At 43.1% G+C, this 72,089-nt stretch overlaps 1 protein-coding gene across 2 annotated transcripts; it reads right to left on the bottom strand.

Moving 5' to 3' along the window:
- Window positions 1-30,409: 30,409 nt before the first annotated feature.
- SGK1 (serum/glucocorticoid regulated kinase 1) lies at window positions 30,410-41,849 on the bottom strand. 2 transcript variants are annotated; one of them, XM_082249710.1, is made up of 11 exons: window positions 41,695-41,849; window positions 36,598-36,673; window positions 36,044-36,119; window positions 34,245-34,433; window positions 33,535-33,666; window positions 33,152-33,264; window positions 32,919-33,042; window positions 32,706-32,801; window positions 32,265-32,420; window positions 32,067-32,156; window positions 30,410-31,408 (listed from the first exon to the last, which is right to left on the bottom strand). In XM_082249710.1, exons 1-11 carry the CDS (start codon window positions 41,726-41,728, stop codon window positions 31,241-31,243), a joined length of 1,254 nt encoding a protein of 417 aa, XP_082105836.1. In that variant the 5' UTR covers window positions 41,729-41,849; the 3' UTR covers window positions 30,410-31,240. The 2 variants fall into 2 exon arrangements, with proteins under 2 accessions (XP_082105836.1, XP_082105835.1); XM_082249709.1 differs by lacking the exon at window positions 41,695-41,849 and adding an exon at window positions 36,788-36,943.
- Window positions 41,850-72,089: the final 30,240 nt, after the last annotated feature.

The raw sequence follows: 72,089 nt of genomic DNA on the forward strand, positions 1-72,089 counted from the left end.
CTCACTCACCTTGGACATGTGGAGGGCAGGCAGGCAGCAGCTGCGTGGCAGCTTCCCCCTTGGTCTCCTGCATTTCCTCCCTCCTCCTTGGCTAATGGCATGGTTTCTCCTTTCAGCCAATCGGGAAACAGGTCTCAGGACCCGCTTCCTGATTGGCCAGGAGGAGGATCCGTGTGACAATAGCAAATTTTCATTCGCTATTGTCACACAACTGTGTGGGCTCAGGGCGCAGTGCTCTGCGCCCGAGCCCACCCTTTTTTGTAGCCTATTACAGCCTCTGGCTCTAATCATGTGCTTCAAAAAAAAAACCCCATTGGAATCCATGCATCCGGCCCCCAATGGACGGGCCGCCACTGCAGGAAAGAAATTTTCACCATGTATGGCCAGCCTAAGGAGGTACAGTGGGTACGGAAAGTATTCAGACCCCCTTAAATTTTTCACTCTTTGTTATATTGCAGCCATTTGCTAAAATCATTTAAGTTCATTCTTCTTCCTCATTAATGTACACATAGCACCCCATACTGACAGAAAAACACAGAATTGTTGACATTGTTGCAGATTTATTAAAAAAGAAAAACTGAAATATCACATGGTCCTAAGCATTCAGACCCGTTGCTCAGTTTTTAGTAGAAGCCCCCTTTTGATCTAATACAGTCAGGAGTCTTTTTGGGAAAGATGCAACAAGTCTTTCACACCTGGATTTGGGGATCCTCTGCCATTCCTCCTTGCAGATCCTCTCCAGTTCTGTCAGGTTGGATGGTAAACGTTGGTGGACAGCCATTTTTAGGTCTCTCCAGAGATGCTCAATTGGGTTTAAGTCAGGGCTCTGGCTGGGCCATTCAAGAACAGTCACGGAGTTGTTGTGAAGCCACTCCTTCGTTATTTTAGCTGTGTGCTTAGGGTCATTGTCTTGTTGGAAGGTAAACCTTCGGCCCAGTCTGAGGTCCAGAGCACTCTGGAGAAGGTTTTTGTCCAGGATATCCCTGTACTTGGCCGCATTCATCTTTCCCTCGATTGCAAACAGTCGTCCTGTCCCTGCAGCTGAAAAACACCCCCACAGCATGATGCTGCCACCACCATGCTTCACTGTTGGGACTGTATTGGACAGGTGATGAGCAGTGCCTGGTTTTCTCCACACATACCGCTTAGAATTAAGGCCAAAAAGTTCTATTTTGGTCTCATCAGACCAGAGAATCTTATTTCTCACCATCTTGGAGTCCTTCAGGTGTTTTTTAGCAAACTCCATGCGGGCTTTCATGTGTCTTACACTGAGGAGAGGCTTCCGTCGGGCCACTCTGCCATAAAGCCCCGACTGGTGGAGGGCTGCAGTGATGGTTGACTTTCTACAACTTTCTCCCATCTCCTGACTGCATCTCTGGAGCTCAGCCACAGTGATCTTTGGGTTCTTCTTTACCTCTCTCACCAAGGCTCTTCTCCCCCGATAGCTCAGTTTGGCCGGACGGCCAGCTCTAGGAAGGGTTCTGGTCGTCCCAAACGTCTTCCATTTGAGGATTATGGAGGCCACTGTGCTCTTAGGAACCTTAAGTGCAACAGAAATCTTTTTGTAACCTTGGCCAGATCTGTGCCTTGCCACAATTCTGTCTCTGAGCTCTTCAGGCAGTTCCTTTGACCTCATGATTCTCATTTGCTCTGACATGCATTGTGATCTGGAAGGTCTTATATAGACAGGTGTGTGGCTTTCCTAATCAAGTCCAATCAGTATAATCAAACACAGCTGGACTCAAATGAAGGTGTAGAACCATCTCAAGGATGATCAGAAGAAATGGAAAGCAGTTAAATATATGAGCGTCACAGCAAAGGGTCTGAATACTTAGGACCATGTGATATTTCAGTTTTTCTTTTTTAATAAATCTGCAACAATGTCAACAATTCTGTGTTTTTCTGTTAGTATGGGGTGCTATGTGTACATTCATGAGGAAGAAGAATGAACTTAAATGATTTTAGCAAATGGCTGCAATATAACAAAGAGTGAAAAATTTAAGGGGGTCTGAATACTTTCCGTACCCACTGTATAGCAATGCATAAAGCAGCATTTGAAACAGAACAGGGTCCTTGTGATTTGCATCCTAGGTTGATGGAGGTAAGGTTTATTTTTAATTTATGCAAAAAAAAAAAATACGCACTTTTTTTATTCATAGAAAAAATGCAACTTGGTAATGCTGACACCTGCCCAAGGTGTAAAATGTAAAATTTAAGCATAGCCTCACCAATGATAGAAATAGTTTCTGTATCCAGGGATGATCATCTGTACCTAACCGCAGGTACTCGCTCCATGTGTAATTACATATGAAAACCCATGGGCAGATATGGACAATGTCAGCTTGTTATTAATTTGTACAGTCTGATTGGCCTCTGCTTTTCATATACACCTGTAACTCCTGATAGAGGAATGCTCCACCTCTAATTGCACATGTGAATGAGGCTGTCACTAATCCTGTTATATCAATCTACCCCCTTGTTCACAGGCTCCACTCTACTGCACCAGGATCCTCTGCACTGAAGACCAAATCTCACTGTGCCAAAAGTTGCCATTGCCAGAGTCCTGATTTGTAATGTAAATGGTTGCACAGACTTTGTCTGACCACCTTCGGAGTACCTTGAGACCACAATAGGTATACACTTTTTCATCCGAGCATTTGGCTTATCTCACATTATTGTGCACAACCTCAGGTAATACTGGACACCAGTGTCCTCTGGACTGATTACAGAAGAATGGATGTATTCTTTGCAGAAGTAAGCTCCCAACGGTCCCTGATTTCAAGGGACTGTCCCCGATTTGGAACGAAGTCCCTCTGTCCCTCTTTCCTCCTCATTTGTTCCTCATTTTGGTCTGATCTATATAGTTGTATATAAAATGCACTATTTATCTTTCACAAAGTGTTTCCCAGAGTGAAACTTTTCATCCATGTTTTTAATTGCTGCATTTGTAAATTTCAAAAGTCAATATAAAAGAATAGTAGTGGTGAAAAAAAAAAAAAAAGTACTTGTTTTTTTGTACAAATCTCCATTAAGGGGAAATGGCAAGGTGTGTGTCCTATGCCTACATACTTTTGCTAATAGGTGTCCCCTGTTCCCATCTCAAAAAGTTGGGAGGTGTGAGTCTGTAAATCTGAGCTGAGATGTATTCATTTGTTTAAATGAAATGTATGATCCATTTCCATTTACTAACACTAGATGTCACTGTAAGCCTATTTTTTCAGTCTTCATATCATACTAAAAGCCAAGGCAGGACTGTAGCCTTAATGCCCCGGCCGATGCACAGTTTGCTTTTAAAATTTTTCATATTCTTTAATTTTTAAATTTTTTTTTTATGTTCTATATGAACATAAATCCATAATTGCCTTGTTTCCTACCTAGCAGTTACTAAACCCCACTAAGCTGGTGTTGGAAGATACAGTGTCTATTAGGGATGCATTGATACCAGTTTCTTAAGACAGAGTATGAGTACTCACCGATACCAATGGACAATACCTATTTTGCCCTTGGATGCATTTATTTTTTATGGGTCACACCAGAGTGACCCATACAAGTTACACCCCTTTTGCGATTTCATTGCGACTTGCATTAACTTCTATTAATGCAAGCCGCAATGAAATTGTAGGTCCAAATCGCACTGATCTGCAACTTTGAAATCTCTCCGAAGCAACGTGATTTTAAACTCTTAGCCGGATTTCCAAGCCACTGTGCGGCTTTGAAATGGTGCTACCTGATTGCGATTTCAAAGCCACAGATTGGTGCGATTTAAACTGACAATTTAATTGCGCAATGATCAAAAATCGCACCGATCTGTGGCTTTAACATTTTTACATTTTTTTTTTGGGGGGGGGGGGGGGGTATTATATAGCAGGACGTGAAAAATATTGTGTTTTTTTTTTCATAATTGTTGCTTTTTTTTGTTTTTAACGCAAAAAAAAAATCGCACAGATGATCAAAGACCACCAAAAGAAAGCTCTGTTTGTGGGGAAAAAAAAGACATACATTTCATTTGGGTACAGTGTTGCATGACCGTGCAATTGTCCATTAAAATAACGCAGTGCTGAATCGCAAAAGAGGGCCTGGTCATTAAGGGGGCAAATCCTTCCGGTCTTAAAGTGGTTAAGTTGTACTAAAGTGACTTCTTAATATCTTATCTGATAATTTCTTGTAAGAGACCGCTTAATCCTTGTGTATTTTTACAGCTTCATAAATCATGGCTACTCGTATCAACAGCTAAATAAAAGCTTCTCTACATCTCCTATAAACCTGACATGGGTTCTAACCTAAAAACCCGCCATACATGGGTCGAATGCTAAACACATTTTTCTTTGAAAATCAGAAATTTTATTGCGTTTTGTGATTTGATGATGCCATCATTGATTTTCAACATTCGATTAACCAAGCCTTCAATTTCATCTCATGTTGCTACAGAAAAGAATTTTCACTGCCGGGAATCTTCTTTACGTTCCAGGTCACAGCTCACGCACATTCTTTGTTTCAATCATATTTCTCTCACGATTCTCCCATCATTGATTAGAAACAACAGGGCTGGCCCAAGACATTGTACTGCCTGGGTCCAAGAATAAAATGCTGCCCCCCCCCCCCCCCAAAAAAAAATCACGCCCACCAAAAGGCCCCCACATCCATTATTTTATATAAATATAAAATTTAGGAAATATTATATATACTGTTATCTTCTTCCATAACTCACCACCGAACCTGTCCATCAAACACCCACTGTTTGTCCTCAGTCCTCCTGTCACTCCTGTGTCTGCCGCGGCCACTGCCCTAGAAGATCCAGAAGATCCAGGCTGTCCTGCGTGAGATTGAGTGCATTGATGCAGTGCCATCTTAAGAGCATTATAGGCCCCCGGGCAATGCAGTGCACTGGGGCCCTGCCTACACAATCCCCCACGAGAATAAAAATGCAAATTATCGATAAGGCGATATTTATTGGTACAGCAGTGCCAGGCTAACGGCAGCTTCCAAGTTGGGTGGCTGGATCCGGTAAACACACACACGGATGGGAGTCAGACTCGACTGTCCTCTGTGTGCCTGTTTCCGTGGAGGCGGACAGACATTCGTGCAGTTGTGGGCTCCCCCTCCACGGCCCAAGTGGCCTGACAACAGTACAAGGCCAACATGTGCTTGCCACCTGCTAAGTTCGGCGGCGGGATGCACACGGGAATCAGGAGTAATGCTTGGCTGGGGCTGCGGCGCTGGGAAGGTGGGGCCCCCCAGGCAATAAGGGCCCCCGGGCAACTGCCCGGCGTGCCCATTGGGTAAGATGGCTCTGCATTGATGTCTGACGTCATTGCGCACGTGAGGGACGTTCCCCGGAGGAGACGCTCCATCTCCTCATACTCATCAGTTTGCAATACGGGCGGCAGTATGAGCTGAAGAAATGCCTCCCGTAACACGCCGCAAACTGATGACACACAAAACTGCTGGAAAAGCAATCTTGGGAGTCAATTTGCCGTCCCTCTCCAAGTGCCGCCTGGATCCAATGGACCCAGCGGGACCCATGGTAGGGCCGGCCTTGATTAGAAATTCATTGGTTTTTCCAAACATTTCCAACATGCCTGATCAGTCAAATGCAATGGCCGCACAAAAATCGGCCGTTGCTGCAGCCCACTAATGGTGCGAAATTCAAAACAAAATTTTTAGTTACGGTTTTCGGAATAAAATTCTTTCGGAATTTGACCCATGTATGGCCTGCTTCTTCACAGTTTTGGGTTAAATATACAGTAAATTAGACAATTTATACTATAAAATGACAAACAACATAATGGAACTAAATGATTAAGTCATGGCTTCACACAATAAAATTGACCATAAGCTTGGTACTTCATCCAATGACCCTTTTGTTAAAACAAAGATAAGAAAAAAAACTGCATTGGTGTTTTATACCAGTTGATGAGTGGCAGATCTTATCACAGGAGCGGATTTGACAACCTGTCAAGGGAACTATTTGCTCAACTCTACAGTATGCATTGTTAACAAAGACAAAGGCAAACAGTGCATTGTCCTTGCTTGGCTCCTGCTTTTAAGTTATTGTCATTAGCACTTCTAAAAAAGATATTCCTGAGAAAAGAATTCCTCTGACTTCCTCAGCAGGAAAAAAAAATTAGCTGAAAATAAAGGACAGTTCTTGATGGTTACGTGCCATAGGAAGCACGGCAATTACCTGCAGTATTAGTAACCTATACCTATTACAAATCAATGGAATCAAATAATTGCAGTGCAGGGACAATATCATCCAGTGCCCAGGGCAAAGATGCCAAATGGCGCCCCCTTCCCCTATCCATGATTTGCAAGCTTAGAAGGTCCTATACCATTGGGTCCAGGGCCACCGTCCCTCCCACCCACCCCTTGTCCCGGCCCTGAACAATTGGGACTATGGAAAGTACCCCCAGCACATAAATCATGGATCAATGGACATGTTCATTGCAAACCCTAATGCTGTCTGCAAGAGGGGATGCAAAAAGATAGTGAACAAACAAATTATCAGAACATAAGCAAAATAAACCACACTAAGCAAAAATCGTCTGATTTCATTGCCAAATATCATTTATAACAATCTGCTTACAGGAAACCTGTTGGGGGAACCTGGAGAAGGCCACTGTGAAACGCTCTTTATTAGAATGCTACTTGCCAGGCTGCCATGTTGATACTTTGAATCAATGACTTGGAATTCTTTATTTCCAGGCCAGCATACTTGCTTCAGTAACTGAAGAAGTATTGAAGTCTGAAGCAGCAAGCATTTTTTATAAAGAAGTCAGCACTGGCAGTTTCCATGGTCTTCTCATGAGGACCATGGGAGACCAAGACCTCTTGTTCTTTAGGTTCTTTCCTCCTCCCATGCTTGCATCCAGGACCTCTCCAGAGACTTCTCCCTGCTTTGGAACTTCTTACTCCAGTCAGTCTGACAATCTCCTGCTCTGTCTGCCCTTAGGTGATCCCTAAAAATGAAAACTAAAAGTTTAACGCCTTGGCACCAGCGTATTCTGGCCCTTTAAGGGGTTTCAGATGTCGGGAGGGGTTGCTGATCATCTGATCGCCGTGATTGGCTGTCATAGTGGTCACATGATCGATAAAAGCTCCTTATCGCTATTATGCATTGGGAGCTTTCCTGTTCCTGCCGGCTACCATGCTGGGAGCATCCAGGGAGTGCTCTCACCACAATAAGTTGTTTTAATAGGGCCGCATATATGCAGCCGCTTTGTGTGTGCCCAATTGCCAAGTGCCTGCATATATGCGTGCAGCCGACATCAAGGGGTTAATAGTCAAACAACTCATCACCCCCACACAGTTAATTTCTTTAATATCACTCGTCCCTCCCTTTTAGATTGTAAGCTCTTTTAACCGCTTGCCGACCGCCGCACGACTATTTACTGTGGCGGTCAGCCCCTCACAGGCAAGGCTCTAGGCTTGTGAGGCTCTAGGGAGCGAGCGTGCGCCGCCGGAGGCGCGCTCCCTTGCGGTCATGGACCCCCCCGTGCGTGTGCCCGGTGGACCCAATGTCCGCCGGGCACTCGCGATCGTCCGTTACACCGGAAGAAAGGCAGGCGGCTAATGTAAACAAAGCCGCCTGTCATTCTTCCCTGTGTAAGAATGGAGATCATACGGTTCTACTATGTAGGACCGTTGATCTCTGTTCTTACACTAGTAGCCACAGCCAATCACAGTTAGAAACACGCCCCTAGGGACACACTTAACCCCTCCCTCTCCAATAGAGTTAACTCCTTCCCTACCAGTGTCATTTTTACAGTAACAGTGCATATGTATAGCACTGATTACTGCAGTAATGTCACTGGTAACCCCAAAAGTGTCAAAAATGTCAGTCAAGGGTCCGATCTGTCCGCCGCAATTTCACAGTCTACAAAAAAAAAAATCGCAGATCGTCACCATAACTCGTTAAAAAAAAAAACAACAAAAATGAGAAATATCTTTCCCTTAGTTAGTAAACGCAACAACTTTTGCGCAAACCAATCAAAATACGCTTTTTGCGCTTTTTTTTTTTTTTTTTTACCAAATATATGTAGCATAAAACAAATTGCCTAAAATGTTAAAAAATTTTGATTTTTACTTTTTTTTTTTTTTTGGGGAATTTCATATAAAAAAATTTGAAAAATATTGTTGTTTTTGCAAAATTGACGCTATTTTTTTGTTTATAGCGCATGATCAAAAAATCGCACAGGTGATCAAATACCACCAAAAGAAAGCTCTGTTTGTGGGGAAAAAAGGACGTCAAATTCGTTTAGGTACAGCGTTGCACGACCGCGCAATTGTCCATTGAAGTGATGCAGTGCCGAATCGCAAAATAGGCCCTGGTCAGGAAGGGGGTAAAATCTTCCGGGGCTTAAGTGGTTAAACAATCCAGTCAGATGCTGCCACTGTGTGGTTGTTCTGACAGTCACAGGTGCTGGCTGTCAGAATACAATGGCCGCCATCTAGCCACACTCTTGGACATGGATGGGGGAACTGAGTGACTTATGTCGTTCCGTCCACAGGTCTGGCAAGAGAAATCTTACTGTGTATGGCCAGCTTTAGGGTCTCAGAAACGAGAGTCAGCCAGGTAACCAGTGGAAGGTCAGCAATGGCAGGCAAGATATTCATCTCAGTTCAGATTTCCTTTAAGGTGGAACCAAACCCCCAAAAAACACATTTATTTATTGCTGCTTCCCAGTCCTTATATGTGATGACTGCATTTGTGGTTTTTTTTTTTTATTATTTTTACCTGGTGATCCTGCCAGTAACACACCTGCCTTAAGGTGGCTACAACCTATTCCTCCGCTCTATGTATGAAGGAGTGTAGACATCCTTGGACAGCAGTATTGTCTGTAAAGGATAGTGTTAGATGGACTAAGATTTAGATGGACTTAAAATAAATGGATCACAAACTCTAGTTAAGGAAGCAATTACAGAGACAGTTTTGTTCCTTTTAGGATAAAGGTTTTACATAACTGAGTAGAGGATGATCATTGTAAGCACTGCTGTTAGTGATAAATGGTTTGTCCCAGCCTTCCAACTGCCACTTTTTCTGCACAGCTTGGTCTGTTAAAGGAAGCTGAAAAAAAAACCAGACTTACTGGCTGGATCAACAGGTGAAAAGAAAAAAGTAAAAAAAAAAAAAAAAAAAACCTAAAAAAATTAAAAAATTAGTAAACTGCAACAAAATGAAGGTTTGTTTTGAGGTTGAGATATGCTTTAATGATTCTTGGTTCCAAGTGATGAATTTCTATTTCGCCTGAAGGTGTCGCTCTAAATCAAGAAACTACAAGGCATGATAGCATATACGTTTATTCATGTGCCAAAAGATACACAGTACTCTTGAGCATACAGATAAATGGGAATGCAGGAAAGAATATTACAGTCATCAGATAAAATTCTGAAGTGTAACTATTAAACAATCCGGTAAACATCACTCCCTGCTTTCAAAGCTTACAATCTCATTTCAAAGCAGTATAAATATATCTAAAAATGAGATAACCTTTGGAAAATAGATCTACTGACAGGAGACAGCACTGAAATGATTTATGGTCATAGTTCTTTCACAAATTTGAATATCTAGCCTGTCAGAGAGAAAAAAATGTGTGAGTTCACGGTAAATTAAAGGCTCAGTCCCCCAAAATGATTCCATTTATAGTGTCTACTGCAACCCTGTTGCTTGGTTAAATTAATTAAGCAGAGCCCCTTGTAAATGAAGATGCTGAAACTTACCTGTTTAGCGGACGGTGAGTCCAAACATCACTCTCTTACAGAGATACAGGCGCTTCTGCTGCTCTCTGACACTTCTGGGTGTGTCACTTAGCGTGTGGTGTCAGCAGGAGGAACCACAATACATTGATTTATTATTAGTACTTATATAATGCTATCAATTTAGGCAGCACTTTACATATGTTCATATAAAACCAGCGCTCAGAGTAACAGTACTCCACAAGTGAGACAAAATAGACTCTGTGGGAAAGCTCCAGTAGATCCACCACCAAGAGAAACCACATAGACAGCCTCTTACCAGATGTAAATGGGTAACAGCGCCTTCAACATAGCATAAGCCAGATTGTTCAGTCGGTGGATCTCACAGATATCAGCCACATCAGCCCAAACCTCATTAAGTGCTCCAAGAAGAAGTAAAAATGCTATCATTGCGCAGACATCCTTAAAATTGTTTATTAAAACACCAGTAAAGCTGCACACAAGATATTTACATTTCCTTAGAACAAACAGAGCATGAAAACATGGCAAAGATGTGATGTGGAATTGTTTCCAACCAGAAAGATGGCTGACCTCCTATGGTACACAGCACCAGCGTCGTGTGGCTCAGCTCCTCCCGACGCGTTTAATCATATCTGACGTCAAGTGGGAGACTAAATGGTGTGGTTCCTCCTGTGGGCCGCTACATCAATACAGGACATAGTCGTGACATAGCAGCCAGGGAGAACAAAACCAGAATGGGGCTCAATATCCAACACACCTGAAAGTGTACAATAGCTCTCAAGAACATCTGAATCAGACAGGTGAGTTTTCAGCATGTTTTTTTTTCCTGGGGGCTTTGTTTATACAGTTTCATCCTAGCAACAGGGTCGTTCAACATTTGAGGTCTTCAAGAATCCTCAATTTTTTGGCCTCTCTGTACTTTAGTTCCTAGATCTTTTGGTAATTTAAAGTATTTTTTAAGAAAGTATACCCGAACAGGTTGTATTAATATTCTACAGTAAGAGTAGCAACAACCCACATGGGTGAGAATTTCCAAAATGTCAAGGAGGGTAGTTGCAGAGCTAGGAAGGAGAGCAGGAGGGTCTAATCATTGGGGTCCAGTAGGTGACTCAGTCCACCAAAACTTTACCTAGAGCTATAATACCACTATTATTCGAACTAACCATTTACAAATAACAATCGTATTTCCAAGTTTTGCAAGCAGAAGTTGTTTAACATGAAATACATTGTAACAAACTCAATTCAGAGAGTGCTTCATGGTTAGTTACATTCATATAACAAAGAAGGTGGATCAGAAGAAAGGTTCCTACAGACCTTTGGACAACGGTTGTCTTATACAAGCAATTTCAACATTAGATAATATAATATTTGGACAGTGTTTTCAGTCAAGGAGAAGTTATTCTACACTAAATTGCAGAAACAACTCTGGAAATGTTCAGTTCAGTCCCACATTGTTTCATAATTGTGAGTACGGAAATAAGCTGCATTGTCTCTTGCACCCCATCTGATATATTTCTTAAATCTGCACATTTAAACATCTAATGTAAAAGCAATTCTTCATTAAGATGATTTTAAAGGATGTCCATTGTGCAGAATGCTGGACACAAGAACTTCCTACCATACATCACTTAATATACAGTGGGTACGGAAAGTATTCAGACCCCCTTAAATTTTTCACTCTTTGTTATATTGCAGCCTTTTGCTAAAATCATTTAGGTTCATTCTTCTTCCTCATGAATGTACACATAGCACCCCATACTGACAGAAAAACACAGAATTGTTGACATTGTTGCAGATTTATTAAAAAAGAAAAACTGAAATATCACATGGTCCTAAGTATTCAGACCCTTTGCTCAGTATTTAGTAGAAGCCCCCTTTTGATCTAATACAGCCAGGAGTCTTTTTGGGAAAGATGCAACAAGTCTTTCACACCTGGATTTGGGGATCCTCTGCCATTCCTCCTTGCAGATCCTCTCCAGTTCTGTTAGGTTGGATGGTAAACGTTGGTGGACAGCCATTTTTAGGTCTCTCCAGAGATGCTCAATTGGGTTTAAGTCAGGGCTCTGGCTGGGCCATTCAAGAACAGTAAAGGAGTTGTTGTGAAGCCACTCCTTCGTTATTTTAGCTGTGTGCTTAGGGCATTGTCTTGTTGGAAGGTAAACCTTCGGCCCAGTCTGAGGTCCAGAGCACTCTGGAGAAGGTTTTTGTCCAGGATATCCCTGTACTTGGCCGCATTCATCTTTCCCTCGATTGCAACCAGTCGTCCTGTCCCTGCAGCTGAAAAACACCCCCACAGCATAATGCTGCCACCACCATGCTTCACTGTTGGGACTGTATTGGACAGGTGATGAGCAGTGCCTGGTTTTCTCCACACATACCGCTTAGAATTAAGGCCAAAAAGTTCTATTTTGGTCTCATCAGACCAGAGAATCTTATTTCTCACCATCTTGGAGTCCGTCAGGTGTTTTTTTAGCAAACTCCATGCAGGCTTTCATGTGTCTTACACTGAGGAGAGGCTTCCGTCGGGCCACTCTGCCATAAAGCCCCGACTGGTGGAGGGCTGCAGTGATGGTTGACTTTCTACAACTTTCTCCCATCTCCTGACTGCATCTCTGGAGCTCAGCCACAGTGATCTTTGGGTTCTTCTTTACCTCTCTCACCAAGGCTCTTCTCCCCCGATAGCTCAGTTTGGCCAGACGGCCAGCTCTAGGAAGGGTTCTGGTCGCCCCAAACATCTTCCATTTGAGGATTATGGAGGCCACTGTGCTCTTAGGAACCTTAAGTGCAGCAGAAATCTTTTTGTAACCTTGGCCAGATTTGTGCCTTGCCACAATTCTGTCTCTGAGCTCTTCAGGCACTTCCTTTGACCTCATGATTCTCATTTGCTCTGACATGCATTGTGATCTGGAAGGTCTTATATAGACAGGTGTGTGGCTTTCCTAATCAAGTCCAATCAGTATAATCAAACACAGCTGGACTCAAATGAAGGTGTAGAACCATCTCAAGGATGATCAGAAGAAATGGAAAGCACCCGAGTTAAATATATGAGTGTCACAGCAAAGGGTCTGAATACTTAGGACCATGTGATATTTCAGTTTTTCTTTTTTAATAAATCTGCAACAATGTCAACAATTCTGTGTTTTTCCGTCAATATGGGGAGCTGTGTGTACATTCATGAGGAAGAAGAATGAACTTAAATGATTTTAGCAAATGGCTGCAATATAACAAAGAGTGAAAAATTTAAGGGGGTCTGAATACTTTCCGTACCCACTGTATGTTAGCACCTTTCAGATAATGTCAGATGAGAGTCTTTGAGTGCTGCATGTTATTCTGTATTTTATTTGAGATCACTACATCAATTTACAATGGACACCTATAAAGGAATAATGGGGTTGATTTACTAAAACTGAAGAATGCAAAATCTGGTGCAGCTGTGCATAGAAACCAATCAGCTTCCAGTTTTTTGTGTCAAAGCTTAGATCACATTCACACTAGTCCGACTTGGACCGCGACTTGTCAGCCTGACAAGTCGCGGTCCGTCACGCTCCCATTGTGCGGTACTGGAGTCGTTCTAATAGGAGCGACACTCCGACTTAGAAAAAGGGTCCTGTCAACTTCGGGGTGACCTGGAGGCGACTTGCATAGACATTCATTTTATGAAGTCCGTGCAAGTCGCGCTGAAGTCATGCTGCACGCGACTTCACAGGTCGCCCCCTAAGTCGGAGCGACGTAGTGTGAACCAAGGCTTAAAGCCCGTACACACGAGTGGAAATTCGGCCGGGAATTTTCGTCCGACGACCGATCTGCCGATTTTCGGCTTGTTAGTATTGTGCTTCCGACAACCGACTCCGACTTTTCGGCCGAAAAAATCCTGGTGTGCAGGCTATAAAATTTTTGTCGACCATCAAAACACGTCCGATTTTCGTCTCATTAGTACAGATTTCGATGGGGAAAAATCTTATGAGCAAGACTAGGCATGCTCAAAGAAGAAAGAACACATACAAAGCAATCCAACACATGACATCACTTCTGAAGTAGAATTCTGTCGTGCGGGAAAATTTGTGTGCAGTATAGAGCACATTCCAACCAACAGACACCACTCTGGACAAAAGACGGAAGACCGGTCAGCGGAAATTCGTTGCGTGTGTACGAGGCTTTAATTGAACAAGCTGAAGTTAGAAGCTGATTGGCTACCATGCACAGCTGCACCCGATTTTGGACTCTCCAGTTTTAGTTCCCTGTGCCACATAATTGCAAATTTCAAAAATTTGCATGGCAAAATGAATACCAAACAGAAAACCAAACCAAAGACCAAAACAGCAAAGAGACAAGGAAACAGGGAAGGTGAATAAAAATAAAAACCACACCACATTTTCCCTCAGAAATGAGTTTCTGCATTGTTGGGATATCTCCAATATTATATAATTTTATCCTGATATAGCTCTGAATAAAGTTTCCTATATGGAGATCTGGGAAAGGGAACTATGCTTTAGGAATATAACAATATTTGTTATAATGTAATTCAGTGAGTAATGTAGATTAAGTTTGAATTTAAGGTAACCACAAACACTACAGAGGTGGCAACTGAACTTTGTATAGACAAGCAAGTTCACATTAGGTGAATATGAATGTTGATGGACAAAGCAGATGGAGCACTGCAGGTGGCCCATGGGGGTAAATACTGACACCCATGGAGGTAAAAACTGGCACCTATGGGGGTAAAAACTGCCTATTGAACAGAAAAATCTCCCAATAACAATTAGGTGGAAAATGCATCTCAGCCAGTTGATTCTGCTTTTGTGCAGACCAAGCCATCAGGAATCAAGAGAAACCTACAGACTAGCCTAAGCTCTCCCCAAACAGGCTGTCAACAGCTAGATCAAGTGACTGACTATTATGCAATGTCTGTAGTCTCCCGAAAACTCTGAATTCTGTGTACACTAATTGCTTTGTCTGATTAAAAACATTTAGTTATGTATAGTTATCTTCAAATAGCTAAAGGCCAGCCATAGATAGCGCAATTTTCTTTCCTGCAACCATACAGACATAGTCAGTGTTGATGGAGGAATCCCTCCTGCAGGATTCCTTCCCTGATGGGAAAACACAGTGATTATTGCTAGCAGGTATAACAGCCGCTAATAGTAATCATATATAAAATCCAGCAGGATGATTGTACCCAAGTTAATCGATTGATCAACTTGGGTACATTCCGCCTGCCCATGCATGGTTATAATCTCAGCTGGTTCAGCAGGAACCGTCTAAGGCCAGCTTAACTCTCAACGTCTGATGTACAGAAAACCTGTAATAAAATTCCTTATCTTTGATGCAAAGGCAGGTATGGTAATTTGGCAAACACGTGACGGGTCAGACAAAAGCTAAAGTCAAGCCAAGCAAAAATTGAAGATGGCCTATATAAATTAGACACCCATGACCATATTTTTTAAGACTAATGTCACTAAGTACTATTGAGTCTCTTAACTGCCATATATTTAATAAGTACTCTAAGCTTGGAGTAAACTACGAGTGCACATCAATCCATGCAAAACATTAAGGAGGGGCTAGTCTTTGGGAGATGTGTCCAATAAAGGCAAGCAGAGGGCAAATGACTAGTTACCAGTATTGTCTGTGGTCTCCCTGAAGCTAATATTTTGTGTGCCGTGTTCTATACTGTGCCTCTGTATGGAGGGGGTCACTTTAGTAGAGGCAAAACTTTACTTAAATGTCAGAGCCTCCAGCAAGGAGAACAGTGAACCACACAGTAGTGACATCACCAAATTTGACTCCACGTCAAACTGCAGCTAGAGGCAGCAGTGCCTTAGATCGCACATTGCTGATACACAGCTATGGGGCAGTAGATACATGGGTGCCTAGGCACACTCACATACAAGGAAGACCACTGTTATTTTTCAAGAGGAATTCCAGACAAAAATTTTACAGGGTACAGCTTAGGAGCAAAAACATTTCTAAATATTCCCTATACCAGTAGATGCCAACTTATGAGCTAAAGGGGGCCTCAAACGCGGCCCCTGATATCACTAAAGGACCGCATACAATGCTCAATATATGTAATCTTTGAGAGGACTGTCAGAAACTGACATTATTAGAGAAACTAAGCCTGAGAGTTTGGGGTCATTTTTGGTTGGGGATAAGAAGACAATAGGAAACTGGGAATATGTTAAATGAGGCTAGTAGAAATCAATGCTATTACCCTAATCGATGTTCCTACTACAGACTGCTTAGGTCAGAGGGTGCGCACATCATTTACCATAGGGCCGTATGTTGGGCACCAGTGTCCTATACCACGGGAAATCTTCATCTAGAGTTCAGGTCCACCTAAATGGGTGGACCTGAAAAGTGCTCTAGTCCAGTTACTATTTCCCATTGAAAAGCTTTGGCCAGTAGTGTCTGTGGGCACCCACAACTGCTTGGATAACTTGGGCAACTGACCTGCTTTGTGTTATCAAATTGGAATTTATTTTCCAAGCATTTCCTTTTTTACAATTACTGTTTTCTTAACAATTCTTTTATATTAAGAAAACACATTTCCTTGATTTTTCAGGCCTCACATACAGTATGCAGATTTTATTTAAAGCGTAACTTCACTTTTGTTAAGAAAAAAAAATTCCCCTCTGGATGATCTCTGTAAATTACAAGAATTTTAACAAACTTTGTAGCAGATTCCTACCTTTTGTTATTCTGAAGAAATCCTCTGTGCTGAGTTTGTCTAATGGGAGTGGTTTCATAATTATCTGTCAGCTGTGGCAGCTGCAGGGCTCTAATGAGGTAATCTGCTGGGCCTGCCTCCCTTTAGACATGTTCCTATTGGGATTATCTCACCAAAAATGACATTTTATTTGCAGGGGATGCCAGAAATCTGAGTTGTATCTTAGGCAGACTTCTGGGGAAATTGGTGAGCCAATCACACAAGCAGGAAATTGTGTTTCTGGGGTGTGGTCAGTACACATTCTGTGTACAAAACACCTCCAGGTAGCCATATTGCATTGCATTTTCAGAAAATTACAACAGCTGCAGATTGAAAAGGAAAGGTCATTTTTAGTAACATTCCATTACAATATGATTTGTGTCACAATTGTATATGCTATATTGCTTTTTTCTTTATTTGCTATTTTTTCTCCATGAAAGTGGAGTTACCCTTTAAGAAAAAAGTCTGTTTTTGCAAAATCAATAAAAATGGGTTTAACAATGACGTACGTACTTTTCCATTGTCAGATATCATGTACTATATTTGCACATTGATAACAAAAACAATAAATAACAAAGTTATTAAATTCAAAGGCAAAGTGCAGCAATCCATAACAACCGATCAACAGTGTGACTGGATGCTACAAAGCATTGCACTGCACCCCTGTTAAAGCGGAGTTCCACTGGTTTTTGTGTTTATTAAAAGTCAGCAGCTACAAAAAGGGTAACTGCTGGTTTTTAATAAACACACATTCACCTGTCCCACAATCCAGTGATGCGGCCGGCGGGAGCCTCTGTTCTCTCCCTCTTCTCCCCACGGCGCCGGCATCTCTAGTGTGGGCTGTGACAGCTTTCCGCTGCACAGCTGGGTGCGCACTGTGCGTGCGAGAGTCGCACTGCGCGTCCTGAGTGGGCAATCTTCTGGGACCTGTGACGTGTCCCAGAAAATTGCAGGGTGGGAGAGAGGAGAACTGCCGCTCGAGCGGCCTAGGTGGCCCGAGGGGAAGTAGGAGCGGGTACCTGTCAAATCTAGGCCCCCCCCCCCCAAAAAAAATGGCATGCTAAATGTGACTTATTTTTCAAAATGATAGACTACATAGCAAAAGTGGAGACTGGAGACCAATACAAAGGTTCCAGCTGCCCTGCAGCTTCTAAACACGTGCTCAGCACTTCTCTGTCTATACACTTTTAGCCTAAAGCAGGCCAAAGGTTATGCGATTTTCTTTCCCACAGGTTGCAGGAAAGAAAATTGCGTGAGTCTCCAATCAACACTGACTGATGGGGGAATCCCTCCTGTGGAGCTATTGTGTTCTGGTGGGGAGGGGGGGGGGCACTGGGAGCTGTCTGCACCGAGAGAACACAGTGATTACTGCTAGTGGCTTGTATAGCTGCTGGCAATAATTGCATGCTAAAAATTCAACATGCTGGTTGTACCCAAGTCGATCGATGGATTGATTTGGGTACAATCAGCCTGCCCATAAACGGATGGGCAGTCCCTGCTGAACCGGCTAAAATTAGATCCATCTATGGTTGGCTTTATTAAATGAAGAATTCACAGTAAAGCTCGCCCCACACTAGTAAAATTTACTAATCAATTACTTTAGATCAGTGATGGCAAACCTTGGCACCTCAGAGGTTTTGGAACTGCATTTCCCATGATGCTCATGCACTCTGCAGTGTAGTTGAGCATTATGGGAAATATAGTTCCAAAACATCTGGGGTGCCAAGCAGTGGCGGCCGGTCCATAGGGGGCCGCCCCCCCTCCCCTAAAAAAAGAAAAAAAAAAAAAAGAAATTACAAAAGAAGCAATAAAGTTTTCAAAAAAAAAAAAATTGCTTTCGCCGCCGCCGGCCTATGTGGAGGCTGGGGGTGGGGGGGTGGGTTTATGACCCAGAAGAGGCGCCGATTGGCTGCCTTCTGGGGGCGTAACCTGGGCGCAAAGCACAGCGCATGGACACCCCCACTTCGTGGATTCCTGGCTGTGATTGGTCCAGACTCCAGCCTGGACCAATCACAGGAGGACATCCCGGGACGGTCCTTTGGTCATGTGACTCGTGGGGGCGTCACGTCCTGCCCGCCCGCCGTCGCAGAGAGAGGGGAGCCGCATGAGGAGTCGGACGGACTCCTCTGGATCCAGCCGGAAGCCGCCCGAAGCAGTCTGGCACCGGCCGCCGGAAGAAGCTGACCGTCTGACGCGAGGTGATGGAGGACCGCAACGTTCGTCTCCGGCCGCGAAGGTAAGTTAAAGCACCGGGACCGGCTGCACTAGCGCTGGCAAGTGGCAATGGATGGAGCCATGGAAGATGGTGCTGGATGGTAGAGTGCTGCGGGAGGTGCATGCATGGCTGCACTGTGCACAGTGCAGCCATGCATGCACCTCCCGCAGCACTTTACCATCCAGCAACATCCTCCATCCATTGCCACTTGCCAGCCCACTAGCCCAGTACTGTCTGCTTTGAAGGGGGCACGCACGCTGGTCTCTGCATTGAAAGGGGGCATTATACTGGTCACTACATTGAGGGGCATGTACGCTGGTCACTACATTTAAAGGGGGCATGTACGCTGGTCACTACATTGAGGGGCATGTACGCTGGTCACTACATTGAGGGGCATGTACGCTGGTCACTACATTGAGGGGCATGTACGCTGGTCACTACATTTAAAGGGGGCATGTACGCTGGTCACTACATTGAGGGGCATGTACGCTGGTCACTACATTGAGGGGCATGTACGCTGGTCACTACATTGAGGGGCATGTACGCTGGTCACTACATTGAGGGGCATGTACGCTGGTCACTACATTGAAAGGGGCATGTATGCTGGTCACTGCATTGAAAGGAGGCCTGTATGCTTGTCACTACATTGAAAGGGGCATGTACGCTGGTCACTGCATTGAAAGGGGGCCTGTACGCTGGTCACTACATTGAAAGGGGGCCTGTACGCTTGTCACTACATTGAAAGGGGTCTGTACTGTGGGGTTTGTGCCACTCTCAGTCAGTGTATCCCATAATAGGGTGTCTCTCACAGTATATCCCATAATAGGGCCCCTGCTCCCTATTATAGGATATACTAGTACTGATGGACCCCTTAATATGTGATATATTGGGAGAATTTGTTCACGCAAGCAAAATACAGGGGACAAAATGGGTGGAGTCTATACGGGGTGTGGCTTCTGAGAAATGGGAGGGGTCAAAATAAAAGGGCGGGGTTTTGCGCCCCCCCATCTTAAAACTTCACCAGCCGCCACTGGTGCCAAGGTTGGCTATCACTGCTTTAGATGATTTACTAATAAATCTCTGGCTGAGGTTATTGTATTCTGATAGTTGGGCTCTGACAACTGTCAGAATACAGTGACAAAAACTGATTGGCTGCTCGAATATTGGGCTGCCCTGGCTCCTTTGATTGTTAAGGCCTGTTCACACAATCAGAAAATCGTCCAAAAAATACTGCTTCTGAAGCAATCGTATGATAATCTGATTGTTAGTACACAGCTTTCAACGGAAATTATCCGAAGGGACAAACACAAAAAGTTTTTTCATATGATACGATAATCATATGATTTTCATTTAATCAGAACAGTTTTTGTCTGAAAATAAAATACTAATACATTACATCACTTCTGAATTTTTATTCTGTTGTACGAGAATTTTTGAACATTCGTAACCTCTTAATTTTGGATACGGAGACTAGCATGCAAAAAAATGGACAACTTTTTCGTCCGATAATCTCATTGTGTGTACCAGGCTTTGGTTTGAAGACTGTCAGGAAGTAAACAGGGCAACCCACTGCTTGAATTGTGGCCAGTTCATCAGAAACCAGACGAAGTTAGATCAGCATATGGCCAGCTTAATGCCGAACAACCAATCAGAATTCATCCTTTAAAGTCAAGTCAGTACAAACAGTTGCTATTGAACTCAGAAATTAGCACTTGAACATGAACTCTTCGTTGAATAAGGCCGTTTATGCTTCCTCAAGCAAAATAAGCCAACAATGAGTTTCTACTACTATCCTAACACTTATTGTGTCTGGGAACAATGCATCATTCATCACCGGTGACACTTTGCAAGGGCTGGAGTCATTGACATTCAACTCATTTTATCACTAGTGAAAGATGCTCCATCACTGCTTGAAAAGCAGCTGAAACTTGTGTAGAGTAAAGAAGCAGCAACCAAATGAACTATTGCTGATTCAGACATCAAAAGTGTCACTCCATGGGATACTATGAGCTGAATTGTCCCCTGTCACTGGAGAAGTGTTACCAGTCACACTTTGTCCATCTGACATGGGCCTTAATGTGGCTCCCTGTAAAACAAATGAAAGGAACATCTGCTATGTGTCCCTTGTTTTTTTTTTTTTTTCTTTAGTCCGCGGTGGTGCAAAAACCTAGAACGAAAAAAACCCGTAAGTGTACAAAAACCGTGCATGTGACCACACACTAAAAAATGCAACTTAAGGGTGTGCTTTTAGTCCACCCCCTGAAGAGGTAAGACCTCTACCCTGATCCCCCGGGTGCAGGGGGATTTTTAGACTTTTACATGCACTGTGTTAAAATGTGTTATAAGCATTGTACTTAACCACTTAAGCCCCGGAAGATTTTACCCCCTTCCTGACCAGGGGGTTTTTTGCGATTTTTTACTGCGTGACTTTAATGGACAATTGCACGGTCGTGCGACGCTGTACCTAAACGAATTTCACGTCCTTTTTTTTCCACAAACAGAGCTTTCTTTTGGTGGTATTTGATCACCTGTGTGATTTTTTGATCATGCGCTATAAACAAAAAAAGAGCTTAAATTTTGCAAAAATAACAATATTTTTCACTTTTTTTTATATGAAATTCCCCCCCAAAAAAAAGTAAAATTTTTTAACATTTTCGGCCAATTTGTTTTATGCTATATATGTTTGGTAAAAAAAAATCGCAAAAAGCGTATTTTGATTGGTTTGCGCAAAAGTTATCGCGTTTACTAACAAAGGGAAAGATTTTTGACATTTTTGGTGTTTTTTTTTTTTAACGAGTAATGGCGGCGATCTGCGATTTTTTTGCGGTACTGCGACATTGCGGCGGACAGATCGGACCCTTGACTGACATTTTTGACACTTTTGGGGTTACCATGACATTACTGCAGTAATCAGTGCTATATATATGCACTGTTACTGCAAAAATGACACTGGCAGGGAAGGGGTTAACTATATTGGACAGGGAGGGGTTAAGTGTGTCCTAGGGGCGTGCTTTTTACTGTAGTGGGACAGGTCTCCTAGTGTAAAAACAAAGATCAACAGTTCTACATAGTAGAACCGTCTGATCTGCATTTTTACACAGGGAGAATGACAGGCGGCTTGTTTACATAAGCCGCTCTGCCTTTCTCCCGTTCTACCGACGATCGTAGTGTGACCGGCGGACATCGGGTCCGCCGGTCACACTCCCGCACTCTTCTGTGAACGAGCCGAGGCGGGCGCGCGCCTCAGCGGGCGCGTGCTCGCCCGCTATTGGCTCTAAAGTGGATGACAGGCGAGTGACGTAGACCTACGTCACTCTGCCTGGCCGGGGCTGACTGCCGCAGTAAATATACTGTGGGCAGTCGGCAACCGGTTAAGGGGTTGCAGATCTCACTCCAGTCCTCTCCCACTGTAGTTTACTTTTGCTCAGATATAGCAGTTATATTATTTCCATATTTTAGGTATAGCATGCATCTTGGCTCATTCACAAGGAATGTGAAATGTCCAGTAGTCTACAGCACGCAAACACATTTCACCTTTCATTGGTCAAAACAATGAAAGTGGAATGCTGATGTGTCATTGCACATTGTTCTTTGCTAGCTTCCTGCCTGGTGAAATGCTATTCTACCAGATTGACTGATAACTTATCTTAACCACTTCCAGACCGCCCACTGTATATATATATATATACGTCATTAGTTTGACGTTAAAGTGACTGTAAAGTCTCGGTTTTATTTTTAATCAGATGACTTACCTGCTCTGTGCAGTGGATTTGCACAGAGCAGCCCAGATTCTCCTCTTCTCAGGTCCCTCTTCTGTGCTCCTGGCTCCTCCCTCCTATTGAGTGCCCCCACAGCAAGCTATGGGGGCACCCAAGCCGTCTGTCCATTCAGACACAGAGCTGCCATTTGGCTGTGCCCCCTCTCTCTTCCTATTGGCTGGCTGACTTTAATTGATAGCCGTGGAAGCCAATGGCACTGCTGCTGTGTTTCAGCCAATCAGGAGGGAGAGTCCCAGGCGGCCGAGGGACTCATGGACAGAGATCCGTTTCAGGTAAATATTAGGGGGTGCTTGGGAGGCTGCTACACACAGAAGGTTTTTTATCTTAATGCATAGAATGCATTAAGATAAAAAAAAATTCTGACTTTACAACTCCTTTAATTACCTAGCTAGCTGCCATAACCCCACTATTTTTTTATACAGTGGAGGATTCTTTTTCACAAAAAAGTGATTCACCCCGGGATTACTTTTAGAGGTGGCAGGAGAGGTGCCCCCCTCTCCTGTCGCTTCCTGGTCGTCCCTGGGCTTACTGGATTTTTCGGTTAGCCCGGAGCCAATTCGATCCTCTCCGTGGCTGAGCAAAAAGCTGAGTGAGGGCTCTATGGCCTTGGAGAAACGAAGCAACGTCCGATGTCACTTACGCATTCCGGCCTTAAAGGAATGATTTTTTTCATTTCATCCGGCAAAATTACAGTTTCTCCCTAGCGATGTATAAAGAATAAGCTGTTGTGTGGGTGTTAACTATTTATAGCTATGCACTGATCCTGTTGGCGGAAGTAGGCGGGGCTACTATCACACGTATGCTGCCATGGATAGGCACCAGCAAAATAAAATTATGGTAAGTATAATACAATTTTCATTTTTTTTCATTTTTAGATAGAGTAGAAGAGGGTCATTGCCCCTGTCAGTTAATTTTTTGCCATCTGTGTCCCATTGGGTAAATTTCCTTTCACTTCCTGTCCCATATGCAATTGGTAGCAGCAGAATCAGAATGCAGCTTGAGGTATTCTCAATAACTTGGATATGGTAAATTCCCCCAAGCCCACGGCAATCATTTGCAGCTTTGAATAGTGGGCAGGAGAGCTTCTGTCTACCCCTTTAAGGCAATCTTGACACACTCTTTATCTTGAAAAAGCATTTTCATCCAGGCTCATAGCAATCCTTTACGGCTATGAATAGTGGGGTGGAAGACCTTCTGTCACCCTCTTTAAGGCAATCTTGACACATTATTTTGTAAATGCAGCTTTACGGCAATTCCTTGCAGCTAAGCATATTGGCCAGAAGCTTCTGCCTGCCTTTTTAAGGTGGTCCTGATACACTCTTTAGGCCATAGTGTTATAGGCCATAGTGTTAGCATTTGCAGTATGGAAGAGGATTTTCTCTAACTCGGACTGGATTTCTGGTGCTCCTCTCATGTATATTCCTGTCAGTGGGACAGGCTGGGCTCCTTAGCCAAGAGAGAGGTCAGTTAGCACCTAAATGCACTCTTTTAGCAGCAAAATACATACCTTGTCTGATGACCTTTACCTATAAGAACTGTGTGGATCTTTGTTATGCAGTGAGCTCATAGTGCAGGGCAGCTGGAACACTGACATTTAGTCAAGTATAATATTAATGCCATACTCAGACATGTCTATTTTTGCTAGTCAGCAGGAAATGGCCCTTGATGCAGGGTTTGCGGCTTTCGGCATACTGGCATGCAGTCCGATCATTTAAGTGTCCTATCTGAAAGCTGCTGGGTCTTCAACCCCATGTTCCTCAACTCTTCTGCCTGTCTCCCACTCCTGGCAAACTTCTCACCTTGCCCACTTCTAAGATGGCTTCCAGGTAGTCTTACCCAACTGCAAGATGGCCACTGGGGGAGTACTTGCCCAAACCAAAGATGGTCCCCATGTGAGCTCTATCCACTTCACATGTTCAGCATAATGCATCATTCTCTTGAATGTAGACACTTAGATTTCTCTTCCACAATTGCCACTAGAATGCATCCTGGAACATGGTTCAGCTGCAGCCCATCTGGGAGGAAATGTAACACAACTTAGGAGGCCATTCACAGAAATTCCAAAAAATGAGAAAACATACTTTATCTTGGAAATGTGATGTCACAGTTCAATTGATCCACTCACTTCTGGCTCCAGACATGAACAGCTCTTCTGAGGAACATAGCCCTGGCTGCACTGCTGTATATGGGGCTAGTTAGCATCCAATTTATCACCCCAGAAGGGGTTCCCTGCCATATCAGAGCATTTAGCGTGTCAAGGTCAGGGACTGCGCTACAGGAGAGGCTTAACCTGTGCGGAAAACCACCAAAGGTGCAAGGCAAGGGTTTCTTATCTTCACATTGACTTTGAGTTCCGTGAGGACAAAAAAGGGAATGAGCTGTTGTGTGGGTGTTAACTTTTTATACCTATGCAATGGTCCTGTGGGCGGAAGTAGGCGGAGCTACTATCACGTATGCTGCCATGGAGGCACTAGAAAAAAAGTTTGCCTTTAATTCTATTTTAACTTTTAACATTACTTTATACCCTTTAACATGTTGTATACCATGTTTTTAATTTATTTTTATTTTTTTTATCAAGCATGATATTGATAAAAATCTTGCCATTACAAGTGGGAACACCAAAAATGTACTTTGTGTACAAATGAAGAAATAATAGTCAGCATAACAGCAGCAAACAGCTCTCACTTGCCATTATTCTAAATATGACATCTGATTGGCTTTATGCAGTATTGCACCATTACATTGCACAAAGCCCATGCATATGTTACTACGCCCTCATCATGAGTAAACTCTTTTCTTCATCAGCACATGCTAATATCATTAGGATACACATTTATAAACAAATCATTTTATGTCAAATTATGGCCAGTGATATAAAAAGGAAGCCAAATAATAATGTCCATATAGTGCAAAAAAATCACAGTCACAGCCTCAACAGTAGCAGGATGATAGAAAAACGTGCTAAGTACATGCGAGTTCCATGAAGGAAAGCTGATTACATGGTAATTCCACGTGGAGACAGGTCTTCCCCAGCCACAGTCATGTCAGTCAGGGTAATGCCTTAGTCATGTGGCACCCACTGTCAACACTTCATTAAGCTCATTGGCCAGATGCCTGATCTTTCCAGAATGTAGTATGTGCCAAAATCAAGCACCAAAATTCCTCAGCATCCTTCAGGATACAAGCTTTTTGGTACACTTACATTCTTTTTTGTATTGTTACTGGTTAAAGTGTATGTTAAAGCATTTTTAATTAGTTTTGGATAGAATAGAAAAGTGTTAGACCCTTTGCCAAGTTTTTTTGCAGCCAGTGTCACCTCTCTATTTGTTTATCGAGACAGCAAATGAGTAGAATTCAAAAACTTTGGGTGGTCACCAAAGCAGGAGGAGAATGAAAATCCTTCAATGGGGACACTAGCACCTGTGACAACTCTCCAAGGTAGAAATTCCAATCACCTTAGAGAGATTTCCTCCCACTTTCTGTTGTCTCCAGGGCAGGAAGTGAAGAAAATCTCCCCAGCAGGACACAGACAATAAAAATAACCGGATAGGAATTGTAACCCTTCCCTACTGTATCTAAAACTAAAAAAATTGAGCTTTAAATAACTTTAGGGCCTCATGCACACAGGGTATTTACCTAGATTTACTAAAAGTCTTTCCTCCTGGCAGCGTTTTAGCAGAAAGAACACTTGACGCGTCTACATGTGTTTAGGCGCTTGGGGATTAATTCATTTAATTGGCCAGAATAATAATTTATTCTGTAATATAACAAGATAATCTGCGAGCTACTATGGGTAAATAAATGATTTTATTTATTTCAGGTATGCCGATATGCCGATATCACTGGTCACTCCCTTTAAGATGAGTGTGTGGGTGATGCAAATTTACAGATTGAACGTGCTGCGCAAATCCTACAAATATCGCAAAGTATACTACTTGTTTTTGCACAATATTCTATTTACGTCTATATGGATTATGATCTAATTGTGACATCATTGTAAGTTATATACACTAAGTATATAGGATCCATTATACACTTCTCACACATAATTGTCTAGAATTCTCGTATTTTGACGCTTCACAGCACTCACAATTAATCATTATTTACAATTTATTTGCGATATTTGTAGGATTTGCGCAGCACATTCAATCTGTAAATTTTAATCATTTATTCTGGTCAATTAAAAGAATCAACACTCAAGCGCTTGATGCACCTAGCATTAACATGCATATATTTACACGCATTTAGGTGCGTCAAATGTTTTTTTTTCTGCCAAAACGCTGCTGCTCCTGGATGCGCTGGCAGTGGGTATTTTTTTACCTACTTCTAAATGCATATGTGTGCATGGACACATAGGCTAACATGCAGGGGCATTTAGAGGCAGAAAAAAAAGCCAGATGGCCTAAAAGCAAAGTTTTTAATGCTCAGTTGGCGTGAGGCCTTAAAGCGGAGCTCCACCCAAAAGGGGAAGTTACTCCCCCCTCCTATGCCCCATTTGGCATGTCATTTTTTTGGGGGAGGGGGGTACCTAGTTTTGACAGGTGCCCGCTTCCACTTCCACTCGGATCGCCTAGGCCAGTGGTCCTCAATTCTGGTCCTCAGGGCCCACTAACAGGCCAGATTTTAAGTATTACCTTGAGGAGATGCAGACTAGATTACTGCAATCACTAAGCAGCAAATTATATGACCTGTGATGTATTTTAGTTATCTTGCAAACCTGGCCTGTTAGTGGGCCCTGAGGACCAGGGTTGAGGACCACTGGCCTAGGCAATTCCAGTGGAAGTTCTCCTCTCTCCTTTCCTGCAATCTTCTGGGACACATAACAGGTCACAGCAGATTGCCCAACCATTCAGGAGACGCAGCACGACACGTGCATGCGCAGTGCCCACCCGGCTGTGAAGCCGAAAGCTGTCACAGCTGGGTGCCCACAGTTGTAATACTGGCCCCCGGGAGAGGAGAAGGAAAGAATTGATTGTTCGGGTGGCCGCATCGCTGGATCCTTGGACAGGTGAGTGTGTGTTTATTAAAAGTCAGCAGCTACACTTTTTGTAGCTGCTGACTTTTGATAAACACAAAAAAGACTGGAACTCCGCTTTAAGCTCCCTTGACTCTTATTAGCAAAATGCCTGAGGGATGGTTCATACCAGAACACGGTGCAGAGTTATTTCCTGCAGCCATAGGTTGCAGGAAAGAAGATTGCCTAATTCCCCAATCAACACAGTCGTTGTTGATGGGGGAATCCCTCCTGTGGAGCCATTGTGTTCCCCCAGCAGAGGGGGTATCCCCACCAGGAGAACACATAGATTTTTGCTAGTGGCTATAACAGCTGCTGGCAATAATCGTTTGTAAAGTCAGACAGGCTGGTTGTACCCAAGATGATCAATCAATCAACTTGGGTACATTCAGCCTGCCCATACATGCACGTTTCAAATTGCACTGCAATTGCAATCTTCAGTGGGCGTCATTATTAAGATGCATTTGACTGCACCGATTCACATGGTACAGAAGTACCATGCGATTGCAGTGAGTTTCCAAAAGTAGTGCATACACTACTTTTGGTGTGGTGCGGTGCGTTTTTAGCCTATTCAAAATGAATGGGCTGAAATCTCATCGCATAGAACGGCATGTGAATTGCACAGGAATGCCCAGGCATTCCAGTGCGATTCTTGGTGTGGACCGGCTCCTAATGAATTCTGGTGGATACAGGCAAGAGGAGCAGTTCTTTCAATAGACTCTTTGGGGTTGATTATTTAAAGGCAAATGAGCTGTCCACTTTGCAAGGGAATTTTCCCCAGACTACCATCATCCAAACCTGTAAGCATTTTCCTTTTTTTGTTTATTTATTTGGCCAAGGGATTGGGTAATTTCTGCAAAGTGAAATTTCACCACATTTACTATGCATTGGGGGAAAACTCCTGGCAAAGTGAACAGCCTATTGGCCTTTTGTAAGCCAAGCACCTGATTTGTGAGGCCCATTTTCTCGTGTTTGTCATGTGGCCTTAAGGTTTGGTCACATTTTGGCCTCTTGCGGGTTTTTGGTGATTCTCCAAGTAGTTAAAACCCATAAGCAAGCACCACGTTTGAGCTGGATAACTCTGTTCATATTGTGCAATTAAGCCATGGGTTGCAGGAAAGATGATTGCTAAATTCCCCAATCAACACAGTCATTGTTGATGGGGAATCCCTCCTGTGGAGCTATTGTGTTCCCCCAGCAGGGGGGGCATCCCTGCAAGGAGAACCGAAATTATTGCTAGCGGCTATAACAGCCGCTGGCAATAAACGCTTGTAAAAGCTGACAGGCTGGTTGTACCAAAGTTGATCAATCAATCAACTTGGGTACATTCAGCCTGCCCATACATAGTTTGAATCTCAGCCAGTTCCTGCTGAACCGGCCAAGATTTGAACTATCAATGGCCGACTTTAGTAAAGCAGTGTGTTAGGACAAAATGAATGCTGTCTGAGCTCTGAGACTGGAGCTACCTATTGTTCTGTATGGGTTCTCTTGCAGGGTCACCCCAATGGAAAGCATTCCATTATAGGCAGAATGATGCCTATAAAACTAATATGAATTATATTGGATATTCTTCTATATAACATACAGTGTGAACAAGGCCTAAGTTAGGTGCCTCATAATAAATGGTGCTGCTGCCTGAAGTAACTAGTCAAGTGTTCTCTGTCACCTTATAACCTGGAAAATTACAGCTTAAAAATAACTGGCCATGAGACCAACACATTAACTCCCACTTCTGACCTCCTGTAAATGCCAGTTGCCTGGTTGTCATGTTGACCCTTTGGCATCAATACTTTCTTGAGTGGTTGATCGAAAATCATTATGCAGAGCATTTTTTTTTTTTTTTGTGGGCCAGTGGCGCAGGACAACAGTCAATCAACCAGCATTTTTTGAAGGTGCTCAGCAATGAAAGGCTCCATATAGCTTCCATGACAGGTATCCTTTGGGGTAAACTTTACTCAAGAGATAAAAGGGCATTTCCATTACTTGCCTCCCACTATAAAAGACTAGTTGCCTGTCTGTTATATAAAGCCACCAGCTTTAGTACCTTCTAAAGCTGGCCTTACACTGATTAAATTCTGGCTGTTTTCTGCTCACTTTTGTTGAAGGAACAATTCTTGGCTGAACAGCAGCTACATTGAAATCAGATGTAGGCACTGTTCAGGTATCCTGATATCTGGATGTGTCAGCTGTCAGAATACAGTAGTGGTTCTCCAGATACCTCTACCCACATTGTTTGGCTTGGATGAGGGAATCAAGCAAAATCTTACGCTGGCCATAGACAGTTCGAATCTCTCACGGCTTAGCAGGGAGCATCCCAGATTCAAACACTGTATGGGTAGACTGTACCCAAGTTGATAAATCGATCAACTTGGGTAAACCAGCCTGTCAGATTTTTCATGTGATTGTCCCCAGTGGCTATAGCTGCTAGCAATAATCTGTGTGTTCTCCTGACCGGGACAGCTCCCCCCGATGGGGGAACGCAATAACTCCTCTGGAGGTTGCTCGATTTCCCCCATCAACACAGTCATTGTTGATGGAGAAAAATCGAGCAATTTTTTTTCGGTTGCAGGAAAAAAAACAAAAAATCGCACCATCTATGGTATGGTCAGCTTTACTCATCTAGAACAAAATATTAAAATCGGGAAAGTCAGGAATCTTTATGTGCATACTTGTTTTTTGTTTGTAGCTCAGAGTATTGAAACAAAAGGATCAATGGTTAAACCAGGATTTACAGAAATAGTCAGCAATGGAAGCCTCTCTGTTGATCTCAGGAAGAGTGAGGACCATTTGGTGATATATTTCAGCCTTGTATACATCAAAGCACTTTATTGCTACAAAATACTTTTCATTTCCATTCCCATTGTCCCTTCTTCATTCCAGTGTACAAAACCATATATGTGTTTTAACATTTTATTGCAAACCCTTGGGTTTGGTCACAGAAAGGTACATTTCCTCTCATTATAGTACATTGGCATTCTGTGGTAAGTACATCCATCAGTTTAAATATACAGCTCTAGTATATATACACAATATATACAAAGATGGTCAGGAATGTCAAAAAATAAATCATAAATAATGTACATTTAAACCACATATTACAGCTTCAAATAACTAAATGTGGGGCATTTTGGTCCATAAAACCCATTTCTAAAAATAGAAATCTTTGAATAGCAGCAATGCTTTACTTCAAGCATTTTAAACCAAAAAAGGTCATTGCAAGCCCATGGCAATACACTTAGTTAGTACTATCCAAAAAAAAAAAAAAAAAAAAAATGTACATTAAACTTCACTTCCACATATGGAAGAAAAAAGGTACAATGCCCCAGAATTAGTGTCACATTAAGGTGTGAAAATCACAGTTCTACTGCGATTGAAAATCACACTCATACCATTGTTCACTTGCGAAAGCAGAGTCCACCAGCCAAGAAATTTCATCTCATCTGAACAGTTCTCAAGCTATTCTGGACCTCTGATTGAGAAAGGCACGTTGCAAAATGAAAACAAACCAGACTAAAACTTCAGATGTTCTTCCACCTCGAAGACTCTTCATGAAACTCTCTCGGTCTGCTCATAATGTCTGGAATCTGCAGTCTCACTGGTTAGAGCTGGTTCTTCATAAAACCAGCCCCCTCACAGCTGAAGGCCATGCCTGTAATAAAGTCACTTATTGTCCCTCGTTGACTAAGCTCCACTGTGCGTTCTTCCAGAAAAACTGGTCATGTTGAAATTAAGGCTGTGATGCTGTCATGAAGGATGTGCAACTTTTGTGACTTGACTAAGAAGATGTGACCACATGGTGACGGAAGCCTTTCTCAAAGGAACGAATCCATGGGTGGGGCATAGGAGAAGCCCATAAAAGCCTCTGCTGCCTCTTTAATGCTGGCTGTTATTAGAATGCTGTCTGGTGACTGGCCAATGGAATTGGGAACCGGTTCTTCTGTGAATTCAGGATCAAAGTGTTGCAAATCGCTTGGGCCACTCTATTGAAAAGGAAGGTAAACAAAAACAATTTAGGACCATGAACTTGCAAATGAAGGCTAAACTTCCCAATTATGCTACCTCAGCAAACGAAACTGCTAACAAATAAGGTCATGCTCTCAGATTGGCAGTCTGTCACCGTGTTTTATCAAGTTACAGATTAGTGCTGAGACTCTATTTATACATATGAATCCTGCATGACTGCACTAATGTCCTAAATCAGGGGTCCTCAAACTATGGCCCTCCAGCTGTTGCGGAACTACAAATCCCATGAGGCATTGTAAAACTCTGACAATCACAGACATGACAAGGCATGATGGGAATTGTAGTTCCTGAACAACTGGAGGGCCATAGTTTGAAGACCCCTGTCCTAAATCATTCTCATTCAAGACACAAGTGGGGGAGATTCACTAAAACTGGAGCACTCAGGCTCTGGTGCAGCTTTGCATGGTAGCCAATGAGCTTCACAATTGAGCTTGTTCAATTAGGCTTTGACAATAAAACCTAGAAGCTGATTGGTTTCTATGCACAGCTACACCAGATTTTGCACATCAATCCCAATGTGATATTTACAAGCAAGTGAACTAATTAAACTGCAAGTCGAATGTCTTCCAACATTAAAAATAGCCTGGCATTAAGGCACAGCTGCTTAATACTTACCACATTTGGGTTAAAAGGAGGAGTAATCTTCTTATTGATGAGATCATCCCAATTAATTGGAGAGAAAAAGATGTGGTTCTTAATCTCCATCTGTCAGAAAAGGAGGAATAGGATTAGACCAATCAAAAGTAATTATGCAGACATGATCTTTGAGCGTCAGAGCAGCATGGGAATTTTGTACATGGAATCTATACTTACAAAGTCATTCTTGGCACCGAGTCTTTTAGTGCGATCTTTCTGCAGTAAGCCCTCCAGAAGATTCCTGGCCGAGTTGGTTATGTTTGGTTTCAGCTGCAGGGGCTTATTCAGGATGTTGTCATACATCTCAGCTGTGTTACGGCTGTAAAACGGTGGCTGTGGGAGGAAAAACAAGCCATTTGTTAGATTTGTGAACATACATCTTCACCATTACTACCCAAAAAAGGCAGTGAGGTTGATTTACTAAAACTGGAGAGTGCAAAATCTGGTGCATCTGTGCATGGTAGCCAATCGGCTTCTAACTTCAGCTTGTTCGATTAGGCTTTGACAAAAAAAAAAAACCTGGAAACTGATTGGTTTCTATACAGAGCTGCACCAGATTTTGCACTCTCCGGTTTTACTAAATGAGTGTGAATTATAAATGATTTCGATGCTACTTACCAGGCCATAAAGCATTTCGTACAGTACTGCTCCTAAGCACCACCAGTCAACTGTTCTGTCATAAGGCTGTTTGTGAAGAACCTCTGGTGCTAGATACTGTAAATGGAATAAAAATGATTAGATGAGTCACATTCTGAAGTACAGCAATAAAAAAAAAGTTACACAATATTAGGAGAAAAAAAAGCAAAAAAATTAAAATAAAGGCAAACATACCTCTGGAGTGCCACAGAAAGTAGAAGTTGTGCCATTGGGCTCAATGTTCTCCTTGCAAAGTCCAAAATCAGTTAAGATAATGTGACCCTGTGAATCCAGTAATATGTTCTCAGGCTTCAAGTCTCTGCAAAGAAAAAGCAAATAAGATAAGACATTGCTCAATGCCTACACACTAGACAGTGCTCGATGCAATTGACATATGGAGTCATCTGGATTAAGGAAAGGCAACTGACCTGTAAACAATATTCAGAGAATGTAGGTATCCCAGTGCACTGGCTATTTCAGCTGCATAAAACCGAGCTCGTGGTTCCAGGAAGCAACGTTCTCTTTGTAGATGGTAGAATAACTAAAAAGAGAAAATATAAATAAAGATTAGAAAAGACGCTCAAGCAGCTGCACTTACACAATTGACGTGTGCTGGTATGAAAAGCTAGAAGACAATGGCTGGAAGTTGCTGGCTGCAGCAGCCTGAACCTTGGCAGCCCATAGGGAAATGCTAAATCTAGTAACTTTCCACCCTTCAGAAGTATTTTCCCATAGTGAAAGAAAAAAAAGACAATGCTACAGCTAGCTGAAACAGGAAAAAAAAAGTATGCTGGATGGAACTCCTGCTTACCTCTCCACCATTGATGTAATCCAAAATGAAGTATAATCGGCTGGCCGTCTGGAAGGAGAAGTGAAGCCCGACCAGGAAAGGGTGCTTGACGTTTTTTAATAGCACGTTGCGTTCTGACATTATGTGTTTTTCCTGAAGATATAAAAAAAAAAGAGAAAAAGCACATCAAACTACTGACAAACCAGAGGCACTACCATCACAGAAGAAAAATAAAATACTAATAAAATGCTTATATATATATATATATATAAAAAATATATATATATACACATATATATATATATATATATATATATAAATAAATAATAATAAAATAAATATATATATATATATATATATATATATATATATATATATATATATATATATATGTATATATAATTATTTTTTAAAGAAAAATAATAATAATAAAATAAATATTTCCTGCCTATAAGAAGCAACCAGTTTATTTTTTTCTTCTCCAAAACAGGTTTAAAAGAATAAAACAAACATTGTGATTGGTTGCTATGTACAAGAAGATTTTATTTTTCCTATAACACTCATAATACATCAACCCATATTTCACAACGGATTATAGGCTCATATCCTTGGTTTCCCTAGCAGCACACTGTTTGTAATAACTTTTCATCATTCTCAAGAGCACAGAGTTCATAATTCCAGACTGACCAGTATGAGTCACACTGAAGCAAGTAAACACAAGTCATAATTACCTCTTTTTTCTTAAGGATGGCTTTCTTCTGTAAAACTTTAACCGCGTAGAATTTTTCATCGGCTTTGTGCCTTGCCAGGAGCACTTTTCCGAAGCTGCCCTTCCCGATGATTTTCAGAAACTGGAAGTCGGATGGCTTGGCATGAGGATTGGATGATGGACCAAGGTTGATCTGTTGTGATGGGCTAGGCTGAAAGGAAAAATGATCTTACTTAGTATATGGCAAGTTATCCATATAATGTATTTAAAAAAAAAAATCTAGCAACTTAGAAGCCTATAATCAAAGGTTATATGCATTTTTGGTATCTTACAAGCCTATAATTATTAGGGATATGCATTTGACAATTAGAGGACAAATCCTAAATCAAGCAATAGCTGCATGTGTAACTTTGGCTTCCCATTATTCTGAATGCATTGCATGGTAGGAGTGAATTAGCCCAGTTAGTTTCCCATTCGCACTAAGCCCCCATTTATACTTGAGTGTGAGCGCTTTCAGGCAAGTTAGGAGCATGTTTTGTTTTGTGTATTTGTACATGTGTTTTTTGGGGGAATTTTCAGACTTTTGTTTAAGCCAATAGAAAGCTAGTTGCTATTAGAAGAAAAGGCATTAGGTGCATTTTCAGGTGTTCCCATTGAAGTCTCCAGGCCAAAAAGGCAAAATCCTGCCCCAAGGAAGCTCATCTACTTTTTTTGAGTGAGAAAGCTTCAATCAATACAATTTATATATATATATATATATATATATATATATATATATATATATATATATATATGAATTCATTGAATATAATGGATATAATTCCCCCTCCCTTTAGATTGTAAGCTCCATCAGCAGGGCCCTCCTATTCCTTCTGTATTAAATTGTATTGTAATTGTACTGTCCACCCTCTACATTGTAAAGCGCTGTGTAAACTGTTGGCACTATATAAATTGTGTATAATAATAATATTAATAATAATATAATTTGCATTCTAAAGATGAGTGTTGAAAATACATAATATGTTCCTGAACCCCAACATAGACTTTTATCAATCCCTGTGATGCTATGTATGAACCCACAAAGGGAAAAATGGGACTTTGATACCAAAAAAAGCAATATAAGAAGACATAAATACTTGTCTTAGCCCTTGTTCACATTAAAATTGTGCGACTTCATCTGAAATCGCATGATTTCAACCCACATGTCAGTGTGGTGTCATGCACAGATGCCTATGCAAGTTATTATTATTATTATTTCAGGTACTTATATAGCGCTGTCAATTTACGCAGCGCTTTACATATACATTGCACATTCACATCAGTCCCTGCCCTCAAGGAGCTTACAATCTAAGGTTTAATCTAGGTTAATCTAAGGCACCCGCAATTTCCAAAAGTAGTGCAGGAACTACTTTTTTAAATTGATGCAGCACCGCATCGATTTGAACATGGCCATTGCCAACAATAGGGTGCGACTTGTCATGCAATTTGACCGGTCAAATTGCATGACAAGTCATTACAATGTGAACAAGGGCTAAAAGTACAACATTTTATTTGAAAAATATAAAAAAAAAAAAAAAAAACCCCAGAAGAGTGGGGTTTATATAGTACCACCTAAAAATGATCAAGTACAGAACTAAAGAAGCTAAAACTATATATGACACAAGTTGAGCACTAGAGTTTAAATTGCTCCAGTGCGAATGGATTGCAAACTGCACTCAGCATACATCATTTCTACATGGCATGCATTCTAATGTTGCGTTTTGCAGCATGAAAACGGACACGGGTTAAACAGTGAATAACAGAAGCAGCATAGATACTTACAGGGGGTGAGGGATTGCCGTTTAACAGTTCTGGCTCTGTAGGTTGTGAAATATTCAGGATGGATTGCACTTCATTACTGCAATAAAAGAAGAATCTTATGAGCAAACACCACTTTGGCCACTAGGAGGCAGTGCCACACATACAATTCTGGCTCTATAGGATACTATGAATGGAAGAAAAGTATTCTCTGCCTTCTGATCAGCCTCACATCATTGCATTTCGGGAGTGCTACAAAAATCCAAGGACTGCTCTAGTTATAAAGCTCACTACGCACGTTACAATCTGACTGTACAATTTAGATCTACCAATATGGTGCCAATTGATTGGATAGATTAGGTAGGTCCTCATAGACCATAGAATAGGTCCTCATAGACCATAGAATAGTCCTCATAGACCATAGATTGATTGGATGGTCAGATTGTAGCGTGTATGGTGAAGAATGATGGTTGCTATATAGAAAGCAGGCAGATTTTTTGCAGTCATGATTAAATACAGAGTTTCCCTAGGTGTAGATGATGAAGTTGGGTCTAAGGTAAGTAAGAATGTCCACTTACTGCTTGCAGGTGTAGGTGTTGGTGGAGATCTTCTGGATGAAGTCATTGAGGCCCATTCTCCTCTGTTTCATGAAAGCTGTAAGACATAAGAGATAGGTAGAAGCTGAGTACAGGTAGAAATGATGGTCCATCCAATGTCCTTCTCCTCTAGATCCCATACATATCCCAGCAGTGACTCCTGATCACTCACCGATCAGTAGGGCCACCATGCCCCTCATCTTGGAGTAGGTGAGTGTGCTAGGCACGTTGTCCGGGCTCTTTACTGTCATAGTGCTGTGTTAGATGGATAAATCCCTGTAGGAGATCGTACAATCCCAGAGCTCCGCTGATTATACCGTCCTTCTGGCTCTGTCTGCCTTTATATATGGGATAAGCCCGGGGGGCGGGGCTAGGAACACAATGAAACTAACTTGGCACGGGTTCAAAGCGCCCAGATCCAGCCGGGGTCAGTCAGCTGGAGCCGGGGCTGGGCACCGCCCCCTCGTTCGTCTGATGACGCCAAAAGGGGGCGGGGTGTGTGCGGCCTGGAGGGGAGAAGAAGAACTTCGTGTCCTCCGATGTGATCGGCCTGTGCCAAGAGGAAGGGAGGGAGGGGGGACCTATGTACAGTACAGACGGTGTGTGCAACCACAACGCCCAGCATGGCCTGCTTCATCGCACAAATACAACACGGACACTGCGGGCTACATAGACATTCACTCCTTCCCATACACATCACACATCGGCAGTGCACGGTGCCTGTCATATACATGGGACTGAGGCTGTGATCGCACACATAAAGGGGTGCAGGGCTGAGTTCTCATGGGACAGAGCTGTGATCGCACACATAAAGGGGTACAGGGCTGTGATCTCATAGGACAGGGGGGACAGGGCTGTGATCGCACAGATAAAGGGGTGCAGGGCTGAGTTCTCATGGGACAGAGCTGTGATCGCACACATAAAGGGGTACAGGGCTGTGATCTCATAGGACAGGGGGGACAGGGCTGTGATCGCACAGATAAAGGGGTGCAGGGCTGTGATCTCATGGGACAGAGCTGTGATCGCACACATAAAGGGGTACAGGGCTGTGATCTCATAGGACAGGGGGGACAGGGCTGTGATCGCACAGATAAAGGGGTACAGGGCTGTGATCTCATAGGACAGAGCTGTGATCGCACACATAAAGGGGTACAGGGCTGTGATCTCATAGGACAGGGGGGACAGGGCTGTGATCGCACACATAAAGGGGTACAGGGCTGTGATCTCATAGGACAGGGGGGACAGGGCTGTGATCGCACAGATAAAGGGGTGCAGGGCTGTGATCTCATAGGACAGGGGGGACAGGGCTGTGATCGCACACATAAAGGGGTACAGGGCTGTGATCTCATAGGACAGGGGGGACAGGGCTGTGATCGCACAGATAAAGGGGTGCAGGGCTGTGATCTCATAGGACAGGGGGGACAGGGCTGTGATCGCACAGATAAAGGGGTGCAGGGCTGTGATCTCATAGGACAGGGGGGACAGGGCTGTGATCGCACAGATAAAGGGGTGCAGGGCTGTGATCTCATAGGACAGGGGGGACAGGGCTGTGATCGCACAGATAAAGGGGTGCAGGGCTGAGTTCTCATGGGACAGAGCTGTGATCGCACACATAAAGGGGTGCAGGGCTGTGATCTCATGGGACAGGGCTGTGATCGCACAGATAAAGGGGTGCAGGGCTGTGATCTCTCAGGACAGGGGAGACAGGGCTGTGATCGCACAGATAAAGGGTTGCAGGGCTGAGTTCTCATAGGACAGGGGGGACAGGGCTGTGATCGCACAGATAAAGGGGTGCAGGGCTGTGATCTTATAGGACAGTGCTGTGATCTCATAGGACAGGGGGTACAGGGCTGTGATCACACAGATAAAGGGGTGCAGGGCTGTGATCTTATAGGACAGGGGTGCAGTGCTCTGATCTCATGGACATGGGGTACAGGGCTGTGATCACACAGATAAAGGGGTGAAGGGCTGTGATCTTACAGGACAGGGGGGACAGGGCTGTGATCTCATAGGACAGGGGGTACAGAACTGTGATCCTATAGGACAGGGGTTACAGGGCTGTGATCACACAGATAAATGGGTGCAGGGCTGTGATCTCATTGAACAAATGTGCTGGGGTGGTGATCCTACAGATCAGGGGGTATATAATCATGCAGATCAGAAGGGACTGGGGCATGGATCACACCGATCCCATAGATTACAGGCTATAGAGGCTATATTCCAAAGATAGGGCGGTGCAGAGGCTGTGACTCCATAGATCAGAAAGAACTGGGGTAGTCACTTTACAGATCAGGGGGCACAGAGACTGTGGTCCTTTAGATCAGACGATATGTAATCCGGCATTTATAGGGGGCACAGAGCAGGGATCCCATTCCCATATATAAAGGGAGTATTGAGGTTGCAATCCCACAAATCAGGGGGTACAGGGCTGTGATTACACAGATCTGAAGGATTGGGGCATAGATCCCATATATCAGAAGGCTTGGGGCATAGATCCCATATATCAGAAGGATTGGGGCATGGATACCAAAGATCAGAAGGATTGGGGCATATATCCCATATATCAGAGGGGTTGGGGCATATATCAGAGGGACATTGGGGCATGGATCCCATAGATCAGAAGGGTTGGGGCATATATCCCATATATCAGAGGGACATTGGGGCATGGATCCCATAGATCAGAAGGATTGGGGCATGGATCCCAAAGATCAGAAGGATTGGGGAATAGATCCCATAGATCAGAAGGGATTGGTTGATGATCTCATTGATTCAGGGCTGTGATCTGTTAGATGAAAAGAAACCGGAGCAGTGATCCCACAAATTAGGAGGCACTGGGCTATGATGACAGATTACATGGAATTGGGGCGTGGATCCAGTAGATCAGAGGTATTGCCTAAGGCAGTAATCCGACACATCAGACGAAACTGGGCCAGGGATCTCACAAATCCGAGGGATCTCACAAATCCGAGGGATGATCACTTGTGCCTAGGATCCCCCTGTGTAATCTAAGTACAGAAGACATTCGGAGCTGAGCTGATGACAGTACACAGCATGTCACTGCTACACTCCATCATGACATGTAATAATAAGAGGGGATCCCTATCTGAGAGTCAGCTCACAGTAATGACATTTCCATCAGCAGTGTTCATGGAATGATGGATTTTATTATCCCTGAAATACAAGGAATCCATTGCTTTGCACCTATATTGAGCTGCATTAGCTGTTCTGCATGGAGCAGGTGTTTCTCCAACGCACTGGTGGGAGGCAATGACAACACACACAGCACATCCCACTCATTTTACTCATCTCCCCCCATAGCACATGTCACAGTGGGCAGAGGGAGTCCCTGTGGAGGTGTGTGGACAGGTGTGACAAGGAAAACAAAGCCAGGCATTCCCTGCTGAGCAGATCAGGCTGATCACCCACCCACCCAACCAGTCTGATGATTTCTATTACAAACATTCATTTCCTCTATGTTACTGGTTCTGGGGTCAATGGGCAGGGTTGGGTGACAGGGATGCAGCTACTATGGGGGGGGGGGGGGGGGGCAACACTGGAGCAACTGTGCATGGCAACCAATCAGTTTTTAGCTTCAGCTTTGAAAATGAAACATAGAAGCTGGTTGGTTACAATGACAAGCTGCTACAGTTTTGATAAACTCTTTAATACTTATTACCGCCTTCAATATACTTTATATATTAGATTTATTTATATACTGTACACTAATTATTGCTTCACTCTGCCCCCATGTAGAATGCCTGGACCTATAGATGTGTGCCTCTGCAATTTGTTTATTCTGATGTCCATCAAAAAGTGCAAAGTGTTTTGCAAAAATAAAATATGATAAAAAAACAAAATATCAATCAGCTGCTAAATGCATTATTATTGTGGTGTCCATAAAAAAACGCAAACAAATATTTAGCAAAAATAAAATCTGGTTAATAAAAAAAAAGGAAACATTCATCAGCTGCTCTTGATATATCCTCTAAATGTGGTGACCCTATAAACTCATATAAAGAGATAAAGCTGGTTTCCATAAAATCACCATGTCCCCTGTACTGAATCGGGTGACAATACAAAGATAAGGACACCCCCAGATCAGTTTGCATATCGCAGTGCCAACTGTCAGTTCGGACATGAATCGGATCTGACCCATGCGATCCGATTCTGGTGTGGACCCAAAAAGGGTCCTGTGCGACTTTGGCCCGAATGCGATGCAAATTCAGCCATACAATCTGTATGGCTGAATACGCAATGCACAGACATCACATGTGATTTGCAGAGCAGTGCGCTGCGAATTACATGCAATGTCTGACATCGCTGAAGTGTGAACCAGCACTTAAGATTTAACCTCATATTATATGCTTTTGGTAAATCTAAAGAGAAAATTGTATAATGTAGGACCAGCCTTGACACTGCACAACTTTTTCTGCTGTCACATTCAGCAATAGCACGTTCCCAGCACAAGGGGGCGCCCACAAGACACTCTTTGACATACCCAGACCCTACAGTCTATTATAGTACATACAGTATAGCTGTGTTCTGAAATGTACACTTTACATTTTTTTCGCTGACATTTCACTGTACTTATTAAACTAACCACAAAGTGACCGAGATTCCAAATGTTACATGTCAGAGGCTAGATGAGAAGTAAACTTTTTGTTTTCCTATTACTGTCCATGATCATGTATCCTACAGTTACAGTTACAAGTGAAAACATTGATACAAAGTCAAAGTGGCAACATAGTTTCCAAATAAGAAAAGATCAGCCAAAACAAATGAAACAAGAGCAGGAAACGAAATACTGTGTAAGTGATCTCCATCCCCCCTCCCTTCCTTTTGATGGAATGATAAATACCATCTATCAGCCACATTCAAAGTGAGCTGAGAATCCTCAGACAATACTAAGTCCATAAAGAGATTAAACACATCAGGCAGACAAGTTATTGACAGCCCCAGCATGATCAGCAGAAAACAATAGGACTTTCACTTGTTTACAATGTCCCAGATCTTCACACCTGATGCTATTCATGTATATGGTGATCACTCAGGGTGTATCTAAAGATGAGGAAAGCTTACCTTTCAGAGGAGACTTTTCTGTCTTAGTTCTCATGTTGGAATGCAGCGATGTAATAATAATCCAGAGTCAGATCTCACTCCACCCTCCTTACACTGCACAGGGAAAAGGGAGCCTCTCTATTGCAGCCTGCTACTTTATGAAGCCACAGGCACTCTGATTAGCATAGAGCAGATAAGAGTAGGGGGGGGGGGGACATTAGCTGCTAAGCTCTGCCCAGGATCACAGTCCAAATGACAGCAATCAACTGCTTCCAAAAGTCACCAAGGTGAGGGGTGACAACGTCTTCCAGAGACAAGGAAGGAAGCGCTCAGGGGGTCGCCTGTCTTCTTCTTCTTGCTGTGGCGCCTGACTGGGGTTGTCACATTGCCTTGTGTCATCTGCAGGAAAGTCCGCTTTGTTGAGACTTTTCTTCCTCCGGGCCGGATACCCAGAGGGTGGAGCAGGCGCCCCCTGTTCAGCCCTGCCACCTACTAAGCATTTCCTAACAGGAAAAATACCATTTCTTTCCCCTTCCTTAGCCAGTGATCCCATCTATGAAGAAAGCTCAATGAGCTGCAGATTGTTGGAGTCTGCTCCACTACTACAGGGTCAGCTCACACTTCTTCTATAGGTACACAAATCAACAGGAACAGTCTACATCACACTTTCTTTAACTTCTTAACACAGAGGAACCCCTAAAACAACTTTCAAGTAGCAGGGGACCCCTGATAATAATTATTATATTGATGGGTCGGGGGAATTAGGAGTGAATTTACTAAAATTGGAGAGTGCACAATCTGGTTCAGCTGTACATGGTAGCCAATCAGCTTCTAACTTCAGGTTGTTCGATTAGACTCCAGTCACACTGCTGCGACTTGGGATCCAAATTGTGAGACCCCAAGTCGCATGACATGTGAAATCCCATTTTAGTTAACAAGCTCTGTCTTAATTAGCACTACTAAAGTCAGCTTCTAACTTTAGGTTGTTCGATTAGGCTCCATTCACACTGCCGTGACTTGGGATCCGACTTGTGAGACTTCAAGTCGCATGACATGTGAAATCCCATTTTAGTTAATGAGAGCTGTCTTAAGTAGCACCACTAAAGTGGGCTTCTAACTTCAGGTTGTTCGCTTGGACTCCATTCACACTGCCGCGTCTTAGGATCCGACTTGTGAGATCCCAAGTCGCATGACATGTGAAATCCCATTTTAGTTAACAAGCGCTGTCTTAACCACTTTACGTCTGCCTGCGGTAATATTACAGCGGCAAAGTGGCTCGATATCATCTGACGACGCAGTACTACGTCGTCAAACACTCCCCTTTCTCGGCGGCGTGTGTGCGCCGCCGGAGGCTTGCTCCCGCTGTATTCAGTCACAGCGGGAGTCGGGCCAGGGGAGGAGCAGCGGCGATCGCCGCTGCTCTTCCCCGATCGTCGGGGATCTAGTGTGGAGATCCGCCCGCCTGTGTAAACACAAGCGTGCGGATCTCCATAGTGACAGGGAGTGACAGATCGGACTGTTCAGCATAGCTGGACATCCGATCTGTCCCTGTCTCACACAGTCACCTCCCCCCCACACGTCAGTAAGCACCAGGCATACATTAACCCCTCCCTCTTCAATAAAATTAACCCCTTCCCTGCCAGTGTCATTTTTACAGTAACAGTGAATATATATAGCACTGATTACTGCAGTAATGTCACTGGTACCCCCAAAAGTGTCAAAAATGTCAGTCAAGGGTCCGATCTGTCCGCCGCAATGTCGCAGTCCCGCAAAAAAAATCACAGATCGCCGCCATTACGCATTTAAAAAAAAAAAACACCAAAAATGACAGAAATCTTTCCTTTTGTTAGTAAACGCAATAACTTTTGCGCAAACCAATCAAAATACGCTTATTGTGAATTTTTTTTACCAAACATGGGTACCAGAAAACAAATTGGCCAAAAATTTAAAAAAATTTTGATTTTTACATTTTTTGGGGGGAATTTCATATAAAAAAATGTGAAAAATATTGTTGTTTTTTTCAAAATTTACGCTCTTTTTTTGTTTATAGCGCAAAAAGTAAAAATCGCACAGGTGATCAAATACCACCAAAAGAAAGTTCTGTTTGTGGGAAAAAAAAGGACATAAATTTTGTTTGGGTATGGCGTCGCACGACCGCGCAATTGTCAGTTAAAGTCGCACAGCGCTGAATCGCAAAAAGTGGCCCAGACGTAAGACAGCAAAATCCTCTAGTGGTAAAGTGGTTAATTAGCACTACTAAAGTCGGCTTCTAACTTTAGGTTGTTCAATTAGGCCCCATTCACACAGCCGCGACTTGGGATCTGACTTGTGAGACCCCAAGTCGCATGACATGTGAAATCCCATTTTAGTTAATGAGCGCTGTCTTAATAAGCACTACTAAAGTCGGCTTCTAACTTTAGGTTGTTCAATTAGGCTCCATTCACACTGCCGCGTCTTGGGATCCGACTTGTGAGACTCCAAGTCGCATGACATGTGAAATCCCATTTTAGCTAATAAAAGCTGTCTTAATTAGCACTACTGAAGTCGCTTTGACTTGAAAATGTCAGCGGTGACACCGATGTGCGTGCGCCTCTGCAGGGGCTTCATTCTAAGGTAAGTATTACATAATGAGCTAGAATGCGATGCCAGGCCACTTGCCCTCTACTTGGGACAGGTGCTTCTGACGTCACATGACGTCATGTGACATCAGAAGGGGTGGTGCCACTGGGTGACGTAGATGGGTGGCCCCTGCCCCTTGCCTATAAAAGAACTGTCAAAGCCGAAGATTGGGCATACGGCGGGTAGCCTCTTAGGAGGCAAAGCGTTTTTTAGTTTTTTCTATTTTTCCGGTCCAGTGGGCGTTGTGATCAACGATGGATTTACATTGAGAGATGCTTTTTTTTCTTTTCTTTTTTCTTTTAAATAAAGGACTTGTCAAAAATAGTTTCCTGTGGTTTTTACTTTTAATGTATCTGATACCCATTCACATGGGGGGGCAGTATCTGGGGGCCCCCTTGTTAAAGGGGGCTTTCAGGTTCCGATGAGCCCTCCCACCCGCAGACCCCCACTACCACAGCCCAGGGTTGTCAGGAAGAGGCCTTCATCCTCATCAAACCCCAAAGCACCCTCCCCAAGTTTAGGGCAAGTGGCCTAGTATGGTTCAGGAGGGGGGGGGAGCACTTGCTCATCCTCCCTTTCCTAGCCTGCCAGGCTGGGATAAGGGTCTAATATGGAATTTGGGGGAGAACCCCACGCTGTTGTTTTTTTTACATTTTGGCGTGGAGTTTCCCTTAAAATCTATACCAGACCCAAAGGGCCTCTGTGTAAGACCGGCCTTAGAGGAGCCTGTGACAATAGGCCTCAAGGCTTTGGGGGTACATTGTATGGTAATGCGCTTATAATTCAAGCTATCCCTAAACTGTTCCTGAACAATATAAGCTGCATACCGTATATACTCGTGTATAAGCCGAGTTTTTCAGCATGTTTTTTCATGCTGAAAAAGCCCCCCTCGGCTTATACTCGAGTCACTGGCTCACTTACTTTTTAAAAACGGCACCGCCCAGCGCCGACATGTCACTGCGCATGCGCCGCATGCCTGGGAATAGCCAAACATGTAGGAGCTTTCCTGAGCATCGGCGGCACATTTGCGGTGACGTGTTGGCGTCGGTCGGCGCCATTTTTAAATTGAAGGTGCCTCACCGAGAGGTAAGTGAGACTCCTCTGCAGCCCCTGCATTTCCTCATGCAGTGCTGCGGGCATGGTACAGGACATTCTCCTGTACCATGCCCGCAGCACTGCATCTCCTGTGCCATGCCCGTACCTACTGTGCAATGCCTGTACTTACTGTGCCATGCCTATACCATCACCTGTGCCATGCCTATATCATCACCTGTGCCATGCCTGTACCATCACCTGTGCCATGCCTATATCATCACCTGTGCCATGCCTGTACCATCACCTGTGCCATGCCTATACCATCACCTGTGCCATGACTGTACCATCACCTGTGCCATGACCTGTGCCATGCCTATACCATGATCTGTGCCATGCCTGTACCATGACCCGTGCCATGCCTGTACCATGACCTGTGCCATCTTCTGTACCATGCCTGAACCATCTCCTGCACCATGCCTGCAGCCCCTGTTTTGTGTCTTGTGGTGGTCCAGTTGGGTCCAGTAGCTGCTGCATTTCCCACCCTAGGCTTATACTCGAGTCAATACGTTTTCCCACTTTTTTTGTGGTAAAATTAGGGGCCTCGGCTTATATTCGGGTCGGCTTATACTCGAGTATATACGGTATTTTAAAATTATTTTTACGAGTGCTATGTGAATGGGAACACAAAACAAACATATAGTGGGTTGGGAGGGTTCCCAAATCTGAAAATAGTGGATAAGTGGATATAAGTGGATATACACTTAAACCTAAAATAAACTAAGACACATGCTTGTCAGCTGAAATGGTAGAAAAGTAAAATGATTGTATGTATATGGGCTATTCTGCTGTATGCAGATGATCTGTGGAGGAGAATTATTTGCCTGGGGTTGGAATTTTTTGCCCATTTGCTTTTTTCCCCTAAATAAACCCAGTGCCACAGAAGTCTTTGCAGGCAACAAAGATGCATGCTCATGCTAATGTCACAATTGTTCAAAGAAGTAATTGTTCAGGAGTAGTATCCTCTGATTGCCAACGATTTTGCAAACATTTTAACAAATTTGAATGGTAGCCTGTTTGGGAAGAACACAAGGTACTGCAGTTGTGTTCTTTCTAAACAGTCTACCAATATAAAATTGTTACAAAAACAAGCACATTTCCCCCCAGGGAATTAAAAGGCAATGACTCTGTTATGTATAAAAAGCATACCAAAAGTTTATTTCACAAATAAATAGAATGGCATGTTAAAAGACCGGGTGGTAATTACAATATATATAATGCCACATATTGGAGAGAAATACCCAGATAGGCAACGCAACCGAGAACGGTAAGAAAGTATGTACCGCTCCTGTAGTGCGCCCTTTAAACGCAACACCCAAACGGTTTTGAGGTCATATCCTTCAAAACTGGTAAAGGCAGATAAAAAATGGAAAGGATAACCGCGCTAAGTAAAGAAGTAAAGAACGAAGCAGCAGCTTCAAGTGTGACAACACCAAAACTGTAAATAAATTATAATAAGCTGCGCTAAAAATATTATTACGTGCTATGATCACACATGTGTGTATAAAGTCCCAATAGTCTCTAGATACAAATGTATTCCTTATTGTACAAAGATCTTCGACTGCTATAGGGCCTCCTCTGGTGATTCAATCTGCTTACCAGATATTGGTGAATGAATAAAACCAAATTAATGCAGCGCTAGCAACAAATTACTACAAAAAATTACAAATTATTTAAATTGAAACCAATCTATATCATGTGAATACAATATGTAATAATAAAATATATTAATCACATTAAAGTGCATAAATTCCTATAAAAATATTTTAAAGTGCATATTTAAACTAAAATATAAACATTCAAAATGTGAGATTTAAAGTGCAAAAATGGTGGAATAAAGTCCTTATTGATGATCCAAAAAGGTGCCAAAGTGCCAAGTAAATAAAGGTGCTTGTGAGGTGAAGGTGCCCTCTTGGTTCCCCACTCACCGGAATTAGATAGTATAAAAGCCCTTGGTTTTATTGCACATTTGCCCAGGATCAGATATGGAATTCCTCCGATGTGTCCTCCGTATGGAAATCGTTCCCGATAACACCATTAAAAGAAAAGAGGGCCATACATCGTGAAGTACGTAGGTATAATTTTATTCCCCAAAATACGATTGAATACTTACAAGATCAAAGGATAAAAAATGGCATATAGCATACAAAGCAAGTGGCGCCGCTCTTGGCGTGCGTTCCACATACAGGAAGTTCCCGACCGGAAATGACGTTACGTCCGCAACCGGAAGTGCGTCAACGCGTTTCGCCGTCACACACAGCGTCTTCAAAGGACTTGCTTTGTATGCTATATGCCATTTTTTATCCTTTGATCTTGTAAGTATTCAATCGTATTTTGGGGAATAAAATTATACCTACGTACTTCACGATGTATGGCCCTCTTTTCTTTTAATGGTGTTATCGGGAACGATTTCCATACGGAGGACACATCGGAGGAATTCCATATCTGATCCTGGGCAAATGTGCAATAAAACCAAGGGCTTTTATACTATCTAATTCCGGTGAGTGGGGAACCAAGAGGGCACCTTCACCTCACAAGCACCTTTATTTACTTGGCACTTTGGCACCTTTTTGGATCATCAATAAGGACTTTATTCCACCATTTTTGCACTTTAAATCTCACATTTTGAATGTTTATATTTTAGTTTAAATATGCACTTTAAAATATTTTTATAGGAATTTATGCACTTTAATGTGATTAATATATTTTATTATTACATATTGTATTCACATGATATAGATTGGTTTCAATTTAAATAATTTGTAATTTTTTGTAGTAATTTGTTGCTAGCGCTGCATTAATTTGGTTTTATTCATTTATTCTAAGAATTTCTTAGTGTTGCAGCAGCTGCACACCTTCACAGTTTTTTCACAGAATAACACATCACTACTGTGTAGCGCGGGTTTAAATTTGTTTTTTCAGATATTGGTGAATAATGAGCCAATTTCAAAGGTTTATTCCCGATAACACCGGAATGACTCTCTCGTTTGAGGTGATCCGCTGTATTCCCAAGAACGTAGGACCTCAACCGGTATTGGATCATACATGTGAAAAAAGAAAGGGTCCCATAGCGTAATACTGATACAATGTATATACAAAGACACGGAGCCCAAAGGTGCAAGTGTAAATATTATATTATAATCACACCCAAAAATGTGACAAGACCAAAAAGGAATGCCGCAGAAAAGTACACCGAATAGCCCACCACCAAGTGTACCAACTGCTTACCAGATCTATATGATAATTAGCCAAAATATATCATATGGGGAATTCAATATCAGGATGATACACAAAAAAATAGTCCAGGCGCCGATCCTATAGAAATGTCCCTAGGTGATGATGGAACCGAACAATGCGGTGGCATGTAAATGACCAATAGGCTGTGACGTGCCAAGGCTGCCAAACCCTAAACATGGGATGAAGTCATGAATTGGCAATACTGGAAATCACTGGTGAGCGCCACCCTTCTTTTCCAGTATTGCCAATATCAGGATGATGACCACCACCGATAGCACGAACTGCTTACCAGAATCAATTTATAAAACAGCAGAAAAGAAAATATATATGGACCATCCAGAAAGTGAGCCGGACTACATCAAATAGTAAACAATGACCATCACCCAATAATACCAACCGCTTACCAGATGCCAGTATATATATATAGCCAATCAGAGGGAGATGACTCCAGATCAAGAATAGTCCAATGTTCAGAACCCAATGTTCAAATGTCTCCAAAGATGATAGATAGAGATCTCACAGGATGGGCATCGATCCCCAGATCACATATGTAAATAAATGTACAAACACCACAAGGCATAAAACTGTTAGGTTTAATAGTATTAAAATAAAGAATAAAACTCACACAGTATCAATGAATGGAGAGAGTAAATGTAGCAAGCCGCCGGCCGTTCGGCTCTTTCGCCCGTCCTAGTCTCGTTCCGATGACGTCAGCACGCCGCGACCGACGTACGTTTCGTCAGAGCCTGAACCTGTCATTATAAAAGGTGGCAAGTAGGCTATCGTTACCTTCTTCTGAAAATATCTAATTACCCAGCCAGAGTTGGGTTATGGCAGATTGGGGCCCTTGGCAAAGTAGGATCCTCTCCATCTCTTTGACTGACATTGATAAAGAATGTAATAGGCACAGAGCAGATGCTCTATCTGCACTGTCCATACTGTCATTGCCCCATCTGACACCAACTGCCTAAAAGTACAACCTACCTTTGTGAAGTGACAGGTAGGTGCACAGCTTTGGCCAAATGTGCTATTTCCTTACTTTATCAAAGTATCATAAGAGCTGTAGCTGAGCTCCTTACACTCCTGCTTAAGTTGCCTTATAGATGATCCTGCTCCGTACCTGGCTGGGTCCTTTACATTTCAAAACAGACCAGGAATAAGTATGTTGGGAATGAAGAAAAGAAAAATCACAGTAGAGAATTTTACTGAGGGGCCAGAGGCTTCAACACATTCCCGTCCTTCCCTAGAGGCTATAGTCAGTCCCGTCACCTGTTTCTTCCTGCTACCGAACAGTCAGTTCACATTGTTAAGCATTATATCTAACACAGTCTTTTACCATAGGTGGCGTTCTGGTCTTTTTTTAATCTTTTATAAAAAGAACTGTACAAAGGTGTAGTTATTTACATTGCAGGCATTTACATTGCTGTGATTTTTGCAGAAAGATTAGACTGCATAGCAATCTGTGAACTCAATGATCTCCAGAACAAACTCACTGAACTCTAGCGTGCAGCTTAGGCTATCGACCCTCAGTTTAAACACCGTGACCAGACAGAGAAGGACTTTTGTGTTTTTAGTTTTGTAAGGCCTGGGTCTTTTCTGATGTTGCCATTGATTCGTGTGTTTACATTGAATTTATTAAACTACAGAAATGCACATTCTCCTTGCAAAGACAATGACAGAAAAGAATGCATTGGGGTGAAAGAATGTTTGTTTTTTTTGGACCCGATGAAAGAGCAGAAAAGGATTCCTTGCAAGAATAATGCAAAAACATTCTGCACATAGTATGATGACAGTCATCAACTTCTGGTCCCTGGCTCTTTATGCTGAAAAGTAAGATTACATGTTTGTAAGGGCCTGGACAAGGGGTGGGCAGGAGGGAGGATTGCCCTGGGCGCAATGGTTTATTGCAGAGATGGGGGGGCGCCTTGACCCTAACCCTAAGGGAAGGGGGGGTGCAGTTTGGCATCCTTGCCCTGGGCACTGGATGACCTTGTCCCAGCACTGGTCACAAGTAATTGAAAATACTGCAATCTCTATCCATAAACTACCAGAAAAGAAAGATGATCAACAATGTTACTATGTAATCAGGGCAGTGCCGGGAGCAGACGGCACCCAAGGCAGCCATCCCCTACCACTGCAGCAAAACAGATGCCTGTAGCAATAGCATAGCCTGTGTGTGTGCATAGCCACACACACACACCACACATATATATAGTTTGGACACTACAGCCTCAGTGCCACTCTAACCATGCCATGCATGAACTGGCTCACTTGGCCTCCTGGGAGGCAGGACCCTGTCTGCCATCCATTCACTTGTGGGTGGGGGCAGTGTGGTGCGATGGCGGGAACACACACCCAGTCCAGATGCAGTTGAAAAACTTGTATTGAAGTCAAAGTACAACAGTTCACAACAAGGAGGCCCAACTGGGAAACACTCACAGATGACAGCAGCGTGTAGCGGAGCAGGTTTCAGCATCTGTCTCAAGGGGTGGAATGCAGCCTGGCCAGTCTGAGCCCAAGTGGGGAGGTTTCCAGGAGAGGTGAACCCCTACACTTTCCCTCCTTCTGGAACCTTTTCCTACCACTAATACTGTCCCTGACAGACAGGTGATCTGTCCCTACACTACCCACAGGCTAAAATGCGCTCACAACCCAGGAGCCAGGAGCCAGGATCCCTAATAGACTCTGCCACACATAAGATGGCTCCCAGAGTCACATGGGCGGTCAGCATCCAACCAGATCACTGCCCCAGTGACCAAGGAAACCATAGAGGAACTATGTTCCTCTTGACTTCCTCTCCCTCTGCAATGCCACTGAGGTTGAGCGCCAACTACAGATAAGAAAGTGGACCGCACCTGCCTACATATTTTTCAACAGTGGTAGTTGTTTAATGGCTACATCTTTTGATATATGCAGTCATCCTAAGATCATTTCCTTGTGAACTGGGTGTTTAGCGTGATTTGAGTTCCAAAGGTTGTCTATATTATTATTATACAGGATTTATATAGCGCCAACAGTTTGTGCAACACTTTACAATATAAAGGGAGACAATGCAGCAACAATACAATTCAATACAAGAGGGTTAGGAGGGTCCTGCTCCTGTGAGCTTACAATTTAATAGGGAGGCTTCAGTCAGTGAAATCGGGCATTGATTTCCCCAGCTGACCACTATTATTTAAATTAATTAGGGCACATCGGCCTAGTGCATTATCCTCTATGTAAAAATCTTTTTTGAATAAAAAATATACTCACAAACAAAGGCTTGACATAGGCATATTACCTCAGAATGGCTGTAATGCCCACAGTATCACATCATAGATGAAACGCCCAAAGTGACTGACTAACGCATTTTGAGGTCCTGCCTCTTCTTCAGAGCCAATGAAACCTGCAAGAATGCTATATTTTCCCTGCACATGATTGGGTATTCTTTTCAAAGTCAAGCTTTCCTCATTTACTAAGTCCTGGGGCAACTGTACTTGCAGAGTGCAACTGCACTTTGCAAAGTGCACAGTTACATAGTTACATAGTTAGTGAGGTTGAAAAAAGACAACAGTCCATCCAGTTCAACCTATGATGTGTTTTTCCCTTTAGTATATCAACTCCTTCCAATATTTCCTGAACAATGTATAATGTTGGATCTTAGAAGTTTGAGTATATGAAATTTACACATATGCAAACATGTGCATATCTTTGGCATGTTATCTGGCCTGTGCTTGAGCCAAACGTTGGTCCAGCAGTTTAAAATGGTTCTAAAGGAAGACAATTTTTTACCTTAATGCATGCTCTGCATTAAGGTAAAAAAATTCTGCATGCAACTCCACAGCCCACCCCTATACTAAACTTGATCCAGCGATGTGCCTGAGAGCAGCATCTCTCGCCTCTCTTTCTTTCCTTACTGGACATAGAGGCATCAGTGGGAGCCAGTGGCTCCTGCGTCTATCAATCACAGCCAGGGAGGAGGGAGTGGCGGGCAGGGCTGTCCTGCGCTGTGCATGTCAATAGCCATATGAGTACTATGTATCCACAAAAATAAAGCTTTGGATACTTTTGAGGAATCCTTGGTGTTCTGACATTTCTTCACTCTGCATATTAATGGACATAAAGAGCGGGGCTCAGGAACAAGCATGCACGAGTGTCCCCAGCGCAAGTATGTTGGCACTTGGCGGGGTGGAGCAGCCAGGGGACCTCAGAAGAAGAGGATCGGGCTGCTCTGTGCAAAACTATTGCACAGAGCAAGTAAGTTTAGCATGTTTGTTATTTTAATGGAAAAAAAAATGGAGCATTAATAATTATCAATACATGCATAGTAAGCTATACAGCCTGCCTGTGGGAAGCATTTCCTGAATTTGTCAGCAGAGGTGAATAGACCATTTAAGATAGCAGTATAAGAAACACCCATCATATGACTGCATCAGCTCAGCTATTTATTCTTCACTTAAAGAATAATTCACAAAACAAAAATGGAAAATACAGTAAACCCCCCTCCATTGCGGGGGTTACGTTCCGGACCCAGCCGCGAAAAGTGAAAATCCGCGAAATAGAAAAACCCTATTAAAATGCATTGTAGGCATGTTTTTTTACTGTCACTGTACGTGTAAAAGCATTTTAAGGTCTTTAACCACCTCCCACCCGGGCCATTGTAAATATACAGCCGGGTGGGAGCTTCCTCCTTCTGATCGGACGTTCCGAAACGTCCTTCAGAAGGAGAGTGAGCAACAAGCCTCGGCAGGAGGGCCCTGTGATTGGCCCTCCTGATCACATGACGACTGTGTCTAATCACAGCCATCATGTAATGTCAATACAGCCGTTGTAACGGTTTCGATCTCTTCTCCTCCTGACAGATCCTGTCAGTGAGGAGAAGAAGAAAGGATCAATTCTGCAGCAGGGGTGATCAGTGAGTATTTCTAATTACTCACTGATCACAGGGGGGGTCTGTGCTGGTAATCAGATGATTGATTACCAGTGCAGCCCTGGGGGGAGGGGGTGCCACTAGAGCCACCAGGGATGCCCACCCATGACCACCAGGGATGCCCACCATGGCCACCAGGGATGGCAAACAGGGCCTGCCAGTGGTGCCCCCCTATTAGTGCTGCCCACCAATGCCATCTATCAGTGCTGCCCACCAGTGTCCGTTATTGCCATCTATCAGTGCCGCCCACCAGTGCCCATTATTGCCCACCAGTGCAGCCTATCAGTGCCCATCAGTGCCCCCCATCAGTGCCCATCAGTGCCGCCTATCAGTGCCCATCAGTGCCCATCAGTGCCGCCGATCAGTGCCCATCAGTGCTGCCTATCAGTGCCCATCAGCGCTGCCTATCAGTGCCCATCAGTGCTGCATATCAGTGCTACCTATCAGTGCCCATCAGTGCTGCATATCAGTGCCACCCCATCAGTGTCACCCCATCAGTGCCACCCCATCAGTGTCTCCTCATCAGTGCCTGTCAGTGCGGCGTCATCAGTGCTCATCAGTGCAGGAAAAAACATCTATTTACAAAATTTTATAACCTAAACAAAAAAACTTTTTTTTTTTTAAAACTTTTCTGTCTTTTTTTATTTGTGCACCAAAAAAGAAAAAACCTGGCGGTGATCAAATACCACCATAAGAAAGCTATTTGTGGGGAAAAAATGACACAAATTTGGCTTAGGTACAGTGTTGCATGACCGCGCAATTGTCATTTAAAATGCAACAGCGCTAAAAGCTGAAAATTGGTCTGGGAAGGAAGGGGGTTTAAGTGCCCAGTATTGAGGTGGTTAAACACACTTTTAAAACAATAGAAACTAATTTAAACACATAAAATATACTGAGAGACATAGCAAGAGCTATGGAAAACACAAAAATATTTCATGTTTAATGATTTATATATTAAAAAAAACCGCAACATACCGGGACCGCAAAAACTGAACCGCGATGGAGCGGGGGTTTACTGTATTGCATTTTACCAGTCCTTAGATGTAATGGCTTCTTTGTTTTTTTGGGTTTTTTTTCAGGCTAAAAATATTTTCAGCAAGTACAGAATATTTCTGTTAATCTTTCCAGAAATACTGGGGTAAATTTACTAAAACTGGTCCACACAGAATCTGGTGCAGCTGTGCATGGTAGCCAATCAATTTCGAACCTCAGTTTGTTCAATTAGACGTTGTCAATAAAACCTGCAAGCTGATTGGTTTCTTTGCAGAAGTGAGCCTGATTTTGCACTCTCTAGCTTTAGTAAATAAACCCCACTGTGTCCTAATCAAAGCAAAGGAAAAGCAAATATTGTCTGAATACAAGAAGCATGTATGCTCTTCCTAGGATCTTGGTGTGCTTTGTGTATTTCTTCCAGATCTTTGCAGAATTCTACTGTGAAACTTTGCTTCTGTGCAGAAGTATCCCATATAAAAACTGGTCACTGCTGATCTCTCTCCTTTTGCAGGGTGACTGGTTTTGCCTCCGACCCCTCCTGTAGCTTTCGGCAGACAGCCTGTTTACGGACAGAGCCTGCTGGGCTACAATTTAATATCTGGGTTTGCAAAGGCATGCAGGAAAACCCGCATCCAATTCGCACTAGTGTGAAACCGGCCTTAAAAATTGAATTGAATATGTCTGCTGAATGTCTACAATTTGTTATATAAAAAAAATAATCAAAAAGGTTTCTTATACAGACCTGGGGCTAAGCTCAGAAGAAGCTAATCTATTTATGATTTGTATTGTTTGAAATAACAACAAAAAATACATACTAGTGTGTTATTCACCCATATTCTGCCATATGCTAGTATTCATTACATTTACTAACAAAGGTGACTGACTTCCAGGTCTCTGACTTTGGCTTTCTGATATGCATTGGCCACTCAGGGCAGCAATTGTGCGGCGCTTTTATTTTCAGAGTTCACGTGCTATTGGCCTTTGGATAAGTTCATTGCTCTAGGATTTGCTTAAATATACAATACAAACAGATCCCTGCACTTTCCATGCAGAGTGAAGCTTATTCGCGGAATCTGGTTGTAGTATAGTGAGTGTTGTCAAAATTTAACGACAGCAAACCTATTGAAAAATAGCATTTATATGTAACTATCATCTCTAAAAAAAAATAGTCACTAGCAAAGGTTAAACAGGTATAAGTGGACAGAATCATGTAAAAACATGTAAAAAATCTGGTTTGATTGCTTCAAATATGGTAGAATCTGCTTTGTCAGAACACTAAGGGGTCAGAACATATACACTACATTACCAAAAGTATCGGGACCCCTGCCTTTGCACCCACATGAACTTTAATGGCATCCCATTATTGGTCTGTAGGGTTCCATATTGAGTTGGCCCACCTATTGCAGCATTAATAGCCTAATCTCTTCTGGGAAGGCTGTCCACAAGGTTTAGTAGTGTGTCTATGGGAATGTTTGACCATTCTTCGAGAATCGCATTTGTGCGGTCAGTTGGAGAGAAGGCCTGGCTCTAATTCATCCCAAAGGTGTTCTATCGGGTTAAGGCAGGGGTCTTCAAACTATGGCCCTCCAGTTGTTTGGGAACTACAATTCCCATCATACCTAGTCATGTCTGTAAATGTCAGAGTTTTACAATGCCTCATGGGATGCGTAGTTCCACAACAGCTGGAGGGTGGTAGTTTGAGGATCCCTCAGGACTCAAGATCAGTCAAGTTCCTCCACCCCAAACTCGCTCATCCATATCTTTAGGGACCTTGCTTTGTGCACTGGTGCGCAGTCATGTTGGAACAGGAAGGGCCATCCCAAAACTGTTCTCACAAAGTTGGGAGCATGAAATTGACCAAAATGTCTTGGTATGCTGACACCTTAAAGCGGAGTTCCGGGCACAGAAACATTTTTTCAGTGAACATACCCCCGGGACAGTCAGGGCTAGTACATTCCACAATGGCTAGCCTCTGATCTGTCCCGGTTTGCACTTACCTGCAAGAAGAAATACTCACTTATAAAATTTCTTCCACAGCGTTGCCATCTCTGTTGTGGGCAGCTGAAACCAGCGCGATCCTCTTCTGCGTCCTCTTCCATGTCCTCTTCTCCCAGAATGCGCCTTCACCGGCCCCTCTCGTCACTTCCGGTGCGGCGCCGCATTCCTACACAGCTTCTGGGCATGCCCAGAAGCTGTTTAGCAGGGAATGCGGCGTCGCCCCGGAAATGACGAGCGGGGCCGGTGCCGTCGCATTGATTCCTGGGAGCGATGACGTTCAGCTCCCAGGAATCATTGCAAACCGGAAGTGACGGCGCGGGCCGTGGCCACAGATGGAGGAAGTGAAAAAAGGTGAGTATTTCTTTCTACAATTACGAGGTAAGTAAAAAAAAAAAAAAACCCTAACTATCCAATTCCTTTACAGGTGAAACAAAGCAAGCGGATGGGCACAAAATCGATTAGGTCGATTTTGTCCCCGGAACTCCACTTTAAGAGTTCCCTTCAATGGAACTAAGGCACTTTGGGTGACCTGACCTACATATTTTTTGTACGGTTTTTCAGTACATAAAAGGGTAACACAAGCAAGAAAATGACAAAAGAAGATTGGACAGATTAACCAATCTGTGTGTAACAAGTAATGTTCATCATATTGCCAACTACCAAAGGAATCTGGGGGGCCACAAGTATTAGTAGGATTATACGATCCCTGTGAGGAAAGATGTGAGACCAGATGTAGGTCAGACTATAGTACACAATATATGGTATAGAAGCAGTCGATGTAGGAGAAGGGGGTCCAAGGTCCCACCTTGAAGACAGGTGACACCACACACCTACATTATCTCATTTTACGGTCACAGGGGGGACCCCAACATGCCCTGACCTACATTTTGTAATTTCAGTTTATACATTTTCATTTGAAATGCCATGTAGGGCAACAAGTCTTAAACGACTGGTTTTGTCTGAATCATAATGATCTGCTAAATAATTGGATAATGCATAGGAAACTTTGATTTTATTTGGCAGCGAAGTTGTTTTCTGCCAAAAACATTACATTCAAATTTTCTAAATATTTTTTACAGAAACCCTTGATTTTTAAATTCTGTCTTAAGTCTTATATTCTTTTCCTACATAGGAATTATACACTTTGTATATTGTACATTGCATTCATTTTCCTTCAACACTAAAATTATTATATTGTAAAATCTGTTCACTTGTGTACATGATCACAATAACAAAGCTCTAGATATGGCAAATAAATTAAGTAAATGTGCCTATTTATCAATGTTTTCACCAAGATTCTCACAACTTTCACCTAAGATTCAGACATTTTTTTCCCTAAGATTCCATTTAAAAATAGACATATCTTGGGTGAAAGTTGTTTATGTAGTTTTGAATGGTGTTATGAAGGACTAGAGTCTCTGCATATTTTTTTTGTTGTCCGTGTCTTTACTGGAAAAATGCACCCTAAAATTGAGGGACTGAAAGTGAGAGAAAATCCAACATCCAACAACAGAAGAGGAATAGAGGAAAAATCTTCCATTCAGGACACTTTTTCTGGTGACAACCAAATAAAAGGGAAACTCCTTCATCTAATTGATGTAATATTTGGTCTACATCAGGCTTTCTCAACCAATGTTCCATGGAACCCTAGATTTTTCCAGAGGTTGCTAGGGGTTCCTTGAGCAAAGAGCATTTTCTGCCTCTCAGATAAGTTCCCACTGATATCATTGATCTTTGTAAGGGGGTAATTCTTCCCAATGACCACAAATTTAAGGGGCTTTCTTCCCATTGACCATTACACTAATATATCATGATGAGTTGTAGACCGAATAACATTAAGTAGGGGTTTCCTAGAACCAGAATGTTATTTAAAGGTTTCTTCTGCGTTGAAAAGGTTGAAAAAGGTTGGTCTACATAATAGGATGTGAAGGCAAATCTCTCCAGTAGGACACAGATGGAAAAAAACAGATGGGGTTTAACCATTGCTTAATCTAAAATGAAAAATGCTGTGGCTTTAGATATACAGCACTTTACTACAGTGGAAGAAGCTAGATCCTCCTAGTTTTGGGGCTTGGATTGAGTTGATCAATAAAGCCTTACCGATGTACAAATTAACATATATTGCTAAGAAATTAGACAAATTATGGTCGGTCCGGGTAAATACCGTGTCTGGGGATATATCGACATCTGCGTAGCAGTATTCTCATAAGAGCCTTGGGCCTGATTAAGGAAGACCTAGTTGGTACTCAATCAAATGGGTTTTGTTTATTGTATAGGTACAGTCTGTTCCTTTTGGAGGTCCTTTTTGCCTGCAAGAATTTAATATTTACGTTCTGTTATAATAAGGGAATCAAATCACCAGCTGGGTATTGGTTGACCTTTGTTTTGTTCATCTATATGCAAAAAAATAAATGTGTATGTTTATCATGGCTCTGAATGCGTTGCTGTACTGATATACCTTATATATGTACACTGATATAGTATAATGTTCATTCTTTTTCAAAACACTATTAAACCTACCTTTAAAAAAAAGATATACAGCACTTTAATATAAAAAATGCCTATTTTTTAGCTACATGAGGAGCTTTAAGTTTTAATATTATTAGTTAAATTACATCAATATTTTCCCAGTTGTAATAGGTATTTAGAGTATAATTTCTGGCCACCATGCACTTGACGCTTCCACCCTTTTCCCTGCCTAACGCAAAACAAAGGCTTGTTCACAATACGGAGTGATGAAAGAGTGAGTGAAAATAAGGAACATGATGCACACAGTCACTTAACAGTCCCCACCTACACTAAAAGAATGACTTTAATTCTTTGGAAAGAATTCATCGGAACAATAAGAGTCATAATCTGTATGCTAATTCGGGCAGTAAATTAAAAGTGCTAAGTCTATGGGCCACCAGAAGCTACTACCAAGATTGTGAATTAAAATTAAGTAAATAATTCTGGTCTCATGCTATTGATTTTCACAAGTGATGTAATAACTGCTCTATGTATGAGTTTACAAACTTAGAAAAATGTATTTGCTGGGAAATTTATATAGTTTATTGTTACAATGCACATTGTTGTTATTTTTTACAGCTTGCTTGTCCATCTTTTAGAAATGTAAAAAAATATACAGAGTATATTCCACGTGCCGATGGGAAAGGGTGTATTATTATGTGCAAACAATCTGTATACCTGGGAATAAATAAATAAATAAATAAGTTGGTGAAGAAGCAGCTGCTGTAGGAAAAAGCCCAACTTATTAATTCATTCGGGACCAGAAATCGCTGACATAGCCAATCAAGCCTGAGCACGTGCACCTTGAATTCTGAAGATTCACTTTCACTAAGGACATTATAATTTTTTGAGCACAAAGTCACCCTATACTCTGGACTGTTCATTTATTCTTTTGTATATTGTTGATTGTGATCTATTTATTTTATATTTTTATACTTTATACACTCAGTCCCCTATGCCTTTTATGGCACCGTTTTAACTATTTATTGGGAATTTTGATGATCTATGTATATTTATTTATTTATTGATATTATTTCATGATATATCTATTGAATACACACTCACGTTTATCATAGAAGTTGGTATGGATTTTGCTATCCATTAGTTATTTAACAGCAAGCGCTGTATTTGGACTTTTTACAAGACCATTCACCTTTTAGCATATTTTAGAAATGTAGGTCTATATCTAGATCATTGGGCTTTTTATAACATCATTTATCTTATATTTTTATGTTTCTAGCCAGCTTAAATTTGGTTTGTATGTACCAGTAACTATCTCATCTCAAAAACTTGCAGCTTGAAGATGGTTACGTAGATATTAAAATGAGTTTACTCTTTTAAAATGAAGCCTTTTCGGATGTACGCAAATGGCATACTCTAGCTTAGGCACATATTTGGTTAGTTTACATTTAAATATGCTCTCTGTGGGTTTTTATTGAGAATATGCTTCGTTGCTACCACAAAAACACCCTACGGTGATGTGAAGAACAATATCAACTGATCAGAAGTCATCAGGTGACTACAGTAAAATCAAATATACAAATACTTTATGAGTCACTGACCTGAAATTAGTATATAACTATTTGGAGGACTGTGAAGTCAGAGGGCTGGGATGAATTTGGGCTCTTAAATTCAATGCATATTTCCCCCATACATATCCTTTATATACCATTTCATCTTCATGTGCTATACTGAATAAGTAAAAAAAAAGCATACAACGTACAAACATATATAGTTAAAATAAACCAAAAGACCCTCTACTTACCTTTTGCCATTTTATCTGTCTTATAAGTGTTGCCAAAGCCACAGATATACAGTAAATTCATGATTGAGAGCTTGATCAGGCAAAGGACCCTACATGAATATGTGTCAATAGGTCTCTAGAGTAGTTCAGACAGCTCACCAACATAGTCCCTTGTTTTCCTACAGTCTGGATTACGCTTAAATTCCAAATCTGAGGTATTTATATCTCCTACATGCAAGACGGTGTGTAGAAAGCTTAGTTCTCATGGTCACAGTGTTCTGAACTTATTTTTATGGCAAGCCTGTTTTATATAGTTAATCCTGATAAATAAAACATTTTGATTATAATACTAAGCTAAAAGAGTCTTAGTAGGACACACAATGATAGCCAAGATAAGACCAGTAATGGAGTTACTAAAATCCTCTGATTTATTTATTTATTTTTCTCTTTTCACGATCCATCTGCTGTTTGTGGCTGCCATAATCCATACATGGCAATGTGACTCATATTTATCAGATAAATATAACTAGCGCAAAACACAAGCATAGGGTATGCGTTAAAAGAAACAGGTTACACATGGGCTCCCACAGATGGCTGGTGTACATAAATGACTTCGATTACAAGGCTTATTTTGGCAATCATAGAAGATGAATAATGGTGACGTTGATTTGATTCGTTAGAAAGAAATATATTATGATTGGTAAAAAAAAAAAATTGAAAAATAGGGGCCATTGTGAATCAGCTAAAGCGTCATGGACCTGGCCTCAAAATATGCCTAATTACTTCAAATTTTTATTAGCTAGCAGCTTCTGTTAAGTTTTAGATATTTTTTGCATAGAATTAAAATTACTAATCTGCCAGGTCAATATGGTTCTGGATGTTAAATGGGAAGGAAAAAGTCAGGTTGTAGAATGACCTCATCTGGACTGAATTAGCTTTACTGATCTCTGCAAAGTACAGTCAAAAATCACTTTTATAAAAAAATAAAAAAAAAGGGGTTTACCCTCATTTTAAAATAGCAGGCAGAGCAATGCAAATATTTAAAGTAGAACTATAGGCACAACTTTTTTTTTTCATTTTGGATAGAACAAGGAAGGGTTATAACCCCTGTCAGATTTTTCTTTTCCCCCATCTGTGTCCCATTACAGAGATTTCCCTTCACTTCTTGCCCCATAACCAAACAGGAAGTGAGAGGAAATCTCTGCAAAGTAAGGGGATCTCTAGGAGACTCCCAGGTCACCATAACTAATGTCTCCGTTGGAATATTTCCCTTCTATTACTTTTCTAGGGACAACCCATAATTTGGGATTGTCTTTTTTTGCACTTTCAATGATAATAGTAAACAGGAGAAATGGAGAGGGTGAATCTCCTTAACGGGGGCACAGACAGCAATAAAAACTTACAGGGGTTCTGATCCCTCTCCACTCTATCCAAAACTAAAACAAAAGTTTTGCCTATAGTTATACTTTAAGTCTAACCTACAGGCCAACTGTGCACCCAGAACCACTGTTTTTCAGTGCAGATACAGCCTAATATTATCAAGCTTTTATTTCAAATGTTGTTTCAGGATTTTTGGCCATCATTAACGTAGTGTATGAAAACCATAATTTTTATATTATAGTGTATCACTCTTCCCTGCACATATTTAAAATCCAATTTTGTGTCATCTACCCTACCTTTTGGCTAAGATAAAGTGTAGTATCTGTTTATATCTGTGTCCAGTAGGGGTGCTACATTGCTATTCTGGCCTTTTGGAAGGAATCGCTGACTGTAAGGTATCCCTGCTTGGGAGCTGTATAGGCTGGGGGGCTGTGTAGGTTAGATAGAAACCAGGGCATCCACGGGATGTGGGGCATGGGAGTAATTCCCCCCTGGAAGACTGGAGGGCCCAAGTGCCTCCTGAAGTGAATGAGTCTACCTGGTCTGGCCATGGAGTGGGAAGGCAGAGAGCCCTGGGTGTCAGTACCCCCTTGGTGTTGGTCACCCCAGGTGTACTTGTAGTATCACTTGGGTGTGGGAAACCCACTGCGAGAAAGAGCACAAGGCCACGTCACCTAACCTTTTTTTCTGCACAGTGGCTCTATGGGCTGGGCCTTTTTGCTAAGTCCAGGGCAATTATTGCTACCAGGCCGCAAGATAGCCAATGCACCTGGCACTATTTATTTTAGTTTCTTTTTCTTACAGGTTTTTTCACTTTCACTATTGTCCTTGTAGCTTTTCACTTGGATGGAGAGTATAGGTCATTGGGCCTACTATGAAGTCTAGGTGGAGGATGTGTGACCATCAAGTTCCTTCCTCCCCTGAACTGGGGGAGGTCCCTCTTTGGGAGAGCCCCTGACCTAGTACTTGTTGGTCAGCTTCAGCTAACCATGAGGAGAGGGGTCCCCCCAGGCCTTTGACTAGGTGGACCAAATTGGGCCTTGCCCCTGTCAGGAGCCTTGTGCCCTGGGGGGGTCAGGATATCAGGATAGAGTCCTACTTCTTTGGGAGGTGGAATATAGACAGACCCTTAAGTGCACTTTTTTGTGTGTATTTTTTTACATGCACTTTTTTGTACACTTAGGTGCTTAGTTTTTGCTCACCAACTGGGGTTAAAAAAACAACAACTGATTTTTAGAAGTAAAAAAACAACAACTGACTTCTTACATAGCTAAAAGTATAGTATTCCTGAACAAGACTGGCAAGAAACAAACTTAGGTCTCCCCAAGAATGAGAATAAGATAGATTTGGGCCAAATTTTGTAAGTGATGGGACCTGCTGCATTTTAATACGTTTCAGCCAAAAGAACAATGAAGGATCAGCCACATCATATATTTTCAGATAAGTGCTTTCAACAGTTAAAGTCCTTCAAAATGGGCTTCTAGGAAATTTGCCAAAGGCCCAATCCACAAAATGGCATTAGTGTATTGGGTTGTTTATGGACAACTGGAGTTCCGGCCACAAAATCGTCATAATCGATTTTGGGCCATCCGCTTGCTCTTGGTCACCTGAAAAATAAATGGATAATTATGATTTTTTTTTTTGTTTACTTACCTTGTTGTTGAAGAAAAATATACTCACCCTTCTTCCACTTCCTCCCTCTGTGGCAGCAGCCCGCGCCATCACTTCCTCCTTGCATTGATTCCTGGGAGCTGAACATCATTGCTCCCAGGAATCAATGCGCCTGCACCGGGCCCCCCTCGTCACTTCCGGTGCGGCGCCTCATTCCCTGCTAAACAGCTTCTGGGTATGCCCAGAAGCTGTGGAGGGATGACGCGCTCGAACCGGAAATGACAAGCGGGGACAGTGCATGCGCATTCTGGGAGAAGAGGACACGGAAGAGGACACAGAAGAGGACGCACTGGCTTCAGCTGCCCACATCCGAGATGGCAGTGCTGGAGAAGAAATTTTCAAGGTAAGTATTTCTTGCAGGAATTGCATGGATTCCTGGGAGCTGAACGTCATCGCTCCCAGGAATCAATGCGCCTGCACCGGCCCCGCTCGTCACTTCCGGTGGGGCGCCTCATTCCCTGCTAAACAGCTTCTGGGCATGCCCAGAAGCTGTGGAGGGATGACGCGCCCGAACCGGAAGTGACGAGCGGGGCCGGTGCGGGGCATTCTGGGAGAAGAGGACATGGAAGAGGACGCGGTGGCTTCAGCTGCCCACATCCGAGATGGCAGCGCTGGAGAAGAAATTTTCAAGGTAAGTATTTCTTCTAAAAGGTAAGTATTTATTCTAAAAGGTAAGTGTGACCCGGGACAATACAGAGGCTATCCATTGTGGAATGTACTAGCCCTGACTGTCCCGGGGGTATTTTTAGCTAAATTTCACCCCCGTGGCCGAAACTCCGCTTTAAGATAACCATATATAGCCTGATTTTTTCTAGACTGAATCTAGCCAAAATGTGGTATTTTAGTTATAAATCGAGCCTAGTGCCCTGGCTCAGACCCTATCTACTTATATGTCTTTGATACTAAAACATTGAGTCCTGTCTGCTTTAATTTAACTGTATCTCTGTTCTGTTGCTCCTTACTTTGGAGTTTTGGGTGATGCTGCTAACTTTTGTATATTCCAACTCCTCTTGTTCCATTATCTGTAATATAAAACCACTTGTAATTGTGCACTAGATGCACTTACGCTGGAATTCGAGCAAAAGACCTGAGTCTCCCAGAGACATAAGAAAGTCTCAGGTCTCACATATTACCGGACTTGTTCTGTAATGTTGAAGAACTAAAAAGAGAAGCCTTGGTAAGCTGCGAAATGCCTTCAGAATTACAGAACAAGTCCACTTAAATGTGACTAACTACTACTAGCTATACAATGATCTGGATAAATGAGAACCTTCACTGACAAATAAAGTAAATGAAATAGCCCCTTCTCAGCTATCCAATATCTTATTTTCTGAAGGAATATCTTGTCCATGGTCAGCCACTTGGTGATTTTAGTTCTATGATTACTATCACAACCATTAGAGGTGTAGCATTCCACCTTGTACTAGCAAGCATTAAACTTAGCATCTGATTTTTTTTTGAAGCGTGGGATGCATCATGTTTGTTGGAAATTGTATACAAAAACTGATAAACAACAGTTGATAAGTAAAAGCAGAATTTTCCATTTATTTTTTTTCTTCCTCTTTCCTTGTTTCAAAATGAACCTTACTTTTAGGGAAATGTTGTAAATGTTGTACTTGCACTCTGAGTAACTGGAAATCATAATTACTCCCGTAAGACAGATTGCAAGCTTTGTTCGAACACATTTTTGCAATTGCAACAAAAATGCAGACATGCAGGAGGGTTGATTTACTAAAGGAGTAGAGGCTGTTCACTAATCAAAGGGAACGTTTACTGAGCATAGTAAATTAGATGCAGCCTTACTCACTTCAATCAACCAATTATGTTATAGCAAAAGTCTTGTTGTTTTAAATTTCCCTTTCACAGGACTGGGTATTCAAAGTGACCATAGGATCAACTTTTTTATATACACTATATTGTCAAAATTATTGGGACGCCTGCCTTTACACACACATGAATTTTAATGGCATCCCAGTCTTAGTCCGTAGGGTTCAATATTGAATTAGCCCATCCTTTGCGGCTATAACAGCTTCAACTCTTCTGGGTAGGCTGTCTACAGGGTTTAGGAGTGTCTATGGGAATATTTGACTATTCTTCCAGAAACGCATTTGTGAGGTCAGGTGCTGATTTAAGACGAGAAGGCCTGGTTTCCAGTCTCCGGTCTAATTCATCCCAAAGGTGTTCTGTTGGGTTGAGGTCAAGACTCTGTGCAGGCCAGTCTAGTTCCTCCACCCCAAATTCTCTCATCCATGTCTTTATGGACCTTGCTTTGTGCACTAGTCCAAATCATTTGATGGAGGGGGGGGGGGGTTATGGTGTGTGGTTGTTTGTCAGGGGTTGGGCTTGGCCCCTTAGTTCCAGTGTAGGGAACTCTTAAGGCTTCAGCATACCAAGACATTTTGGACAATTTCATGCTCTTTACTTTGTGGGAACAGTTTGGGGATGGCCCTTCCTGTTCCAACATGACTGCACACCTGTGCACAAAGCAAGGTCCATAAAGACATGGACGAGCAAGTTTGGGGTGGAGGAACTTGACTGGCCTGCACAGAGTCCTGACCTCAACCCGATAGAACACCTTTGGGATGAATTTGAGTGTAGACTGTGAGCCAGGCCTTCTCACCAACATCAATACCTGACCTGACAAATGTGCTATTGGAAAAATAGTCAAACATTCCCATAGACACAGTCCTAAACCTTGTGGATAGCCTTCCCAGAAGAGTTGAAGCTGTTATAGCTGCAAAGGGTGGGCCAACTCAATATTGAACCCAATGGACTAAGACTGGGATGCCATTAATGTTCATGGGTGTGTAAAGGTTGGTGTCCCAATACTTTTGAAAATATGGTGTGTGTGTGTGTGTGTATATATATATATATATATATATATATATATATATATATGTATACATACATAGGTGCATCTCAAAAAATGAGAATATCATCAAAAAGTTCATTAATTTCAGTAATTAAATTCAAAAAGTGAAACTCATATATTTTATAAGGATGCGTTACACACACAGTGATATATTTCAAGCATTTCTTTCTTTTAATTTTGATGATTATGGCTTACAGCTAGTGAAAACCCAAAATTCAGTATCTCAGGAAATTAAAATATTACATAACACCAATAAAAGAAAAAAAGGATTTTTAATACAGAAATGTTGGCTTATTGAAAAGTATGTCCATCAGTGGCGTCAGCAGGGGGGGGCTGACAGGGGCTATAGCCCCGAGTGTCCCTTTGAAAAGCCCCGGGTCTCCTCTTCATGTTAAAAAGCTGTTAGCCCCGAGCCTCCTCCTCCACCCCCTCACCTGGCTGGCTGACTGGCTATACTCATTCCGTTCATTCGTTCTGACTTCCTTCCTTCCTTGCCTGCAGTCGTGGACACACTGGTTGCTAGCCTGCCGCTTAGCGTCTAGCAACCAGTGATGTCACGTGACGTCAGCAGCGTCAGGTGACAGCAGCAGCCAGAGCGCGCGGCGGCCCCGAGAATTCCGCCTCCGCGCCAAGAACTCTTACTCCTTCCATCCTTCTGCGGGACTTGCTGGACTCGTTCAACCTCCTCTCCGCTCCCAGGCCTGAAGGACAGGCTGACCGGGGGGAGCAAAGATTACAGGTGGGCGGGAGCTGCAGGCAGCCAGGGAGCGCTCAACCTCACAGAGCAGTGCACCTCCATTACTAAGAAAACGGGTCCTGCCTGCTGCTGGTCATCCTGCTGAAAGGTACTGTTCTGACCATCACACACACCTTCCACTGCTTCCAGACAGGGACTGGTACATGGGGGGACAAGTGGGACTGCAGACAGGGCTAGGGGGGTCTCTCTGTTACCCCCCTCTGTCACCCCCCCCCTCTCTCTCTCTGTCACCCCCCCCCCCTCTCTGTCACCCCCTCCTCTCTTTTTGTCACCCCCTGCTTTCTTTCAGTCACCCCCTCTCTTTCTGTCACCTCCTCTTTCTGTCAGCCCCCCTCTCTCTCTGTCGCCCCCCCCTCTCTCTGTCACCCCCTCTCGCTCTCTGTCACCCCTCTCTCTCTGTCACCCCCTATCTCATTCTGTCACCCTCCCCTCTCTCTCGATCTCTCCCTCTCTCTGTCACCCCCCTTTTCTCTCTCCCTGTTACCCCCGTCTGTCATCCCCTCTCTCTCTGTCACCCCCCCCTCTCTCTCTCTGTCACCCCCTCTCTCGTTCTGTTACCCCCTCTCTCTTTCTATTACCCCCTCTCTCTTTCTATTACCCCCTATGTCACCCCTCTCTTTATGTCACCCCCGCTTTCTTTCAGTCATTACTCTCTTTGTCACCCCCCCCCTCTCTTTCTGTCACCCCCCTCTCTCTGTCACCTTCCTCTCTCTCTCTCTTTCTGTCACCCCCTGTCTCTTTCTGTCACCCCCATTTCTCTGTCACCCTCTCTTTCTTTCACCCCCCTCTCTCTATCACCCTCTCTCTCTTTCTGTCACCCCCCCTCTCTCTCTCCCTGTCACCCCCTCTCTCTCTCCCTGTCACCCCCTCTCTCTCTCTCTCTCTCTATCTCTCACTCCCATCTCTCTTTCTGTCACCCCCTCTCTATCTCTGTCACACCCCTGTTCTCTCCCTCTGTCACCCCCTCTCTCTCTCTGTCACACCCCTGTTCTCTCTCTCTCTCTGTCAGGGGGTGTATGAGGAATGCATGGAGAGTGCACCTCTTGGTAAGCACTTTTATGGGCGTAGAAAACCTCCCCTCGGATATGATCTTATACGATGGAATGGATGGTGGGATGTAAGCAATGTACCTCTCTCCCCTACTTGTGGATCACTCCAAAACGCCGATGGTGGCCAAATGCCTCTCGTACGTGTCTGGAGGTAATACTCGGGTCAGGGTCACTAAAGGTTCCTTCAATCACACAGGTGCTGCACTGTAGGGGGCTGAAAGTGAGCACAGCACTCAAGAAGACCCCTCTCCCATCTTACCTTTCACTTTGCTGAGTGTGTTCACTGTCTGACGGAGCTCCCAATGCATGATCAAGTGACCAGAGTATTACATCCATCCATTCATCCCATATAGCTCTATATAGCTCACTGGAGTGACACATCACTGTCATCAGACCGAAACACTTGGTTCACTCACAAGAAGTCACTTGTCATATCTTGTGTTCATCTGTTCAAGTCACTATTTATTCTGGAGTCATCACCTGTTCACATTATTCACTTTATGGACTTTTTTTCTTGTTTTTTGTTATATCTTATATATATACATTTTTGTGATTAATTTCACGTCAGCATTGGCAGACTTCACCACTTGCATTGTTGCACTTTATTATTATTATTTAGTTTTTCATTCCATGAAGACATCATTTTAGTAATTTCACCATAATATTTTTACTTATTTATCCATCTGTACCGTTTTTTTTGGATATTTCTTTGAGCATTCATCTATTTATATTTATATCTTTGACATCTGTATTATTCTCCACTGACACCTTTTGAACACTATAAGGTTTAGATTCATCCATACATTTATCCATCTGTACGTATTTGTGCATGTTTATCCATCTGTACCCCACACCTCTACTATTGTATTGATTTAGTGAATATATCATCTGTCTACACTATCTTCCACATTGGATTGGATACTCTGTTTATTATTTATTAATTCACCACTCATCCATCTGTACCAGGAATCTGCGCCAATTTTTTTCTTTTTCCATTTTTATCTTACGGTTTAGACACCGAGTAAAATTGGCTGCTGTTCCGTTTGTGGTACTCTTTGTACACACTCATATCACACATCTTTTTCACTTACCTGTGGCGGGGGTCATTGTAGGAGTCAGTGTAGGTGTCAGTGTGGGAGTCAGTGTGGGAGTCAGTGTGGCGGGGGTCAGTGTAGGGGGGGTCAGTGTTGGTGTCAGTGTGGTGGGGGTCAGTGTAGGAGGGGTCATTGTATGTGTCAGTGTGGCCGGGGTCAGTGTAGGAGGGGTCATTGTATTTGTCAGTGTAGGAGGGGTCAGTGTAGGTGTCAGTGTGACGGGGGTCAGTGTTGGTGTCAGTGTAGGGGGGTCTGTTCTCCTCTCCATGTCTGACCCTCTCCTCTCTTCTCCTCTCCATGTCTGACCCTCTCCTCTCCATGTCTGATCCTCTCCTCTCTTCTCCTCTCCATGTCTGATCCTCTCCTCTCTTCTCCTCTCCATGTCTAACCCTCTCCTCTCTTCTCCTCTCCATGTCTAACCCTCTCCTCTCTTCTCCTCTCCATGTCTAACCCTCTCCTCTCTTCTCCTCTCCATGTCTAACCCTCTCCTCTCTTCTCCTCTCCATGTCTGACCCTCTCCTCTTCTCCATGTCTGACCCTCTCCTCTCCATGTCTGACCCTCTCCTCTCTTCTCCTCTCCATGTCTAACCCTCTCCTCTCTTCTCCTCTCCATGTCTAACCCTCTCCTCTTCTCCTCTCCATGTCTGACCCTCTCCTCTCCTCTCCATGTCTGACCCTCTCCTCTCCACGTCTGACCCTTTCCTCTCCTCTCCTCTCCATGTCTGATCCTCTCCTCTCTTCTCCTCTCCATGTCTAACCCTCTCCTCTCTTCTCCTCTCCATGTCTAACCCTCTCCTCTCTTCTCCTCTCCATGTCTAACCCTCTCCTCTCTTCTCCTCTCCATGTCTGACCCTCTCCTCTTCTCCTCTCCATGTCTGACCCTCTCCTCTCCATGTCTGACCCACTCCTCTCTTCTCCTCTCCATGTCTGACCCTCTCCTCTCCATGTCTGACCCTCTCCTCTCCATGTCTGACCCTCTCCTCTCCTCTCCATGTCTGACCCTCTCCTCTCCTCTCCATGTCTGACCCTCTCCTCTCCACGTCTGACCCTTTCCTCTCCTCTCCTCTCCATGTCTGATCCTCTCCTCTCTTCTCCTCTCCATGTCTAACCCTCTCCTCTCTTCTCCTCTCCATGTCTAACCCTCTCCTCTCTTCTCCTCTCCATGTCTAACCCTCTCCTCTCTTCTCCTCTCCATGTCTGACCCTCTCCTCTTCTCCTCTCCATGTCTGACCCTTTCCTCTCCATGTCTGACCCACTCCTCTCTTCTCCTCTCCATGTCTGACCCTCTCCTCTCCATGTCTGACCCTCTCCTCTCCATGTCTGACCCTCTCCTCTCTTTTCCTCTCCATGTCTGACCCTCTCCTCTCTTTTCCTCTCCATGTCTGACCCTCTCCTCTTCTCCTCTCCATGTCTGACCCTTTCCTCTCCTCTCCTCTCCATGTCTGACCTTCTCCTCTCCTCTCCATGTCTCACCCTCTCCTCTTCATGTCTCACCCTCTCCTCTCCATGTCGGACCCTCTCCTCTTCTCCTCTCCTCTCCATGTCTGACCCTCTCCTCTTCTCCTCTCCTCTCCTCTCCATGTCTGACCCTCTCCTCTTCTCCTCTCCTCTCCATGTCTGACCCTCTCCTCTTCTCCTCTCCATGGCTGACCCTCTCCTCTTCTCCATGTCTGACCCTCTCCTCTTCTCCTCTCCATGTCTGACCCTCTCCTCTCCATGTCTGACCCTTTCCTCTCCTCTCCATGCCTGACCCTTTCCTCTCCTCTCCCCATGTCTGATTCTCTTCTCTTTTCTCCTCTCCTCTCCTCTCCATGTCTGCCCCTCTGTACTCCTCTCCATACCACCCCTTGACTGAGGGAGGCATTGGGTGGAGCTTGGGCGGTACTTTTAAATGTGGGAGGAGCTTGGGCGGGACTTCCTTTAAAATGTGGGAGGGGTTATCAAATTTACCTTCGGGCTGAAGCCCCTGGTCTTTTTCCCACCTAGCAACGCCCCTGATGTCCATGTACAGTATAATATGTGCTCAATACTTGGTCAGGGCTAATTTTGCATGAATTACTACATCAATGCGGCGTGGCATGGAGGCGATCAGCCTCTGGCACTGCTGAGTTGTTATGGAAGCCCAGGTTGCTTTGATAGTGGCTTTCAGCTTGTCTGCATTGTTGGGTCTGGTGTCTCTCATCTTCCTCTTGACAATACCCCACAGATTCTATATGGCGTTTAGGTCAGGCGAGTTTGTTGGCCAATCAAGCACAGTGATACCATGATCTTAAACCAGGTATTGGTACTTTTGGCAGTGTGGGCAGGTGCCAAGTCCTGCTGGAAAATAAAATCAGCATCTCCATGAAGCTGGTCAGACGAGGGAAATATGAAATACTCTAGAATTTCCTGGTAGAGGGCTGCGCTGACCTTGGACTTGATAAAACACAGTGGACCAACACCAGCAGATGACATGGCTTCCCAAATCATCACTGACTGTGGAAAATGTTGCAT

Source organism: Pelophylax lessonae (assembly GCF_965119305.1).
Source record: "Pelophylax lessonae genome assembly, chromosome: 3".
In the NCBI taxonomy this organism is placed as follows: Eukaryota; Metazoa; Chordata; class Amphibia; order Anura; family Ranidae; genus Pelophylax; species Pelophylax lessonae.

Coding starts and splice junctions, on each gene's coding strand:
- SGK1 (XM_082249709.1), bottom strand. CDS start 36,866: ATGACAGTAAAGAGCCCGGACAACGTGCCTAGCACACTCACCTACTCC. Junction 33,667..34,244: donor CCATCCTTAAGAAAAAAGAG/GTAATTATGACT, acceptor TTATATCTTCAG/GAAAAACACATAATGTCAGA. Junction 32,802..32,918: donor CTTTCTGTGGCACTCCAGAG/GTATGTTTGCCT, acceptor TTCCATTTACAG/TATCTAGCACCAGAGGTTCT.